Source organism: Callospermophilus lateralis, chromosome 13, assembly GCF_048772815.1.
Source record: "Callospermophilus lateralis isolate mCalLat2 chromosome 13, mCalLat2.hap1, whole genome shotgun sequence".
Classification (NCBI taxonomy): Eukaryota; Metazoa; Chordata; class Mammalia; order Rodentia; family Sciuridae; genus Callospermophilus; species Callospermophilus lateralis.
In genome coordinates, this window is record NC_135317.1 from 51,099,948 (window position 1) to 51,172,036 (window position 72,089).

General features: G+C 38.5%; 2 pseudogenes; one reads left to right on the forward strand and one right to left on the reverse strand.

Annotated features, from left to right (window-relative positions):
• Nucleotides 1-26,607: 26,607 nt before the first annotated feature.
• LOC143412063 (melanoma inhibitory activity protein 2 pseudogene) lies at nucleotides 26,608-33,345 on the forward strand (annotated as a pseudogene).
• A 25,437-nt stretch (nucleotides 33,346-58,782) lies between these two features.
• Nucleotides 58,783-60,239, reverse strand: LOC143412064 (short coiled-coil protein B pseudogene; annotated as a pseudogene).
• Nucleotides 60,240-72,089: the final 11,850 nt, after the last annotated feature.

Here is a 72,089-nt window from a genome sequence, read left to right on the forward strand (position 1 = left end):
GTGTAAGAAAAGCCTACTGGTGATATTCTCATCATTTCTTGGAGGACACAGGCAGTTAACATGGCTTATCACATGTGAGAATAAGCTTGTTCACAGGTTTCTCCACTGTGAAGTTACTTTCCTCACTTCTTTCCCCACTTCTCAGAAGCAGGCCATTCCCAAGACAGTGAGTTTAGTGAGCCCCAGATCCCCAGGGAGGGAGTAGCCACACACATGATCTGGAGTTAAGCCTCAAGTATATTTAAAACTAGATCATCTGAAGCTCCTTAGGAGTCCTTTTTCACCCTTTCTTTTCAGTTAGATGATTTATACAATACAAAATGACCTGCTTTTCTTTGCTTAAGCTTTGCAGGTTAAATGAGATAATAAAATAAATGGGAGATGAGTTCTTTGCCATTATAAATTTGTGACTTGTCCAAGTCACATGTGCCAGTTCTGACAAGCTAGGGAGTCTTATAAAATTATGTACTAACTTCTATGTATTTATCAACTCTAAAGGGTGACATTTGGAGTGTTCAGTTCCTGAACAGCCTTCTTATTATGGTTTACTTGAATGTCAGTTCTGTGAATTTAAATTAAAGCTATATTTCCCAATGTATGCTAAAGTGTATGTACAAGACTCTATACTACAGCTTTATTTTCTTTGTTTTTGTGGTACTTGAGATCTAACCCTTGGGTCATGCATGCTAGACAAGTACCCTAATAGTAAGCTGCATCCTCACCACTTTTTATTTTGAGATAAGGTCTTGCTAGCATCAAACTTGTGACCCTCCTACCTCAGTCTCCCAAGTAACTGGGAATATAGTTGTGTGCCACCAAACCTGGCTGATGGCATTGTTTCTAGTGACCAAATAACCAAACATACAAAAACAACAAAATAAACCCCTGATAAAGAATCAGCATCCATTAATAGAAAATTAGTTAAATAAATCATGTCACATGCACCAAGCCAGTAGAGGACTTTAGGAATACCAGAAGGTGGCAGTACAGCACTGAGGTGGCACCAAGTTTGTCCATTGGCATTCCCTAGCTTAGTCATCCACCACAGCCAACCCACAAGTTCTGGGGGATGAAGCCCATACTGTTCTTCATGAATAAGGGGACAGTGGCTTTTAGTGAACAGGCAGTGCTATCCTCTGCACATCTTTTTAATTTATTTTTCAGTCTTTTGGTGGACATAACATCTTTATTTTATTTTTATGTGGTGCTAAAGATTGAACCCAGCGCGCCGCGCATGCCAGGCAAGCGCCTTACTGCTTGAGCCACATCCCCAGCTCCTCTGCACATTTTTACTAGTGTATGTCTTTGGGGGCTGCACATTTTCCTTGAAACCATTTTCTTTTTTTCTTGTATCTCATTTGTTCTAATAGACTGCATACATTATTTTATAGATGTTCCATTATTTTAATCTTTTGCACTTAAAATAATATTAGGTTTTTATTGAGTTTAAAAATGTTTTTGAACAAAAGTTTTATTTTCTACTTGGGCTATTAACTTCTACCTTTATTAAATTATGATCAGAACATAGTATTTGTATTGTTTCTTCTCTTGTGAATTGAGATTTGCTTTTTTGGAGTGTACGACCTGATTTTGTGAATCCTTGAGAATGTTTGAAGTGATGGAACATTGTATATAAATGGGTACACTGTTCATATATGTGTGTGTATAGTTATTTAATATTATGTAATAGTTTTGTACTTATGTAATCTGCAATGGATATAGAAAGGAGGACTGGACCTTCTTTTGCTTTCTCCTTTTTTATTCCAAAGGTTTTTACTGATAAACTCTGATGTTCTCTTCTTTTGAACATAGAAATTCAGAGCTTCAAAAATTGAATTGGGCATTGATTTTTAAACAGAAGCTAATTTATCTCATTTAGTGGTATTATTTGAGTGGTTTTATGTGATAGGATCTGGGCCTGCCTCACTCTACCCACTGTGTTTTTCCATATGGATGGTGTGCTTTGTTTATACTATTATGTCCAGCCTTCCTGAGATAATCTTTCTTGAATGTGTAAATAACAAATGCCTGGATTTTACTTTCTGATCCACACTGAGTCTTTTTGCCTGAAATAGGCAAGTTAAACCACTTACACTGCAGATGTTATCAATGTATTTGATGCCACTTTTGCATTTTATTTTTTAAAATTGTTTTTAGGTGGTAGTTGGAAACAATATCCCTATTTATTTTTATGTGATGCTGAGGATCGAACCAAGTGCCTCACATGTGCAAAGCAGGTGCTCTACCAATGAGCTGCAGCCCCAGACCATGCATTGTAATTTGATTCAACTGTTTCTTTTTCTTAAAAAATTCTTTTTCGGCCCAGAACAGGCCCAGCGGCCTGCTGGCAGGGTAGACACGTCACCCCAATTGGAGGAGGGGCAGAGCAGAGCCACTGCCCGTGCCCAGAATAGGCCCAGAGGCCCGCCGGCAGGGTAGACCCATCACTCCAATTGGAGGAGGGGCAGAGCAGAGCCGCCGCCCACACCTGCAAGGTAGGCAGACCTGTGACTGACCAGCAGAACAGGCCCAGTGGCCTGCTGGTGTGGTAGACACACCACCCCAATTGGAGGAGGGGAAGAGCTGCCGCCTACGCCTACAAGGTAGGCAGACTTGTAACCGACAGGGAAAACAGACCCAGCAGCCCACGGGCATGGTAGACACATCACCCCAATTGAAGGAAGGGCCCAGCTGTCGCCCGCAAGGTAGGCAGACCGCGAGTCCCAGAGAAGGGGCTCAGCGGCCCGCTGGCCTAGTTGAAAGATCATCCCAATTGGAGGAGGGCACAGCCGCCGCCCGCGCTGCAAGGTAGGCAAACCTGCAACCTGGAGAACAGGCCCAGCAGTCGGCCAGTATGGTAGACAGATCACCCCTATTGGAGGAGGGGCCCAGCCGTTGCAAGGTAGGCAGACCACGCGACCTGGAGAAAGGGCCCAGCGGCCCGCCAGTGTGATAGACAGATCACCCCAATTGGAGGAGAAGCACAGCCGCCGCCCACCCCTGCAAGGGAGACTTTGCAACTATACAAGAGCAATATAAATATATAGGGGGAAAATTCAATAACACAACAGTTTCACCAAGCAGAAAGAAATGCAAGCAGTATGAAAAGACAAGGAAAGAAAGGACCACAAGCAATGCAGGTGAACTCAACTTTAGAAGAGGTAATAGCTGCAGCAGATGGAATTTCAGATTTAAAAAAAATCAGGATTTACATGCTTCAGATGATCTGGAGTCTCAAGGAAGACATTAGATAGCAAAATCAGACAATGAAAGATCACTTCGACAATGAATTACATAAACAAATCCAAGAAGCAAAAGATCAACTAAACAGGGAGATAGAGGTTATAAAAAACAAACAGAAATCCTAAAAATGCAGGAAGCAATAAACCAACTTAAAAACTCAAATGAGAATACTACCAGCAGAGTAGAACACTTAGAAGATAGAACATCAGACAATGAAGACAAAGTATTTCAACTTGAAAAGAACATAGACAGCTCAGCGAGACTGTTAAGAAACCATGAGCAGAACATCCAAGAAATATGGGATAACATAAAGAGACCAAACTTAAGAGTCATTTGGATACAGGAAGGTATAGAGGTCCAAACCAAAGGAATGAGCAATCTGTTCAACAAAATAATACGAGAAAACTTCCCAGACTTGAAGAATGAGACAGAATCCCAAATCCTAGAAGCCTACAGGACACCAAATGTGCAAAATCATAAGAGATCCACACCTAGACACATTATAATGAAGATGCGCAACATACAGAATAAGGAGAGAATTTTAAAAGCTACAAGAGAAAGGAAGCAGATTACATTTAGGGGTAAACCAATCAGGATAACAGCTGATCTTTCAACACAGACTCTGAAAGCTAGAAGATCCTGGAATAACATATTTCAAACACTGAAAGAAAATGGGTTCCAACCAAGAATTGTGTATCCAGTGAAATTAAGCTTCAGGATGGAAAATGAAATTAAAACCTTCCATGATAAACAAAAGCTAAAAGAATTTGCAGCTAGAAAGCCATCTCTTCAAAACATCGTTGGGAAAACATTACAGGAAGAGGAAATGGAAAATAACAATGAAAACCAACAGTGGGAGGTAGTACAGTAAAGGGAAAAAATAATCAAAGAGGAAAAGCAAACCATATTAAGTAACATAAATAAACAAATATGGCTGGAAGAACAATCCATATCTCATAATAACCCTAAATGTTAATGGCTTAAACTCACCAACTAAGAGACACAGGCTAGTAGAATGGATCAAAAAAAAAAAAAAGATCCAACAATATGCTGCCTACAGGAGACGCATTTGATAGGAAAAGACATACATAGACTGAAGGTGAAAGGTTGGGAAAAATCATATCACTCATATGGACTTCGGAAACAAGCAGGAGTGTCCATACTCATATCAAATAAAATAGATTTCAAGCCAAAGTTAATCAAAAGGGATAAAGAGGGACACTACATACTGCTCAAGGGAACCATACACAAACAAGATGTAACAATCATAAATATATATGCTCCAAACAATGGTGCAGCTATGTTCATCAAACAAACTCTTCTCGAGTTCAAGAGTCTAATAGACCACCATACAATAATTATGGGAGACTTCAACACACCTCTCTCACCACTGGACAGATCTTCCAAACAAAAGTTGAATAAAGAAACTATAGAACTCAATAATACAATTAACAATCTAGACTTAATTGACATATATAGAATATACCACCCAACATCAAGCGGTTACACTTTTTTCTCAGCAGCACATGGATCCTTCTCAAAAATAGATCATATATTATGTCACAGGGCAATTCTAAGACATTATAAAGGAGTAGAGATAATACCATGCATCTTATCTGATCATAATGGAATGAAACTGGAAATCAACAATAAAAGAAGGAAGGAAAAATCATGCATCACTTGGAGAATGAAAAATAGGTTACTGAATGAACAATGGGTTATAAAAGACATCGAGGAGGAAATTAAAAAATTTTTAGAGATAAATGAAAACACAGACACAACATATCGGAATCTATGGGACACAATGAAAGCAGTGCTAAGAGGAAAATTCATAGCCTGGAGTTCATTCCTTAAAAAAAGGAAAAACCAACAAATAAATGATCTCACACTTCATCTCAAAATCCTAGAAAAAGAAGAGCAAAACAACAGCAAAAGAAGTAGAAGGCAAGAAATAATTAAAATCAGAGCTGAAATTAATGAAATCAAGACAAAAGAAACGATTGAAAAAATTGACAAAACTAAAAGATGGTTCTTTGAAAAAATAAATAAGATCAACAGACCCTTAGCCATGCTAATGAAGAGAAGAAGAGAGAGAACTCAAATTACTAGCATACGGGATGAAAAAGGCAATATCACAACAGACACTTCAGAAATACAGAAGATAATTAGAAATTATTTTGAATTCCTTATACTCCAATAAAATAGAAGATAGTGAAGGTATCGATAAATTTCTTAAGTCATATGATCTACCCAGATTGAGTCAGAATGATATAGACAACCTAAACAGACCAATATCAATTGAGGAAATAGAAGAAACCATCAAAATACTACCAACTAAGAAAAGCCCAGGACCGGATGGATGTAAAAGCAGAGTTTTACAAAACCTTTAAAGAAGAACTAACACCAATACTTTTCAAGCTATTCCAGGAAATATAAAAAGAGGGAGAACTTCCAAATTCATTCTACGAGGCCAACATCACCCTGATTCCTAAACCAGACAAAGACAATTCAAAGAAAGAAAACTACAGACCAATATCTCTAATAAATCTAGATGCAAAAATCCTCAATAAAATTCTGGCGAATCGAATACAAAAACATATCAAAAAAATTGTGCACCACGATCAAGTAGGATTCATCCCTGGAATGCAAGGCTGGTTCAATATACGGAAATCAATAAATGTTATTCACCACATCAATAGACTTAAAGATAAGAACCATATGATCATCTTGATAGATGCAGAAAAAGCATTCGAGAAAGTACAGCATCCCTTGATGTTCAAAACTCTAGAAAAACTAGGGATAACAGGAACATACCTCAATACTGTAAAAGCTATCTATGCTAAACCTCAGGCTAGCATCATTCTGAATGGAGAAAAATTGAAGGCATTCCCTCTAAAATCTGGAACAAGACAGGGATGTCCTCTCTCACCACTTCTGTTCAACATAGTTCTCGAAACACTGGCCAGAGCAATTAGACAGACGAAAGAAATTAAAGGCATAAAAATAGGAAAAGAAGAACTTAAATTATCACTATTTGCAGATGACATGATTCTATACCTAGCAGACCCAAAAGGGTCTACAAAGAAACTATTAGAGCTAATAAACGAATTCAGCAAAGTGGCAGGATATAAAATCAACACGCATAAATCAAAGGCATTCCTGTATATCGGCAACAAATCCTCTGAAATGGCAATGAGGACAACCACTCCATTCACCATATCCCCCCAAAAAATAAAATACTTGGGAATCAACCTAACAAAAGAGGTGAAAGATTTATATAATGAAAACTACAGAACCCTAAAGAGAGAAACAGAAGATCTTAGAAGATGGAAAAATATACCCTGTTCATGGATAGGCAGAACTAATATCATCAAATGGTAATATTACCAAAAGTTCTCTATAGGTTTAGTACAATGCCAATCAAAATCCCAATGGCATTTCTTGTAGAAATAGATAAAGCAATCATGAAATTCATATGGAAAAATAAAAGACACAGAATAGCAAAAACAACTCTAAGCAGGAAGTGTGAATCAGGCGGTATAGCGATACCAGACTTCAAACTATACTACAGAGCAATAGTAACAAAAACAGCGTGGTACTGGTACCAAAACAGGCGGGTGGACCAATGGTACAAAAGAGAGGACACAGAAACCAATCCACAAAGTTACAACTATCTTATATTTGATAAAGGGGCTAAAAGCATGCAATGGAGGAAAGATAGCATCTTCAACAAATGGTGCTGGGAAAACTGGAAATCCATATGCAACAAAATGAAACTGAATCTCTTTCTCTTGCCATGCACAAAAGTTAACTCAAAATGGATCAAGGAGCTTGATATCAAATCAGAGACACGGTGTCTGATAGAAGAAAAAGTTGGCTATGATCTACATACTGTGGGGTCAGGCTCTAAATTCCTCAATAGGACACCCATAGCACAAGAGTTAATAACTAGAATCAACAAATGGGACTTACTCAAACTAAAAAGTTTTTTCTCAGCAAAAGAAACAATAAGAGAGGTAAATTGGGAGCCTACATCCTGGGAACAAATCTTTACTCCTCACACTTCAGATAGAGCCCTAATATCCAGAGTATACAAAGAACTCAAAAAATTAAACAATAAGAAAACAAATAACCCAATCAACAAATGGGCCAAGGACCTGAACAGACACTTCTCAGAGGAGGACATACAATCAATCAACAAGTACATGAAAAAATGCTCACCATCTCTAGCAGTCAGAGAAATGCAAATCAAAAGCACCCTAAGATACCATCTCACTCCAATAAGATTGGCAGCCATTAGGAATTCAAACAACAACAAGTGCTGGCGAGGATGTGGGGAAAAGGGTACACTTGTACATTGCTGGTGGGACTGCAAATTGGTGTGGCCAATTTGGAAAGCAGTATGGAGATTTCTTGGAAAACTGGGAATGGAACCACCATTTGACCCAGCTATTCCCCTTCTTGGTCTATTCCCTAAAGACCTAAGAAGAGCATACTACAGGGACACTACTACATCGATGTTTATAGCAGCACAATTCACAATAGCAAGACTGTGGAACCAACCTAGATGCCCTTCAATAGATGAATGGATAAAAAAATGTGGCATTTATACACAATGGAGTATTACTCTGCATTAAAAAATGACAAAATCATGGAATTTGCAGGGAAATGGATGGCATTAGAGCAGATTATGCTAAGTGAAGCTAGCCAATCCCTAAAAAACAAATGTCAAATGTCTTCTTTGATATAAGGAGAGTAACTAAGAACAGAGTAGGGACGAAGAGCATGAGAAGAAGATTAACATTAAACAGGGATGAGAGGTGGGAGGGAAAGGGAGAGAGAAGGTAAATTGCATGGAAAGGGAAGGAGACCCTCAGGGTTTTACAAAATTACATACAAGAGGAAGTGAGGGGAAAGGGAAAAAAACAAGGGGGAGAAATGAATTACAGTAGATGGGGTAGAAAGAGAAGAGGGGAGGGGAGGGGAGGGGAGGGGGGATAGTAGAGGATAGGAAAGGCAGCAGAATACAACAGACACTAGTATGGCAATAGGTAAATCAATGGATGTGTAACCAATGTGATTCTGCAATCTGTATATGGGGTAAAAATGGGAGTTCATAACCCACTTGAATCAAAGTGTTAAATATGATATATCAAGAACTATGTAATGTTTTGAACAACCAACAATGAAAATTAAAAAAAGGAAAAAAAAGAAAAAATATCTTTTTCTATGTGATCCATATTTTTTTAAATTATGTTTTGTGTACCTTTTGATAATGTAGTTTGGGGTTTTAGAATTATCTTTAATTAAAAGAACATTTTCATTGAATCTATTCTTTAGGTGTTTTCTGTTGGTCACTTGCAATGCAGGAGGTTGAAAATATTTCATTTTCAAATCTTTTTTTTTCTTCCTGATGCCCAATTTTTCCAAGTTTATTTTTCTTAGATTTCACTGTAATTGCTTTAAATATATTTATACACTCATTACTTGATGTCACCATATGAAATATCTTTTAATTCTCTGTTTTGCTAATTGTACTTGGTTATGGCATTTCTTTTTCTGTGGAATTGATATCATTTTCATTCTGTTCTATACCCATAAGCCATGAATCTGTTCTAGTCAAGGTCACACATAAGAAACCCTGCTGACTTCAGGTTTCTTGTTATAATTATCACTTCATTTCTTGAACAGCAGAAGCTCATCCTTCAGTAATCTTTCCAAGAGGACTTGTGTAAAGGGCATTTGAGTTCCTCTGTGTTGCTTGTGCTCATGCAGCTCTGGAACTGGGCTCTCTGGTAGTTCTGCAAGGGTTCAGAACTGGCCTCTACCCCTTCCTCACACAATTTATTGAACTCTTCTGTGCCTCTTTTCTCATTTTTAAAATGAGGATAATCAGAGCTCCCACCTCCAAGAGTGTTTTGTGGACTAAAAAGGGTTATAGACATGAAATGCTTACAAGATTTGCTGAAAAAGGACTATTGCACAGGCATTACTATCTCAGAAACCTACCTTCCATTGTGATAGGAGCAAAAGCCTACCTTAATCTTTCACAGGGGGTTTGAAGCAGAATCTTGCCAACTGTTCACATGATATAATTCTGAAGAAAATTCTCAGGCCAATCAATTATTTTCCTTTTATGGGTGACTTTATTTCTTCTTTGGTTTCCCAACAAATTCTTTGGGATTTTGATAACTTTATCAGAATCAGTTGATCCCTTTCAAAAGTTATGATTTTTTCCAGGTAGAGCACTTATGGAGAAAAACGCATATCACTACACATGCAGCTTAATGACTTGTTATAAAACACAGATCCTTGTAATTGGGACCCAGGAAAAGATAGGGGATATCTTCATATTCCAGAAGACCCCACCTGGATTTCAAATCACAAGTTCATGGACCTACCTCTAGTAAATTTGGTGAACACCCCCAGGAAAATCAAACCTCAAAAATCTAAGCTGTTGGGCTGGGGTTGTGGCTCAGCGGTAGAGGTCTTGCCTAGCACATGTGAGGCCCTGGGTTCGATCCTCAGTACCACATAAAAATAAATAAAATAAAGCTATTATGTCCGACTACAACTAAAAAAAATAAATATTTAAAAATCTAAGCTGTTTAATTCTTCACTATCATGTGAAGTTTGTCAGATCTTCAAATATCATTTTGGATTGCTTTTGTGTTTTAAACAACACTGCATACAAATCACCCCTGAAAACACACACTTCCTTGCCACAAGAACAAGCCTCTGTGCATCTGTACCCTCCTAACCTTTGAGGACCTCTGGACAGGTGGTCCCTCTTCCAAGGGTGCAGTGATGGCACCTGCATTATTTTTACCTAATCATAGGGCTTCACAGCCCAGCTAGGTTCTGGACAGGGTCCATGCTGTGGCTGTAGATGCCCACATGCTATTGCTCAGGATTCTACTCCTCATGGATCTTCCTGGTTGTTCTCTCTCTTACTTAGGGTGAGATTTCAAAGTCTCTGCTGTTAATGTTGAATGATGGGTTTCTCCCTTAATCTTCTCACTTTTCCTTCCTAATGGTGCTCTGCTGTTTTATGCACATTTGTTTATTCCTACTTACATTCTTAGTAAACTGGCCATTTGCCATAGATATCCTTCTCTTTCTTTGTAACAAATTATATTCCAAAGTCTACTATTCTGTGTCAGTGGAGTCACACTAACTTTGCTTATTTGCCATGTCTTCTTCCTCTATATTGCTTTGCACTTATTTGTATTCTTGAATCTAAGGTGTGTCTTCAATAGCAATATGTTACATGATCCTGTTTTTCAATCCATTCTGGCAATCTATACCTTTTGATTTTAGTGTTTAGTCCATTTCCATTTGTCATGATTATTGAGGAGGTATAATTCACGTCTGGTTATTGTTTTGATACCGCATGTGTGTGATGTTTCTCTGTTTCTCCACTTATGCCTTCTTCTTTCTTTTTTTTTAACCTTTACTTTTGTGTGGTTCTGAGGGTAGAACTCAGTGCCTCACATGTGCTAGGCCAGTGCTCTACTACTGAGCCACAACCCCCCACTTATGCCTTCTTTACTGCTAAATGGGTACATTCTAGTATACTATTTTAAGTCTCTTCTTGTTTCTTTTATTGAATTTTAAAAATTCAACTTCTTAGTAATTGTCCTAGGGAGTATTATGAGCTTTTAAAAACAATCTAATTCAGATTAATATTACGTTTAATATTGTACAAAAACTGGACTCCAATATAACTCCATTTTCTCCCACTTCCTTTGGGCTATTTTGTAAAACAAGTCTTCTCTTTGTTCATTTTTAAGTCCTTCAACACAATTTTGTAACTCTTGCTTTATGCAGTTGTGTTTTAAAACAACCATTGGAAGAAAGGAGTTAAAGGTGTGCATCCTGTTCCATATTCCCCAGGGGCCCAACTGCCTTTGCTGCTGCTTTTTATTTCTCTTTGTGGATTCAAGTTATGTGTAGTGTCCTTTAATTCTAAGGGACACCCTTTCCTAACTTTGTAGGGTGGGTTACTGGTCTTGAGATGGAGAGGACAGGAGACAGCCTCTGTGAAGATGTAACAGACACCACTGTCTTACCTACATTACTCTCTCTTGAATAGACAATGTTCATTTGATCCACGGCTTCACTTAATCTCACAGTTCAAAAATGGATGATTGTAGTTGCTTTGCTTGTGGGACAGTATGTGTCTACCAGGTCCTTGTTCTCTGTTTACAGATGACCATTGCCCTAGGATGTATTTTTAAATTTTTTTTTTAGTTGTTGATGAGCCTTTATTTTATTCATTTATATATATGTGGTGCTGAGAATTGAACCCAGTGTCTCACACATGCTAGGCAAGTGCTCTACCACTGAGCCACAACCCAGCCCCCTTAGGATGTATTTTTATGTTTTTGGTTCATCTGTTTTTGTAACTTTGGGGGTGGGGACATGATGTGCCTTTTTAATAACTAGGTAAAATCTTCTTTTATTTCTTCAAATGTTCTTTAATTGTAAAATCAGAGTATTTCTTGAGTTCTGTTATTTCTATACTGTGTTTCAGGGACACTTATTGTATAGAAGCTTAAAAAAACAATAACCTAAAAAAGTCAATAATAAAATCCCCAAGAACAGACACATAGAATTCACAAGATGTGAGCAAACTAACTGGGTTAAAAGTCAAGCTGTCCTTTGGCAGAGACAAGTTTTGTGCAGTATTGAATTCACCCTGTTTGAAATCCTTCTTTTCTTTGCAATGCAGATCATGGGCTTTCTGTTACTGAATTCCAGTGTTCTGGCACCCTCTAGTGTTACTAATGAATAAAAGCCACTTCCCTTTAGCTTTTTCTCTTTTTTTTCTATCTTTTTATTCATTTTTTTAAAAAAATAAATGACAGCAGAATGCATTAAAATTCTTATTACACATATACAGCACACTTTTCATCTCTGGTTGTATATAAAGTATGTTCACAGCAATTCGTGTTTTTATACATGTACTTTGGATAATGATGTTCATCATATTCCACCATCATTTCTAAACCCATGCCACCTCCCTTCCCCTCCCACCCCTTTGCCCTATCTAGAGTTTGTATATTCCTCCCATGCTCCCCCTCCCTACCCCATTATGAGTCAGCCTCTTTATATCAGAGAAAAAGTTCAGCATTTGTTTTGTTGGGATTGGCTAACTTTACTAACTATTCCCTCCACTCCTCCTCCCCACACTCTTCCTTTCTCCTGTAATAATTTTCTAAGTCAATATTTTCTAAATTAAACTTGTCACACTTCTATCCTCTTCCAGCTCTATGCCTATCAGAAACACATCACTTTCTGTTCCTGAACCTTTGCTTGTGGGACAGTATATGTCCCACAAGCAAAGGTTTCAGGGTTTTAACAAAGGTTTCAGGGTTTCTGACTTTCAAGCTGATGGAAAGAAAATTGAAAAATTAAAAAATAATCCATTCAAAAGAAGCCAAAAAAGAGCAAAGAAAAAGAAGGATGAGTATATATATATATATATATATATATATATATATATATATATATATAAAACAAGATGATTTAATTAAATCCAGAATTCTTACAGGAGCTATGCTAAATGCAGTAGGATAAATATTCTAATTAAAAGCCATAAATCAATCAGACTAAATAAAAACTCATGCTTCTTATATGAAAAAACCTAGAACAAAAGGACACAGAAAATTGAAAAGAAAATGATGCAGAAAGATAAACCATACAAATACTAACCTAAAACCAGTGGTTGACTACAAAATATCACACAAAATAGAATTTAAGTACAAAGGTGCTGCATGATCACAGAAGGCTTGGCTCTTCAGAAGATTTTTTTAAAATAACCTTGTAACCTTATTACACATATAAAGCACATATACATATGTCATTACACATAAACCTGTCCTTTGGCAGGGACAATTTTTGTGGATCAAATGAACATTGTCTATCTAATAACCTGGTGTGCATGTGTGTATATGTGAATATTTTTATAGATACCTATTATGGGTATGATGATTTTCTCATACTTAAAAATTAAAATAAAAAAGTTGTATATGAACAGAATGCCTTTATTTTATTTTTTTATTTTTATGTAATGCTGAGGATACAAGCCAGTGCCTCACACATGCTAGGCAAATGCTCTACTACTGAGCTAAAGCCCCAGCCCTAATTTTCTAATATTTTTTTTATTTCTCATTTATTCTAGAGGAAATACTCTGAAAGCTGAATGATTTCACTTATTTGAAATTCATTGAGGCTTGATTTATGTAGAAGAATATAGTCTAATGTGAAAATATTTTGCAGACATTTTTGTGTATGTATATAAATTGAAAAAAAATTTAAAAGAAACAGACAATTAAAACATAGAAGTTTTCTTTTTAAATATTTGTTTTTTAGTTGTAGGTGAAAAATAACCTTTATTTTATTTTTATGTGGTGCTGAGGATCAAACCCAGTGCCTCACTTTTGTAGTTGCTAGGCAAGTGCTCTACTGCTGAGCCACAAACCCAGCCCTAGAAGATTTTGTCTAATAGAAAAGCAGGTCTAGAAATGTAGCTCAGTGGTAGAACACTTCTCTAGCAGGTATAAGGTCCTGGGTTCCATCTGCAACAGTACACACATGCACACATTCATGTAGAACACAAATTGGTATAAATAAATAATGGAATAAATTTTAGCAGATTTAACCACACATACACTTAGAGAATAATGCAACCTTTCAGGGCATATAAACCATTCTTTTTAAGCACATTTTCAAAACTGATCATATTCTTCATCATAGATTTTCATCAATCACTCAGCGTTTGTTCTTTTGAATTCAATGAGGAATCATACATTTTTAGAAAATGCTCCTGTGTACTTGTACCTATTTAGAAGCAATATACTTTCAAATAACATAAGGATATAAAGAATTCCAATATAATATAGATATTATTTTGAACTGAACCATAAGAAAGGCTATCAAAATTTGCAGGCTGCACCCAATGCCACTGTTAGGGGAAAACATACAGGTTTGCCTGTATACACACGGTGGACAGAGGGAGCAAACCCAGATGAGAAGCACCTGTCTCAAGAAGTAAGAAAAAGAGGAACAATAGAGCTCAGACATGGTGGCAGGTATGGAAACACAAAGAACACAAATTAAGAAATAGAAAACAACCCTTGATGGAGAAGGTCTACAAAGCCCAAAGGTTTTTTTGCGAGGGAAAGAGTAAGCAGGAGATGGGTCCCTGATGAATGATCCTGGGCAATGAGAAGGGCAAGGGGCTGAAGGAGGATGAAAAGGCTCACATCATCGCTTGGCTCACAGACATTTTAAAAGTCCACAAGAGGACATTATGGAAAACTTTATATCCATACAGCAGGACTCTCAGATGAAGTAGACAAATTCCTAGAAAAATATATTTATGAAAACTTTTATAGCAACACAGCAGGCAATTCCTGTAAAGTGGACAAATTCCTAGAAAAATGCATTTACCGAAAGACAAAATAAATATTCAAATGGACTAAAATCATTAAAGATACTGCACTCAAAATCTACCTGCTTGCTTCTCAGGAGTAGTTATTCTCTAGGCCTCCTCTTTGTGAGTTTTTGTTCAGGGAATTTTTTGAAATTTCTTTTTCCTGTTTCCACAGCTTGCTCCTTGGTCCCAGACTTCTTCTTCTCAAAAGTATTGTCTCCTTTTCATGCAGCTCTGAGGGAAGGTGACAAGCATGTAGCAGGCCTGTGGTGCCCTCTGTGGTGCAGATGAAGGTCAACCTCAGTGCCTGACTGGTTTGGGATATTAAGCCAACCTGGAATTCTTAGGTAAATTCTACCTGTTCATGTTATATACTCCTTGTGAGTGTGGCTCCATTCAGATGACCAGCATTTTATTAATGGTTTTTGCTTTTCTTAAGGAGGGGCAATAAGTGGTCTGTGGTTTTCTTGTCATGTTTGCTCTTGATTTTCTATAAGAGAATATTTGCCTTGTGGAATGAGTTGGCAAGTGTTCTTTCTTCCCTATTTTCTGAAAATGTTTGCAGATGAGAATCACAGCTCTGTTAAGAGCCACAATTTCCTTTCACTTAACAACTGCTCCTCTGTAATATTGGCCTGTTATTCTACTTTCAATCAAAAGAACAGTCCTTTAAATCTTAGGAAGACCAATCATTATAATTTTTAAGCATCTCTTTTGCTTTTCTTATTCATCATTCATGGGGGTCATTTTCTCAAAGTTTTTAGCTTTCAAACTTTTTTGTTGTTCCTGGAATTGAATCCAGGCACACTTAAGCATGTGTCACATCCCCTGCCCTATTATTATTATTAGAGCCAGGGTCTCACTGACTTGTTTAGGGCCTCATTAAGTTTCTGAGGCTGGCTTTCAACTTAGAATCCTCCTGCCTCAGCCTCCAGAGTCAATGAAATTATAGGCAGCACAACCATAAGGGCTCAGACTTAATTATATTAATAATTTTTGACTTTTTGTTCAGAATTATGAATGAGGATCTCTAGACTTATCATCTGTAGTTAGAATTACCTCTGTGATAAATTTTCTAAATCACTCATTTCTATAGCAGGTATGATTTTACTCATCTGCTTATACTGAGAGGCCTCAGGGAATAAAGTTAGCAAGCAGAGCTCCCTGGGGTCCAGGGCTAAATGCAGACTGAGAATGAGGTCTTGCTCTTGAGCAGCATGGATCTTCAAGCAACAAAATTACCTCTTGGTTTAAGGTCTGTACAGGCAGAGCATGGAGAGGAGCCTTGGAGTATCCTCTAAACAGCCACAGAAGAGTACAAGGAGAAAATCTTTCCTCCCTTGGATGTGGCACTCTGTTAGTTGGCAGTAGCTGTGGGCACTAGTGCTACAGTCCACAGGCACAGGCAGAAGATGAATTGGAACTTCAGTTCTGAGGAGGAAGGTGCAGAAGTGGCAGTATGCAACCTGTGTGGAGCATGTGAGGCCCGAGGGCATGTGGGAACTTGCAAAAGTGCTGGGAACCCTCGGCATACACCTCTGGTATGGTGTCCCAGGGGCAACAGCTGCTCTCGCATGTGGGGCCCACTCAACATGGGCTGGTACCAGGACCACCAGTAAAGGAAGTTTCTCCAACAGCTGCAAACTCTACCTGGGACTGTTCCTGCTGTTGCTGCTGCATCAGCTCCTGGTGAGTCCCTCAGCACTTAGGGTAGGTGGAAGAGTAGGAAGGCGCTACAGACCCAGGTCTGTCTCAAGGAAGAAAGCTGGTGTGTGGGGGAGGTGTCATGATTCTTAAAAGATAAGAACAGAAGAACTTCTGGAATTTGGGACAGAGAATGTGCAGGGGCACTGGGTTTCACCAGGAAGGAAAGACATAAAGATGACTTGGGGGTCGGAGCTCATTAAATTGATGCTGGGTGGAAGGATGAGTCAGACTCTGCTTGTCACCAGGAGTGTTGACCCTGTTTTGTAGGTGCATAACCTGAGGCCTCATAGCTTGTTGTCTTGGGACTGTATTTGGTATAAAATGTTGTACAAGATAACTAAAAGGCAAAAGAAAATGTCAGAGATAGCCTATTTCAGTGGTTGGCCCTCCACTCTTCCCATTTTGCTTTGAGAAGGCAGGTTCAGTGATCACTTACTCACCTTTCAATTTCCACACCACTGGGGGATAGTGATCTGTAGAAAGATGTAATGGATCAATATAAAGTAGTTTATGCTAAAGAAGTATTGCAGCCCCTTGTTGGGGTTTGATGCTTTCATGAGGTTGTGATAGGTGAATTCTTGCTGAATATTTATGTTGATGAACTTCTTACCTAAGTTAAATATATCTAACTAACTTAATATTGAACTTTTAAAAAATCAAAACAGCAATACCAAAATTTTCATATCCTGGTGCCAGTGTGCCTTTAGTTATTAGAGAGGAGTTGTAGGTGGGCATGTTTGTTGTGAGGCTTCTTTTTCATGCATCATCTGTCTTATTGAAACAATGCTTGCCAGCCTATCCTTACTCTGGCCTTCTGGTATCTGAAAGTGCTCTCAGAAAAAGAAGGGCCCTGGGCTGGGGTTGTGGCTCAGTGGTAAAGCACCCTCCTGGCATGTATGAAGCACTGGGTTTGGTCATATAAAAAACAAATGGATAAAACCAAGGTATTGTGTCCATCTACAAGTAAAAAATAAAAAATAAAAGAAGGTTCCCTAACCCACCAAAACTTCTCTTCTCTGGTCTTGAGCCTTACATATATTCTTCTGCACTTCAGTGTTGCTTGTGATTGTTAACACCTTTTTCAAAATGTTCTTTTGATACGAATTTGGTTAAAAACAATACCTGACTGTGTACTGATAGCAGGGACATATTCTTAGTTCTGTTATTTAATATGTCCTGAACATTTGTGGGTTTTGCACAATTTTAAAGATCTTTAATCAAGATAGTCCCACTGTTGGAATGATTCACCTTTTAAATAGGAACCTTGAATACCTATGTAAAAATTTTATTAATTACTAATTATTCAAACACTTCTTAGCCCTATAATTTATTCAGATTTGGTTGGTAATATGGAAAATAAGTTATTTGTTTTCAAATGATTTATATGTTTATGATTAATGCTAAAAATACAAAACTAAAGCATTAGGCCAAGTTGGGCAATTTTCAGATTTTTAATCTGCTTTATTAACAAGCTAATTTTCTGAAAAATGAACTATATAGAGAGATATTTAGAATTCCATTTTTTGCACATGATCCTGTGTGTATTCTTTGAAGTTGACCACTGAGATAGGTGCAGGAGGAGCTTGGAACAGAAGCATTGGGGGCCTGATGCTGACCTCCTATGTGCTCCATGAGCCTTGTCATGTCCAAAGACATTTTTTTCCCAGTCTTCAGCTCATCAGTTGTATGGCCTTGTGTAAGTTACCCCACTTCTTCAGATCTTGTTCTACCATCTGTAATACAGGGACACTGGGTTTCATTTGGTAATGTTGATCTGCGGTCCCAAGAGAGCTGGTTATTTGCCCAAGGTTCTATAGAGAGGAAGTGACAGGACTTGGAACGTTAACCAAGGTCCTGTTGTGTCCAGGTCTTTGGCCTTACACAACACCATGCTGTCTGACATGATGTACACCAGACCACTATGAGCTCCAAGAAACAGGAGACTCACCTACGTCTGGGTTATGACAATTGTGGGGCATCATGGTCAGCCTTAGTAGAGAGGAAGAGCAAATAGTGAAGAATGGAGGGGCATACACATCCTTCATGACCCAGAGAGGCAGCAACATGTACGATACCCAGGCCTGGTAAGATGGGCTCCCCCTTCTTCCCTGTAGAGAGCCTGTGTTTTCTCATAGCTGAAGCATTGTTGCCTTTCTTGTGCCTTCATTTGAGTCAAATGTGCCTTTTTTCCAATTGTGATTTTTTAATTTTGCCCTAGGAAATTTTCTTGGTAATAACCCCTTTATTTCTAATTGCTATAATTCTAATTAAATACGATACTCTGTCAAGTCCTAGCATAGCCCTGGACATAGAGCAAGCCCTGGGCAGGCTAATGGTTATTTTCACACCTAGTTGATGGCTTTTTCATGATAGACTGCAGCCACTCCCTCATTCTGCAACAGCAGCAACTCTGCTTAGGTCCTGCATTTCTTTAGCAATTCTTTCTTCCACCCCACTTCTCATAGTGATCATAGATGTCAAATTTCCATTTCTGTCAAAGACAACTGAGAAAAATCAGCTTAAAAGAGTGAAGATTTATATGTCTCATGGTTTCAGAGTTTCAGTTCCTGGTCTGTTAGCCCTGTTGCCTTGGGCCTGAGCCAAGGCAGCACATCATGGTGAGAGCCCATGGCCAAATGTGGAGGCCATATGAGGCTGCTCATATCATGGCAGCCAGGAAGCAAAAGAGAGAGGAAGGACTGGACTCCCAATATTCCTTTTGAGGGCATGACCCTGGTGATGTAACTTCCTTCTACCAGGCTCCAGCTCCTATAGGTTCCACTATCTCCCAGTAGCACCACAGGCTGGTGACCAAGTCTAAAGCACATGGGTCTTTGGAGGACTTTTAAACTTTAGCAGATGACTTTGTGTGAATTTTGGAAGGCGGGCTCCACCAAAAGTTATCCTTTGCTAGCACATTTGACTGCAGCATCTGGAGGCCTCTGTGTAGGTAGGATACTACCTGCACACCCTTATGTAGCATGTCTGGCCTGTTCCACTCAATGTTATTTTGACCAACTGCTTGATGCATTGCTGTTTCCAAAAGGATTGCCTCTCATCTTGGTCATTCCTAGCATTTATATTCAGTTTCTCTGTTATAAAGCCTCTTGATGTAATTGAATCTCATGTTCCACATTTTCTTTACTCCCTGAACTCCCAGAACCTCATTATCTGGGCCTTCCACCTCTAGGCCTTCATTTACTCTTGCATTGAGATTCCTGACCCTTTGCACTTTTCCTGTAATTCACTGGAACATGGCAACTTCTTCATCCTGCCCTACCCTGCATGAAGTAGAGATGAGTTTGAGGTGAAGAGCTCCAAGCCGGGCAATGCAGAAAAGACATTGTTCCCTGGTTCCTGGGCCTCTGCAAGAAGTGCAGACCACCAACTGGATTTGGGGTGAATGCCATCTCTGACAGTTGTCCTAAAATGCCCTGCTTTAGATGACTGCTTGAATATGGGTGCAAAGGGCCAGCTCTGTGCCAGGATCCACTTTCCTGAAGTACACACTCTAATGAGGAACTTCACCCATAGTCCCCAGGGCACTCATCTTCACTCTTCTCGTGCTGATGCCACCTCCCGTGAGTGATGAACCCAGTCTTCCACAAAATCCCTCCCATGTACTCTCACCCTCCCAATAGACCAGGCACATCTGCAGTAGGGTCTCTGCACTCAGCTTGTGTTTCTGTATCTTCCACAGAAGGCCCAGTCCCTGCTGCATTGGGAAGTTGGGTGAAACACCCTCCATAATGGGTCAGTTTCCTTTCTGTTGTAGTTGCACAAGTTCCCCACTAGGTTCCTGGCAGCTAGAACTGTGTCTGCACCCCAATTCCCTACTGGGGCTTCCTGAGTCCCCCTTAGATACTGGTTATGAATTTGGCAGTGCTTTCCTGGGATAAACCATGTTTCCTGTACTCTTCAATGCTCTCGTGCCCCATCATTTTGTTTTAACTGGAGATGCAGCTCACTCAGTTTGATCTCTTTTGCATGGTACTAGGTACTTACAGGTGATTATTATTTTCTGACTTTAATCTCTCAAATGATGAACTCTAATTATCACCCAGGCTCATTCCCATTTTATTTGTCCTAAATCCCTTCTTGCTCCCTATGAAAGCAAAACATGGAGTGGCTCTTCATGGTGCTAGATTTCATTTTTCCTAATGGATCTTACCCCTTTGTCCTGTAAATTGTATTATATTACTATTATTACTGAGACAGGTAACAACAACTGATAATGCCTGTTGAGTATACATGATGCAGGTGCCTTTGAAAGAGTTTTGTGTGAACTATATCATCACATCCTCATCATGCCCTGGGGAGGCCCTGTCCCTATTCCATTTTCAAGCTGATAAAACTGGCACAGAAAGGTTGATTAACATGTTTGTAGATGCACAGGCAGGCATGCCCTCACCAAGCAGCTAAATTCTTACCCACCAAGTCTTCCCACCTCTCCCAGGTCATTTCACAGCATGTGCTTGTACTGGCATACATGGGCAGGAAGACACACAATACTGACAAGGGGCAGAAAGTGAATTTTTCTGCCATGCTTGGTCCCAGTGTGCCCCTGGAGGGGCAGCCTCTGCACAGCCTCCTGTGTTCTCCTCCAATGCCATTGTGTACACATGTGAGTGGGTGTTTGCATGTGATGGCCCCAGGTTTGATCATATAGCACCTTTGTCATCCAGTGTCCCGTTTGATGTGCTCTGTAGGGTTTTCCCTACCCTGAGTGCAAAATGTGGGCAAGTGTTGTGGTGATAGGCACCCACATTCTATTCCTGCTCTCAGAGACACAAAGAATTGACTTGGATTTCAGAATGTCCAGCTCTACACAGCAATCAAAGTATCAAATATACAAGTGCTCAGTGAATTCTCTAGGCAGGAAGGGGTAGGAGGATGGCACCTTCCTCCTCCCTCACAAAGGGACTCACATTTTTCATGTCCTTGTGGTGGAGAGCAGGGCTTTCTTGGCTGATGGACATAGTGATAAACTTTCCTGGGGCTTAATAATATGGCACATATTCAGCTGTTCCTGAGTGTGCAACCTTATTTTCCCACTTGACAGAACTCCTGGCTCTAGAGAGCTCCTATGTCCATGTGGTGTGTCACCACATATAAAGGTAAACTCTCTGACTTATTTGGTATTTAGGTAACCTATTGGGCTATTTGAATTTGCACTCAGAGTTGAATACACATGTATCACCTGAGATAAGCTGGTGAGTGCTAATATAACAGCCAAATCAGTATCTCTCTGACTTTACTCTTATTCAGGCTACATGTCGATTATGGTCAGGGGGCTTGAGGGACATGATTAGGAATTTAAGCTCATTGTAGGCCTGTAAGGACACAGACTGATTTAAGCTCCACTTTGGGTTGGCTGCTCTATCATCCTCCTCATCTGACCCTAACCAATCATTGCCAGACAGGGTGTCGGAGGCAAAGAGAGTGGCTTCATGCACTGACTCCTGACCTTTTGCCTGGAAGTGGCAGATGAGCTTTTCACTCAGACATTGAAATCAGGGCAAGCCACATGGCACACCTGACCTCAAGAGAGAAGACTGCAGTCCCAACTGTGCCCCAAGGAAGTGCTGGAGCAACTGTGGGACAGGACTAATGTTCATGGCAGCAGTCAACCAAGTGCCAGATGCCCTGGGTTTACTGGGAACAGCAGAAGAAGGTAGACTGATCTCAACCCTGATAAGGTTAGCAGACAAGGATGGGCAGACCCTGAGTAGCACCTGACATGAACCACGTGGAGGAGGCTTGGGGGCTCTATAGTGAACTTAGGGACTGGCATACTGTTGTGTCTAATGGAGAGCTGTTGTACAAATTTCCTTGACAATATCCTGTGTGACTGGAATTTTTGTTTTTCTCAATCCAAGATTTAGTCATAGATCATTCATGGCTTTGGGTTGCTTAGTTAGCCCTTTTTCTAGAAAAAGCTCTCCATACCTTTCTGTTCTCTCTTATGGCATTGACAATTGTTTTGAAAAAAGTATGAACATGTACTCTTTTGATTAATCCCTTTGAGACTGGAGGCATGATTATGCATTTATTTATTTATTTATTTTGGTCATTGTTCCCACTAGGAAAGTGCTATATCCCTGTGTACCACCTCAGAGGGACTTGATTTCGTCCTTCCCCTTTCCCTCTGCCCAGCACATTCCTGGTGCTGTTCAGTGTGGCCACTGTGATGCTGATGTCACCCAGATGTCATCTGTATTGCAAAGCTACCTGTCTTCCCTCTGTATTTAGTAAGCCATTTGTAAATCAAAACCTGAGTCTGCATATATTGCATTTCCAATACTCTTTCACTCATTACATTACATGCATTACATTCATAACTTTTTTTTGCATTGCAATTCTTAATACATCTTTATATCACAATTTATAAAATCTCTGTTTGTATATAAGGTATGTTGACACCAAATTCACATCTTTATATGAATTCACATCTTTATATGAATTTTGTATAATGATTTTATTCCTTTTGTGTTCAAAGCATTCATAATTTGCAAGTGGGACTATTAAAGTAGTTCCCAAGTCCTTTGGATATATCCCATGAATTGATGAATATGCTCTTACTTTCTTCCTCAGCAGGATGCTGTGGGTTTAGCTTGTGCTTTCCTTGCTCAAGCCCTGGAAAAATCAACCATTTCTCCAAGGAGCCTTATCTTGCATGGTGGATGGCATTTGGAAACAAAATGATAGGGGAACAGTCATGTGGTCATGGCTACTGGGTTGTATTTGCCTCTAGACCCTTTCAGTGAACAGAGCTGGTAGAATGATCTACTGATTGCATGATCAATCAACTGACTGAGATTTTATTCTGAGACTTTGAATCCCATCCAGTCCCACTCCATATTGCATCTGTTTCTCCACAGTGAAAACCCTGGTTGATTAGAATATCATCTCCTGAACCCCAGGTACACATGGGACTCATAATCCCTAACACTGCATAGACAAGTTTTTAAGTTCAGTTCAAGGTTGCTTATTTTTTAAAAAAATAAATCTCACCAGTAATATCCTGCTAGAGTGATTGGTTTTAAAGTTACTTATATTAATTCTTATTTTCCCCCTTCATCTTTGTAGTTATACTATCAGTGTGATACATAGTTTTAGGTTCCCCGATGAGTATGTAATTTTATATTTTTTTATTTTAATTTTATATTTATTTGGGATAGTGCAGCCATCTATGGCAGCCCAGCTTCAGTGACTCACCATACTATGTGGCTGGAATGCAGACCTTTAAAGAGTAAAAATAAGTCATCACTTTGTGTTCTGATTTGCCTGCATATTGGACACTCTGTTGTCTCCAAATGTCCTTTACTTTATGTTTGTATAGCAACTATGTACTTCTTTTTTGTATTTTTAAAATAATTGTAATTTTTCCCCCTTCAATGGGAAACTTGGACTAAAATGGCTATCAAATACTGGATCAAACAAAAGTGGTTTTCACTTCAAATTGCTATTGATTGACCTTAAATATAAAAAGAAAACAGAGGTTTTGAACATTGAAGGAAACTGAGAATCTTCCAGTCTTACCTATTTTTCTCTGACATAAATATTTATATTGAATTATTACAATGTTTCTGTTTTTCGCCAAAATCTTCATCATCTCAAAAGAAATGCCAGATAGCTAATATTTATGTTTCATTGATGTTCCTTGTCTTGCTTTCAAGACGACTTAATAATCAGGGAAGAAGAAGGTTGATTGCTTCTAACAAATACCCCTGAGCAAGTCCTGAAACACCTCACCTGAGAACAGTCAGCTGACTTTTTAAATAATTATTTTTTCTTATTATATTATCAAAACCTCTGACAATATATGCAAGCAAAAAAAATCATTTGCTTTTATTGTTGTTTTATCCTGTCTTAAAACTCATTCCCACCACCAGCACAATTCTCAAGGCCCTTCCTCTCTCAGTGTGAGCAGCAACCAGGCCTCTCTCTCCTCATCATGCTAAACTGCCCTCAAGGAGCTGGTCCCAGTGACTTGTTGCTGCTGTATCCTCTCTGTCAGTGCTGTCAGCTCCTAAGGAGAAAAGCACAAGTTGTCCTTGCCTCTGTGTGTGGAAACTGTCGAACAGTGTGCAGGGGATCAGTGTTTAAGCTGAAGCCATGTTTTGGGGCAGGGCCAAAATGGCTCCCTTGCCAGACTTCCAGTAAGCTGTTATGCTTTTAGTGAGTGCCTGAGGCTATGAATGGGCTATTTTATGGTCAGTGTGTAGTCAAGGTCAGAAACATGGTGATTCAGCATATGTAATCAAGGTCATAAACATTTGCTTGTGGGGATGCACCAGCTTCTTGGCAATATGCCTTTTTTGTTTGGCCTTTATATTAAAAAGAAGTACGGTAATGACCCTGGGGCTATTGCCACCTCTGAATAAAGGATGACCAATATTCCCACAGTGCCTTGCATCTTCCTCCAACTGATGGATTCCTACATCTTGATTCTTGGGCCTGACCCCTGTCCTCAGTCTGACACTGCAGAAAGGCCCAGTGCTGACTATGCATCAGGCACCTTGGGACATGTAAAATTAGACTCAGCCCTTGTACTCAAGGAATTTCTAAGTCCTTAAAAGGAAAGTCTGTAAAAGGTACCCCTCTGTTAAATGGTGAAGGTAGCAGTGATCTTGGAAACTGGAGTGTTTAAATTAGTATACACTAAGCCTTCTGCTCATCAACTGAAAACAAAGGATGGCAGGTGCAACCTGTGATGTTGGGAAGAAGAGTGTACCTGGGCTTTGCTCATCCTTCACTCACATTCATTACTTCTTAGTGTTCTTTGTGTGGCTCCACTTCCCCTTTCCTTAGGTGTGGGCCCTCTTATCAGTCTGTCTTTGAGTTTCATTATTTCCTCTCTTTCTTTAGAGTGAAGAGGTAGTTCTGGCCTTGCCTGTAGCATCTGTGCTAACTGCAGGTGCCTTCACCTGGATCAGCTCATATTGCCTCTTGCCTACAGATTATATCGAGATGAAAGTCATGGACCCATGAAATCCCAACCACAGCTCATTTCCTGTAGATTCCCCACCTCCTCCAGTGCTCAAGCTTCCAGAAATGCCAAGTAGGAGTTCCCCAGAACTGGAGAATGTAAGCAATGCAAGCATCCATTGATGGAGGAATGGATAAACATGTTGTCCATCCACACAATGGAATATAATTCACCCCACATTATGTTAAGTGTAGTCACACAATCACAAAATAACACTTAGTATGTAATTCTGTAGTTGATGTATCTAGAGTCATCAAACCCACAGAAACAGAAAGCAGGGGACTGGATGAGGGGCAGTGGGGTGGCATTATTTCATGGGTAGAGTTTCTGTTATAAAGATGAAGTCTAGCGACAGATGGTGGTGATAGTGAATGTACTTAGCACTTCTGAATTCTATGTGCACTTAAAAATGGTTAACATGGGCTGGGGTTATGGCTTAGAAATGCAGCCAATTTATAGCAGTTCAATTCACAATAGCTAAACTGTGGAAGCATCTTAGATGCTCTTTAATAGATGAATGGATAATTATATATATATATATATATATACACACACACACACAATGGAATATTACTCAGCATTAAAAGAGAATAAAATTATGGCATTTGTAAGTAAATGGATAGAGCCAGAGAATATTATACTAAGTAAACCAATTCCAAAAAAAAAGGCTGAGTGTTCTCTCTGATAAGTGGATGCTGATCCATAATTGGGGGGGATGGAAAAACTTTGATGGTGCAAAGGGGAGGGAGGGTGAGGAAGGAACATGGGGAGAGGAAAGATGCTGGAATGAAATGGACATCATTAACCTAGGTATATGTATGACTGCACATATGGTGCGACGCTACATCGGGTACAACCAGAGAAATGAAAGTTGTGCTGCAATTGTATAGAAGGAATCAAAATGCATTCTGCTGTCATATATACCTAATTAAAATAAATGAATTAGTTAGTTAAAAAGATAATGTTTGTTAACATTAACAGGTTTATATTACCTTCAAATGTAGTCATAAATGAACACATTACTGTTTAGATTTCTCAGTTTTAATTTCTATTAGGGCAAATATGAAAGAGGACACCCACATAAACAGAGCTTTTTTTGGGGGCCCTCGGTGTTGGGAAAAGGCTCTGGTGAACCTTGTATCAGGTACCTGTCCAGGGGGCTGCTCAGGAGGAGCAGCCACCTGCCTGAGGCCTGGCTAACAGCATACTGGGACTCACATGGGCGATGGCTGCTCCTCCACCCGGGGGGAGGTACTGAGGTGCTGCTGCCCCACAACCATGAGTGTTTCATAATTGCTCAGCACAGAGGATCACGCTGAACACCTAGGATCCTCTACAGGACCCCTACAGGACCATCCAGCAGATGGCCTACAGGCTTGGTTTGAGAGTGTCCTTGGCTTCTTCCACTTCATTTACTTAGTTACTCACTTCCATTGTATGTGACACCAGTGTTAGTGTGCAACAGTTTGGATAGGCTTAAAAGGTCACCCTTCAGCCTGGAGTCAGGAGAAGCCCTGGACTAGATGTCCTGTCACTACATAGCAACTGGGTGTTCCCTGCAGCAAGACATTAGAAACAGAAAGTCATTCTGGCTCATTAACAGCACTCAAGAGGACTTCTTCTACACTCACACTGTCGTGATGTATATCAACACTAGCCTTCTGAACAGAGAAATTGGCAGTGATAGAGAAAACTTACACATCTTACTCTTTGGCAAATACTTTTCCCATTAGTCTCAGGAATTGACTATATTCATGAAGTTCATCTTGGCTAATCTCTGGAAATAGGAAAGCTTCCTCCTAAATCTGATCAGGAGCTAGGGAAGTGACTCAGTGATGAGTCTGCACATAGTATGCAGAAGGACTCTGGATCTGGTCCCAGCACCAATAAATAAATATTTTAAATATTTACAAAAAAAGTAATGTTAAGCAACCTCCCATTAGGTAATATCAAAGGGGAAAGAAAAACATTTACTGGATCCCCCACCTGGTCACAGGACATGACCCACAGTAGTAAAAGCCAACCTCACAGGTGTTACAGACACAGGAAGTGGGTCAGAGTCCACCTTCCACCTCCATCTCCCTCCCACACAGGCAGGTCTAGTCCTGATTCCCATGAGCGTCCTCATCAATAAGAAGTCATGAGGCCAGGCCCATGAACAAAGAGCTTGTAGATGCCCTGGTCTAGTCCCTGTTTGCTGATTACTAATTGTGTGCTCATTACCAAATCCCAGCACACCTTGGGGCTTCTATTTTCTCTCCTATACCATGCAGATCACCTTTACTTATGAGGATGGCAGAGCACAGTGAGTGCAAAATCCTGCCACTATGGACAGCACACAGTGGTCACCAGGACCATCCCCTAGAGCTGCTGACCCCCACTGACAGCAGCTCCCTGAGCTGAGTGTGTGAAGGACTGAGTCAAGATAAAATGCCTAAATTTAACCTGGGTTGAGTCACTCCTGAGATTTGTGACTTGGGCAACTCACAAGTCCTCTCTTGGTGACAGTTTCTCTTCTATTACATATGATCCTGCTCAAGCCAGAATCTAGATGTGATACTCAGAACAGGTCAGAAGTCCAAGAACATGAGGGAGCTCTTTGTATCAGGCTGTATCTCTGCCCTTATCTGCACTCATGGCCTGGAGAGCTTAGCTACCACCTCTTTATTAATACCTTTGAGTGGCCAGCAAGCCTGACATCACTGCTGGACCCTGAAATAATCCCATCAAGACCTGAACTGCTCTGGCCTTCTGTACTTCAGTCACCATTTTGCAGTCAGCATGAAGATGTGGCTTTGAATCTATGGCTATTGAGCAGTGATGGCTCATGAGCTGGTGGGTCAGGAGCCCTGCCTGTCCTCTTGGCACTTCTCACCAAGTGTCCCAGGAAGGTCTTCAGAGGTGTTTTCAAGCTTCCCCACACCCTTTATACCCCTAACCAGCAATTTCTTTCCTGTACAATGTGCCCCAATATGCTTTCTCTTCTCTAACCCCGGACTACATGATTCTGGCTCCATTTCTAGCCACAAATGACAGCTGATTTAAAGGTATTTCTGTGCATCCATCACAACACCACTGACAAGATGGTCTAGAAGAAAACCTGAAGGTGATTCCTATCACTTCAGCCTCTCAAAAAAAATGGTGTCCCTTTGCACCCACTCCCACACAACTAGCCTTTAAAACCTCCTGGGTTACCTGGGCCTTGGGCAATGGGCTGTGAAAGAGAAAGCTGATTCTGATACCAGTGAGCAAAGGAAGTGAGAAAAGTGAGTGGATGACACCTAGATAGCCTTCAGCCTCCATCAAAAAGTAACCATTAACTCAGGCAGGGAGATTGTGGGCACAAGGGAGAAATGCCTGTCTGGCAACAACTGCTAAGACTCAACCCCATAAGTAACAGCCCAAAGGTGGTCTACTGGGTAGCCCCAAGGGCACTGCCTTCTGTAAGGTCAAGTTCAAGACAGACTGCTAGGAAGACTGAATCCCCTGCCTGGAGAACCTCCCCAATTCCAGGTACTGCAATTGAAGCCCTTAGTGAACCAGAGGGCACAGACTTGGGATGGAAGTGTAATCCTCCACAATCAGAGCCTTAAGGTGCCTCAGAAAACAACCACAACCCAGGGAAGTGGAATGAGGTCAGGGCCTGGGATCAGGGCTCAAAGCCCTAGCTTCGGAGGTCATTCAAACTCTCTGCATCTCAGATACTAGAGGTGCTGCCAGGGAGTTGGTTAGAATAGGCTCAGAGGAAGGATATCCCACAAGGGATCCAGATGTCAAATTCTGTCCCCCTTCAGACTTTTCTTCCCACCAGCAAACAGTCTGCAATGTGGTCAGCTGCCAGGCAGGAACTTAGGAACACTTGTGACTGCAGGGAGAGAGCTGCTCACTGCTAACTTCACATAAAGTTGTTTCTTTGTTACAGAAACTGCTCTTTAGAAAAGGCCTGGAATAGCCAGCTTAAATTAGTCAAAGATATACAGCTCCTCTTCTAAGTGACCTAGGGTAAACTTTGCTCACTCTAACTCATTATAATGCTAAATTCTCTGCCTTAAATGAAGTGCATCTGCCATTTGTTTGGTTTCCTACTGGAAATAGAAGCCAGAGGTGTTTTACCACTGAGCTACATTTTGTGGTACAGATTTCTCAGAACAAAGGAAAGAGAACATGATACCATCTGTATCATTGTGAGCCCTCCAGAAATCAGTTTTGAACATTCTTGCTACTTTGTAGTATATAAATAGAATGCCCAAACAGGAATGTATATTACCTCATATGAAGACAAAGTTAGTATGTAAAAGGAAACTAACCAGAATATATAAGGGATCACTCCCTACACTAAATGCTCAGCCTTTGGACAAGAATCCACTAAGGCTGGATGCACACAAATAAACACTGCTTCCTATTGAATACCCTGGTGTCCCCTGTCTGTGTGAGAATCCCATGTAACATTTTATTTCGTTTGGTTTGAGACAGGATTTCACTTATCTTAGCCCTCTCATTGTTATATATTTATAATGACCAGCTTTCTTAGAAGTGTTTACATCCTATGAGAAGTGAAAAGAACATCTTAAAAAAGATTTTGAAGATTCTTAAATAAATAGTAGTCTACAAAAGCTGACATGAAAACCAACTCAAGTTTTAAGCTCTTTCTTTTTAGAAACATTACATATGCTAAACTACTTAAAAATAACTTATCCAAACTGATTTGTGCCCATGTTTGCAACTCCTCTAAAATTACTTTGAAAATAGCCTAACACAATAATTATGATTGTTATGCATTCCACTATTTTCATATATGTAAGAAATAAAAATTTTTAAAAAATAGCCTAACACAAGAGTTTTTCTATGGCAATAATTCACATGGCTTTATAGAAAGTGTCAAGAGGCCTGGAGATGTAGATCAGTGCTAGAGAGCTTGCCCAGCATGTACGAGGCCTTGAAATTTAGTCACCAACGCTGCAAGAAAAGGAAAGGGGGAAATAAGGAAGGAAGGAAAAAGAATAGTGACAGGAGGAGAGGGAAAAGAATGAGACATTGAAACACAAGGGCAAATGGTACAAATATAAATATATGATGTACTGGCTCTTTAAAAATTTTACAGAGCTTTAGAATTTTAGTGACATCAAACTGGGTGATATTATGACTATATAGAAGTTCTGCCTTGGCCTGGCCTAAACCAAACCAATGGGTGGGTGACCTGGAGAGGACTTCTCTCTGTCTTGATTGGAGCAGGCTTGAACCTGAGCTGCTTCAAGATGCACAACATAGTGAAAACGCCAAGACTTCTCTGACAGGCAGTGTGCTAGGCCCCTGGGAGCCCATGACCAGGGCTCCTCATGCCCATGCCTACACCCCTCCCCCCTTACTGGTTCACAGTGGTCTGCTCTGTTGCTTGGTGCAGGTTTGTTCCTAACCTAAGGCCTGAGTGTCCACAGCCTGTTTCAGCTTGGCTGGGCATGGTGTGGTTCTGGAGGGAATAGCCAAAGTAGCCTTAATGTAATAAAGGGGCAACAGCTGCCCCTCAGCCAAACATGGAGGTGGTCCTAGAAGAAGTAAGCAGAGTTGTGGTCTGCCTTGTCTGAAGACATGGAAACACCAGTCCTTATGGCTGTCCGTGGGAGTTGGTGATATGTAAAGCTATTGTAATTTTTGTTGTTCTCTTGTTTTTGTGGAGAAGTTATCAGTCTGTGAGAAGCAGGTGTTACTTGAGAAGAGAAGAAAAGCTTGCTCTAAAACTTTCTGGACTAATTGAATAAAAATGTGAACTACTTGAAAAAGTTAGCCTTGTTCAAAAAGAGCATGAAGGCTTAGAGTCATCTTTAAAGGATGCCATTCTGGAGAAGGAGTCAGTAGAAACAGAAAATTTGGAGATAATATATGAAAACCTGGATAGGTCTGTATCTAAACTTGAGGATGAAATACTCTTTTTAGAAAAAGAGCGACAAGAAGAGAAAACTAAACATTTTCAGCAGGATGAATTGATGGTGGATATATTAAAAAGAATTAAGTCCCTAGAAGATGAGTCAAAATCCCTCAAATTTCAAGCTAAAACAACCTTGAGAATGTTTTAAATGAATAAAAAAGCAGTTGCAGTAGCAATAAAAGAGGCTTTGAATGAAAATTCCCAACTTCAGGAAAGTCAGAAACAGCTTTTAAAAGAAGTTGAGGTATGGAAAGAAAAAGTGAATAGACTCAATAAACAGAAAATGACATTTGAACACTCTAAAGTATATGCAGAACAAGTTCTAAGAGATAAAGAAAATCACATTAAGTCTCTGACTGAACACTGGCTGAAGATAAAAGATTGGGCTCCTGTGCTTGCAGAAGTCCTAACAAATGATGTGTAACTTGGAGTTGGAAATAGAGAGTGAATCTTAAAGTTGTGCTCACTTAGAAGATCAGCCAAAAGAGGCTTTAAAGAAACTGATTTATGTTGCTAAGTTAAAGGCCTCTTTTAAAACCTTAGAAAGAGAAAGAAATCAAATTTTTACTTTATTATCTGAAGTAATTGAAACAAAGGAAGACGTTATAAATATATATTAAAAATCTTAAGACAGAACAAGAATCTTTGCAAGCAGAAAATACACAGTTTGAAAGTAAGAATCAGAGACTTCAGCAGAAACTTAAAGTCATGATGGAACTATATCAAGAAAACATAATGGAACTCCAAAGAAAATTAATAGGAGAGAAAAATTACCAGGTAGAGCAAGAGGAGAAACTTTCCAAAGTGTAAAAAAAAAAAAAGATAAGCCATACAACTAAACTGCTGGAGACCTATAGAAAGTGAGCCAAAGATCTTGAAGAATAATTGGAGAGAACCATTCATTTTTATCAGGGGCATATTATATACTATGAGAAAAAAACACATGGTGATGAGTTGGCAGCTCAGAGTGCTGAAAGATACCTCAATGATTTAAGAAAACAAAATACTCACAAAAATTAACTGAAATGGAGTTAAAATTTAAACTTGCAGAAAAAGATCCTTCTACACTTGATATTTCAAATACAGATTCTGGCAGACAGCATTCCCCAAATGGTCCCTCACCATTGAGTCAAACTTCATCTAAAATGAAATCTCCACTTTTGGAAAAGAATGGTCCACTCAGACTCTAACCTTTGGTGCCAGTGGGAGAAGTAAGAGCCTCAAGGGGCCCCGAGAATTCTCTGGACCATCTGACTAGCAATGAAAGAAGAGAATCAAACTGTGGTAGGTTAACTGATCCTCAAAGAGCACCTTCTGACAACTGGGCCCCTGGCACCTCCATGTCAACAGGCCCATATAATGATCCCTCCACCAGGCCAACCATATTTTGATCCACAGCTTCCTCTACAAAGGCAAGATGGATGTTATTTTAATCGTGGTAGACAATCTGGATCAGAATTCAAAAGTTCCACTATGCTGCCTTTGGATAAAATGGATGGGTCTACTTCTTCAGATATTGAATCCAGTAGAAATGATACCAAATTTGATCTTGGTGATTCCAGTGTGCCTGATTCACCTCTCCCTGTTGAAAATGAAGCAACTGGCTCTGGCTTTGCTTTCTCACCTTTCCCTCCAATCAGAAGTCCATTGTTTCCAGTGGATCCAATAGTCAGTTTATGAGAAAAGGACCTCTTTTTCCTCCACCTCCTCCAGGAAACATGTATGGAGCATCTCTAGAATATTTTCCACTGGGCCCACCACCCCCTCCATTCCCAATGGGAACACAGTGTTTTCCTCATTATCTCCCCCCAAGAGCTGGATTTCTTCCCCTGCCACTCACCCCCGCATCCTGAAAGTAGAAGTGAGTATCCTTTAGGATTGATTCCACCTTCAAATGAGCCTGCTACTGAACATCCAGAAGCACAACAAGAAACCTGTCAATATTTTTTATCTGCCTTCAAAAGTATTTTATCTCTCATTTTTAGTTTAAGTAACTGCTTTTATTTAAGTGATTATACTTTTGCTCCAATTGAAGCTTAATGGAAATATCATTTTTAGGATAGTATTTTGAAAATAAAGATAGTTTAAATATAAATTTTATGAGTAAATTATTTCCATTTTATCTTATTATAGAGAGTATAACATTTAATTTTATTAATGCACTATTATATGAGAAACAAATGGAATTTTATATATGTAATCTTGCTGTTGGGGATATTTTAGACTTCAAATAAAGGCTGTCTTTTTATAGAAAGAAACATATTTACTGTGATTGTTACAAATGTGAAAGTAACTTTATGCATAATGAAAGATTTTAATTGATTTAAAGTCTTGTTTGGCATTGATAATAATAATAAAAATCAGCTACTTTCTCCATAAAAAAAAGAATAACTAGAGCATGTTAAGAGTAAATCAGAAAAAAGCAACTATACATGTCATGGAAATAGGAGATTTCAAATACAAACAAAGAAAAAATTCAGTTCTTAGAAAACTTGTAGAAATTGGAAACCATAATTTAAGTTCACTCTGTCCCTGTTTTCCCTTACATATACAATCCTATATTTTATACCCATTTTTTATACCTATTTTGCTGTGGTTCACTGATATGTGGAGTGTCCTAGTCTTTGTTTTGTTTTCAGAGAGACATTTGTAAAATAGAAATGGATTATTAGGACACTAAAAGAAGAACAAAGACATAACTTCACATTTTGTTATTGTTAGATTTGATAGTTATAAAATGACTCTGCTAAACTACTATAAGTTTTTAGTCTCAATTTCTAGATTATTGCAAATAAATAACAATTTGCGAAACTGCACCAGTCCAGAGATGACAATTCACACAATGTTTCCCTGATAGAAACCAAGAAAGAACATTTATTAAAAATACCCTAATTAAGAATTAGTGGTTAAAGCTTTTTTCAAGTGTTAAATATGCTCTTCAGTTTTTTGTAAAGAGTATACATTTAAGTCTAAAAAGAAATGCAGTAATATAACTTTATTCTTAAATATAAGCAACAGCTTTATCAAAATTGATGGCCAGTGAAGACATTCAATGATATTTGAGCCCACAATTAATTTAAATGAGAAAAATGTTGGGCCTTGAAAAAGAAACCCTAGAAGTTCAATAAATCTAATCTGTTTTCCCTTGAGAGTAACACTGGTTGTTAAATCAATCATATGAATAATTTTTACTTTCCAGCATAAAACATTCCTCACTCTAAATGAGTGGATGGCAGTCTACATCCGTGGTGTGTATAAAATGGACTGATGATCCCCTACTGATGTTGATCCAGAACTACTTCTGCCCTAACTACTACATGAAAATAGTTGCTAGTATATTTCATGTTTTACAGCAAGAAACTGGAAATAAGGTAATTTCAGATTAAAAACAGAACTAAAATGCCTAAATACCATGATACAGTCCTATAAAAAGTTATAGCTTCAGAAGAAAAACCTGAAAGGCCCTTCTAAATATGACACCATTTATTGAATCAGGTTCCAACATTGTTTACAGCTCTAAAAAATGACAGTTAAATAAAATAAACAATATTAAAAATTGGCAATTTATAGAAAAATAAGGAAATATTAAATCCAAAAATGAAACATATACAGTACATATTTATATGCACTTTACCTAAATAATTCAGCTGTTACTGTAAAAATCAAAATTCCCACAACTAAAGAAGAATCCTTCTGATATTTGAGCTGTTATAATTAAAGGAATAGCCTTTTTTACATATAGAATGAGTGAATTAAACTGATAGGTATATGATTAAGTGTTTTATTTATAAACATTTTTTAGTTGTTCATTGGCCTTTATTTATTTATTTATATGTAGTACAGAGAATAAAATCCAGTGCCTCACACACTCTGCCATTGAGCCACAACCCCAGCCATGATAATGTTTTAATAACTACTAACAATAATCTAAAAAGGAAATGAGTATATCTCCATTATCAAAGAAATAAAAGCCCCAAATAGATAACCAACAACAACTAGACCTGAATTATTTTCTAATGTTCTATTCATTAAATTGATTATTTGATTCTATGTTGGTTTTACCAAAGGCCTGAAATATTTCCTAGCACTTGGCTAGCATCTACTCTTCTACAATAAAGGAAATGGGTATGGTAGAATTTTGCTGAAATGAATTAAATTCATATATTCAGGGATATCAATATTCCTTAAATATGCTATGGACCTGAGAGTATCAATATTGAGTAAAAGGATTGTGTTTAAAAAAAATTGAGGTCTGGGGTTGCGACTCAGTGATGTAGCACTCACCTAGAATTTGCAAGGTCCTGGGTTCTATCCTCAGCACCGCATATAGATAAATAAAGGTATTGTGTCTATCTACAACAAAAAAAAAATTTAAAAAATGGTTAACATGGCAAATTTTACATCATGTATATTTTAACTATAATAAAATGTTTAAAATGGAAAACAACTGAGGGATACCAGTGAGGGAACTGTGAGTCTAAAGGAACAGACAAGTGGGTTCTCAGTGAGGATGGCATGTGGCCTGATTTCAGTAGGTTTTTTAGATGGTGCTGAACCCATATTTAAAGATATGTAGTCAGTGTAGTTAGATAAATTGTGTCTAATATCGAATAAAATTAAAAATGAAGGCCATGTTGAGAATGGAGTCCAAGAAAAGCAGAACAACTCTTGGAATGTTAATATCCCCAAGACCCAGAACCCCTCCCAAAGAAATGTTAATGAAACAGCTCCCAGCAAACATGGAGATGCTAATCCAAAAGTCCTTCCTGCCCTGATTACTCCTTTGGCCCACTTGTGCTTCACCCTTTGGGCCTTTCCACCTACATTCCATCACTGAAAGTTAACAGAACAAAGAACAGGAATGCAACAGGAATGTGGGAAAGCTGAATGAAGACCTTAGCTATAAAAAGGGGAAGATATTGCCAGTCCAAGGATTCCACCTCTTGGGTCCCCTTCTTCCTCTGGGAGAAGCTTTTCTGCTGTCCTATAATAAAGCTTCTACTTTCCACTCTAAACTTGCCTCAGCGTTCTTCTCCTGTGTTATAGTTCAACATTGGGGAAGAAAGGACTCATCAACGGTAAACAGTGGTAACAGAGCCACATTCAGGGATATCCAGTCTGGTGAGGTGTCCATTTGAGGATTCATTTTGGGGGGGGGGGGGGGGGGCTTTGTTGGTTACAGCATGCTGTTCATAAATCCTTGCCTGAAATTTTGGTTGAATTACTCATTATGCCATTAGCTATATCAATATTGGGTCAGAGGACAACATACAACTTTATTTTTTTATCTTTTTTTTTCAACATACAACTTTATGAAGGTCAAAAATATGACAAGTGTGGCCTCCTATTGTTAGAGTGTTTTAAAGTGACAGATTCTTGAGAATAAGAAATGACAACTTCCTTTGGGACATGTAAACCTCTATTCAAAACATGAATATACTTTATGTACTCATAGGAAAATTCTGTGATAAAAATTACATGATGAACTTTTTCCTGAGTCCCCTCTCTTCCATTAGCCCATGCCTCTAAGGAGACCAGCTGGAGGCTGCAGGGTCTGCTGCCTGAGAGCAATGAGATCTGCCCGGAGAAAACTTGAAATTGACGCTCTGGTGAGGTCCAGAAGAAGGCAGGAATGGAGAAGTCTGAGCAGGAAAATGGCGTGGCATGACAAAGAATATTCGGGAAGATGCTGCCTTCTGTCTGGAGAACCTGATGGAGGAACAGGTGTTGATGAATTGTGGCACCAGGGAATTTGGAGGAGGAACCATGCAAACAAAGCATGCTGTGAAACCTGACTTCTCCTAGAAACTTTTCAGTAAGTCTGTCTTTAACTGTGCCTGGAGAGGTGTGTGGCTGCCTGCACATGGGACAAAGTGTCAAGTGACCCTTCCTTCACCAAGGGTAAAATCAGGGCCTTAAGTGAGACCCTGTATTTTTTTGTGACTGGCTTTTTGAGTTGGCCTAGTATTTTAAAGGTTCATTCATGCTGTAGCATGTTATCAGTACTCCATTCCTTTCTATTGCAGAACAACATTCCATTAGATGGATATGCCATATTTATTAATCTATTTTATTAGTTGAGTGAGTCACGTGTACTTTTGGCTATTTGAATAACACTGCTGTGAACACTCATATACAAACTTTTGTGTGCATGTCTACGTTTGTTTCTCTTGGGTGTAGACCTAGGACTGGGATTGCTGGGTAATTTAGTAAGTCTGTGTCTAACATGGAAGGAGTTACCAGACTGTGTTAGAAAGTAGGCACATCCTTTACATTTCCTTCCCCAGGTCACTGTGTGTCCTTATCCCTGAGAACATATGCCATTGTCCATGTCTTTGATTGTAACCATCCTTCTAGTCATAAAGTGGTCTCTTGTTATGACTTTGATTTGCAAATCCTTAATGATAAATGATAAATGATGACTGTTTTGCAAGCATAATGATCTTTTGAGAATGGCATATTCAAGTCTTTGAACACTTTTTATTGGATTTTCTTTGTTGTTTAATTGTAACAGTTCTTTCTGTATTTAGGGTAACCATCATTTCTGAGTTATAACCTATGATGTGCAAATATTTTCTTCCATTCTGTGAGTTGTCAATTCAATTTCCTTTTTTTCTTATTTTTTTATTTTTTATTATTAATTGTTCAAAACATTACAAAGTTCTTGACATATCATATTTCATACATTTGATTCAAGCGGATTATGAACTCCCATTTTTACCATATATACATATTGCAGATTCACATCAGTTACACATCCACTTTTTTACCTACTGCCATACTAGTGTATGTTGTATTCTGCTGCCTTTCCTATTCTCTACTATCCCCCCTCCCCTCCCCTTCTCTCCCCTCCCCTCCCCTCCCCTCCCATCTTCTCTCCCTACCGCATCTACTGTAATTCATTTCTCTCTCTTGTTTTTTTCCCCTTTCCCCTCACTTCCTCTTACATGTAATTTTGTATAACAATGAGGGTCTCCTTCCTTTACCATGCAATTTCCCTTCTCTCTCTCTTTCCCTACCCCCTCTCAACCCTGTTTAGAGGTGATCTTCTTCTCATGCTCTTCCTCTCTACTCTGTTCTTAGTTGCTCTCCTTATATCAAAGATGACATTTGGCATTTGTTTTTTAGGGATTGGATAGTTTCGCTTAGCATAATCTGCTCTAGTGCCATCCATTTTCCTGAAAATTCCAAGATTTTGTCATTTTTTTAGTGCAGAGTAATTCTCCATTGTGTATAAATGACACTTTTTTTATCCATTCATCTATTGAAGGGCATCTAGGTTGGTTCCACAGTCTAGCTATTGTGAATTGTGCTGCTATGAACATTGTTGTAGCAGTGTCCCTATAATACACTCTTTTAAGGTCCTCAGGGAATAGTCTGAGAAGGGCAATAGCTGAGTCAAATGGTGGTTCCATTCCCAGCTTTCCCAGGAATCTCCATACTGCTTTCCAAATTGGCCGCACCAATTTGCAGTCCCACCAGTAATGTACAAGTGTACCCTTTTCCCCACATCCTCGCCAGCACTTGTTGTTGTTTGACTTCATAATGGCTGCCAATCTTACTGGAGTAAGATGGTATCTTAGGGTGGTTTTGATTTGAATTTCTCTGACTGCTAGAGATGGTGAGCATTTTTTCATGTACTTGTTGATTGATTGTATGTCCTCCTCAAGAAGTGTCTGTTCATGTCCTTGGCCCATTTGTTGATTGGGTTATTTGTTATCTTATTGTTTAATTTTTTGAGTTCTTTGTATACTCTGGATATTAGGGCTCTATCTGAAGTGTGAGGAGTAAAAATTTGTTCCCAGGATATAGGCTCCCTATTTACCTCTCCTATTGTTTCTCTTGCGGATAATAAACTTTTTAGTTTAAGTAAGTCCCATTTGTTGATCCTTGTTATTAACTCTTGTGCTATGGGTGTCCTATTAAGAAATTTGGAGCCCAACCCCACGATATGTAGATCAGAGCCAACTTTTTCTTCTATCAGACGCAGAGTCTCTGATTTGATATCAAGCAGCTCCTTGATCCATTTTGAGTTAACTTTTGTGCATGACGAGAGAAGGGTTTCAGTTTCATTTTGTTGCAAATGGATTTCCAGTTTTCCCAACACCATTTGTTGAAGATGCTATCCTTCCTCCATTGCATGCTTTTAGCACCTTTATCAAATATAAGATAGTTGTAACTTCGTGGATTAGTCTCTGAGTTCTCTATTCTGTACCATTGGTCCACCCACCTGTTTTGGTACCAGTACCATGCTGTTTTTGTTACTATTGCTCTGTAGTATAATTTGAAATCTGGTACCGCTATACCGCCTGATTCACACTACCTGCTTGGAGTTGCTTTTGCTATTCTGGGTCTTTTATTTTTCCATATGAATTTCATGATTGCTTTATCTATTTCTACAAGAAATGTCATTGGAATTTTGATTGGCATTGCATTGAACCTATAGAGAACTTTTGGTAATATTGCCATTTTGATGATGTTAGTTCTGCCTATCCATGAACAGGGTATATTTTTCCATCTTCTAAGATCTTCTTCTATTTCTCTCTTTAGGGTTCTGTAGTTTTCATTATATAAATCTTTCACCTCTTTTGTTAGGTTGATTCCCAAGTATTTTATTTTTTTGAGGATATTGTGAATGGGGTGTTTTTCCTCATTTCCATTTCAGAAGTTTTGTCGCTGATACACAGAAATGCCTTTGATTTATGCGTGTTGATTTTATATCCTGCCACTTTGCTGAATTCATTTATTAATTCTAGTAGTTTCTTTGTAGACACTTTTGGGTCTTCTAGGTATAGAATCATGTTGTCCACAAATAGTGATAATTTAAGTACTTCTTTTCCTATTTTTATGCCTTTAATTTCTTTTGTCTGTCGAATTGCTCTGGCCAGTGTTTCGAGAACTATGTTGAATAGAAGTGGTGATAGAGGGCATCCCTGTCTTGTTCCAGATTTTAGAGGGAATGCCTTCAATTTTTCTCCATTCAGAATGATACTAGCCTGAGGCTTAGCATAGATAGCTTTTACAATGTTGAGGTAAGTTCCTGTTATCCCTAGTTTTTCTAGTGTTTTGAACATAAAGTGATGCTGTACTTTGCCGAATGCTTTTTCTGCATCTATCGAGATGATCATATGGTTCTTATCTTTGAGTCTATTGATGTGGTGAATAACATTTATTGATTTCCTTATATTGAACCATCCTTGCATCCCAGGGATGAATCCTACTTGATCATGGTGCACAATTTTTTTGATGTGTTTTTGTATCCAATTCGCCAGAAATTTATTGAGGATTTTTGCATCTATGTTCATTAGAGATATTGGTCTGTAGTTTTCTTTCTTTGAGGTGTCTTTGTCTGGTTTCGGAATCAGGGTGATGTTGGCCTCATAGAATGAATTTGGAAGGGCTCCCTCTTTTTCTACTTCCTGAAATAACTTGAAAAGTATTGGTTTTAATTCTTCTTTAAAGATTTTGTAAACCTCCGCTGTATACCCATCCGGTCCTGGGCTTTTCTTGGTTGGTTGTCCTTTGATTGCTTCTTCTATTTCATCCATTGATATTGGTCTGTTCAAATTGTGTGTATCCTCCTGATATAGGCTGGGCAAATCATATGACTTAAGAAATTTATCGATGTCTTCACTATCTTCTATTTTATTGGAATATATGGTTTCAAAATAATTTCTAATTGTCTTCTGTATTTCTGTAGCATCTGTTGTGATATTGCCTTTTTCATCCCATATGTTAGTAATTTGAGTTCTCTCTCTTCTTCTCTTCATTAGCATGGCTAAGGATCTGTTGATCTTATTTATTTTTTCAAAAAACCAACTTTTAGTTTTGTCAATTTTTTCAATAGTTTCTTTTATTTCAATTTTGTTGATTTCCACTCTGATTTTAATTATTTCTTGCCTTCTGCTATATATGCTGTTGTTTTGTTCTTCCTTTTCTAGGGCTTTGAGATGAAGTGTGAGCTCATTTATTTGTTGGTTTTTCCTTTTCTTGAGGAATGACCTCCAGGCGATGAATTTCCCTCTTAAAACTGCTTTCATTGTGTCCCATAGATTCCAATATGTTGTGTCTGTATTTTCATTTGTCTCTAAGAATTTTTTGATTTCCTCCTTTATGTCTTCTGTAACCCATTGATCATTCAGTAACATATTGTTCATTTTCCATGAGATGTATGATTTTTCCTTCCTTCTTTTATCATGGATTTCCAGTTTCATTCCATTATGATCAGATAAAATGCATGGTATTATCTCCATTCCATTATATTTACTGAGGGTTGCCCTATGGCATAATATATGGTCTATTTTTGAGAAGGATCCATGTGGTACTGAGAAAAAAGTATATCCACTTGATGATGGTTTATCTATTCTATATATGTCAGTTAAGTCTAGGTTATTGATTGTGATATTGAGTTCTATAGTTTCTTTATTCAACTTTTGTTTGGAGGATCTGTCCAATGGTGAGAGAGGTGTGTTGAAGTCACCCATAATTATTGTGTTGTGGTCTATTTGATTCTTGAACTTGAGGAGAGTTTGTTTTATGAACTTCGCAGCACCATTATTTGGTGCATAAATATTGATAATTGTTATGTCTTGTTGGTGAATGGTTCCTTTTAACAGTGTATAATGTCCTTCCTTATCCCTTTTGATTAACTTAGTCCTGAAGTCACTTTTATTCGATATGAGGATGGCCACCCCTGCTTGCTTACGAGGACCGTGTGTGTGGTATGTTTTTTCCCAACCTTTCACCTTCAGCCTGTGTATGTCTTTTCCAATCAAATGTATCTCCTGGAGGCAGCATATTGTTGGATTTGTTTTTTTAATCCATGTTACCAGCCTATGTCGCTTTATTGGTGAGTTTAAGCCATTTACGTTTAGAGTTACTATTGATATATGGTTTGTACTTCCAGCCATGTTTGATTATTTATCTTTTTTTTTTTAATTTGGTTTGTTTCTCCATGATTAGCTTTCCCCCTGCTCTGTGGCTTTACTGAGGTATTTCTCACTGTTGGTTTTGGTTATTGTTTTTCATTTCTTCCTTGTGTAGTGTTTTGCTCAAGATGCTTTGCAATGCTGGTTTTCTGGCTGCAAATACTTTTAACTTTTGTTTATCATGAAAGATTTTTATTTTGTTGTTGTACCTGAAGCTTAATTTTGCTGGATATAAAATTCTTGGTTGGCATCCATTGTCTTTCAGTGTTTGAAATACATTGTTCCAGGATCTTCTTGCTTTCAGCATCTGTGATGAAAAATTTGTTGTTAACCTTATTGGTTTACCCCTGAATGTAATCTGCCTCCTTTCTCTTGTAGCTTTTAATATTTTCTTTTTGTTTTGTATATTGGATATCTTCATAACAATGTGTCTTGACATTGGTCTGCTGTGACTTTGTATGCTCGGTGTCCTGTATGCATCTACAATTTGTATATCCATTTCCTTTTTTATTTCTGGAAAGTTTTCTATAATTATTTCATGTAGCAGGTTACTCATTCCCTTGGTTTGAACCTGTATACCTTCCTCTATCCTGATGACTCTTAAGTTTGGTTTTTTTATGTTATCCCATATCTCTTGGATGTTTTTCTCATGATTTTTTACCAGCCTTTCTGAGTTGGCTAGACTCTTTTCAAGATGATATATTTTGTCTTCATTATCTGATGTTCTGGCTTCTACTTGCTCCACTCTGTTAGTGATACTCTCATTTGAGTTTTTAATTTGGTTTATAGTTTCCTTCATTTCTAGAATTATTGTTTGATTTTTTATAATCTCTATCTCCTGATAAAGATGCTTATTTGCTTCTTTTATTTGCTTGTGTAATTCATTTTCAATGTGTTCTTTCATTGTTTGAATTTGCTCTCTCATATCCTCTTTAAGATTCCATTCCATCTGTCTAAGGTATTCCTCGAGTTCTTTATTTAACCATTTTTCTGATGCCTCTAGGTCCTCCTGTATATTTAGGCTGTCCTGCATTGTTTGTACTCCTTTTCTTCCTTGCTTTTTCATGCTGCTCATGTTACTTCTTGCTCTGTTTGACTGCTGAGTTACTGTTTACTCCTATAAATTTATTTGGTTTTGTGTGTCTCTGGGGTCTCTCTTTTGTGATTGGAGACCATGACTAGAGATGATGAGTTTTGTTGCATTTTAGTGCAGATTCATTTGTTTCCTAAACTGTGTACGGATTCTGATGGCATATAGCGGTCTCCGGTTTGGTCTTGGGACTTATATTTAGGTCGAATGATGTGATGGTATTGAGGTTGGTATCTCTTGGCAACCTTGGAAGGTTGCTCTACTGATGAGGGATATTAACAGAATGGTCTGGAGTATTTGGGGGAAGCTAGGTTCTTGGTAGCACTAAATAACGTCTCGGAACATTGACCTATACATATTTAGTAAATTACACATAAACAGCATCGTGTTGCTTGGGAGGAAAGGTATTAGAAGGGAAGGGAAGAAGTCACTAAAGAGAATGAGGGTAAACAGAATTCAAGGAAAGGGGAATAAGGAAATTGAAAAGAAATGAAAAGACAAATGAAAAATTAGAAAATAAAAAATGAAAAAAATTTTAAAAATAGTAAAAAAAAATAAAAATAATAAATTAAAAAAATACAGAAAATATTTAAAAAAATAAAAATTTTTTTAAAAAAATTTAAAAAATGCAGTCTTAGAGTTCGATTAACTTCTCTTCCGGTAGGTGAAGCTGTGCCCACCGGGCCAAGCTTCTCCTCTCAATGTGCAGGAACCAATCACTGTGCAGCAGCTCCTCCTCCCCGACTGGGCAGGTCTCCAATCCTGAGTGCCTCGGGCCGTTTCTTGTGTCTAGTCACCTCTCCACTGGCCCTGTTCACAGGTGACGCTCACCACAATACTGGTTACGCGCCATGTCTGCTGCTCACGGAAGCCCTATTTTCTTGAACAACTGGGCACACTCTCCCTCCTTGCCAGTCTCTCAGCCCCTAAGGTAGTGGAGATTGGGGCTGAGAGCCCTCAGCGTATTTTGCTTGCCCTCTGGTAGCCATGCCCCCTGGAGCTGGTGCAAGAGACCTCAGTTGTCTGTGCTGGTGGAAGCAGTAGCTGGGGGTCCTGCGCCGCGAGTCCCATGCCACTCCTGGATCCCTCGGTCTGGCTATCGTGCTCACGGGAGAGCTGGGAGGGGCCCTTGAGGTTTCCCTGCTGTGTGGAGAGGGAAGGCTAGGATGTTACACACCTGCCGCCACTGGTTTCAATGAAGTTATCTCCTCCACCGCATTCTGGTGACGTCAGTTCTCTGCCATGTTGGTATCCCATGCGAATGGCAGCAGTTCGTTCCCTTTGCCGGGTGACCAAAGCAACAGGTGGGTCCTGACCGGCCCTCCCATGCCCCATCTCAATCCTGTGGCCACTGCCTATGAAGGCTCGATTGGTATTAACCTCCGCAGGATCCGGCGGGACTGGGACCGACAAGCTGTTTCAGCGGGATTGTTTAGCACTGAGCCAGAGCAGTTTGTCTGCGAGATGCAGGCAAACAGGAGCCTCAATTCAGGCTCTCCGGGCTCAGTGTGTGTTCTTAGAGGAGCAAACTATTCGCCCCAGATCCACCTTAGCTCACCAATGCCTAGTGATCCTGAGCAAACAGCATTTAGATGGTTTAAAGACTCCCTATGCCCGCGCAGCTGAAGAGGTCAGAGACTTGATACCTCCGTGCCCGCTGCCATGTTGGATCTCCCTGTCAATTCAATTTCTTAGTGAATTCTTTAATGCTCAAAAACTTTTATTTTCAATGAAGTTCAATTTACTTATTACTTCTTATGTTGCTTAGCTGGTGCCTTATATTAGTAACCACTACTAAAAAATGTAAGGCCAAAACGATGTATTCCTGTTTTTTCTAAGAGTTTGTAGTTTTAATTTTGCATTGAGTTCTGTGATATATTTTGAGAGTGTGTGCTTTTTTATGTGTGTGTGTGTGTGTGTGTGTGTGTGTGTCTGTGTATGAAGTGAGAGAGGGAGTCTGACTCCATTCTCTTCTATGTGTTTGTCTGTTCTAACAGCACCCTTTGTTGAAAAGGTTCTTCACCATTGGCATGCCCATGCATTCTGGGTGATGCCTTAGCACATCATAATATTGACCATACACATAAGGGTTTTCTGCCAAAATTCATTCATGATTTTGCTCTTCAGGATAAGAAACCATGAAAGCTCCTTGGTGACAGGTTTGCTCTCTCCAGCCTTCTTAGCTTACTGTACAGTGCACACCTGCAGCTATAGGTGCAGCCTATGCTTCCAGAGGCTGGGCTGTCTCTGGGCCTCAGGCCCTGAGGACTCCACTTCCATTGAGCACTCATGCCCATCCCTCTGTGTCCACATGACAGATTAGCACCTCTGCCATATGACACCCTAGTTCCTACAAAGCACATGTCCATCTAGACTGACCAGAGACCCAGGCACATTGAACCAAAATGGACTGTTAGACCCCTCAAGTGCATAGCTCCAGGTGGCTACAACACTGATCTCTTCCTAGGATGTCATCCAACGGGGCACAGGAGCACATTATGTTCTAATCCATCCATGTAGCAATCAGTTATTAATTGTATAGGTAGGGACCTTGACACTTTGGACCCCAATTTTTCTGGTGAGGGGATTCCTTTGAGGCAGAGGGCAGGCTTGAGTTGGCATGGGGAAGAGTGGGCAGCTAATGAACTGAGCCCCTGTAGATTGGCTTCCTGTGTGAACCTCCCCAAGACCCTGAAGTGGCACTTGGAGCCTTCCTACCCAAACACTCAGAACTCTACGAGAGCTAACTCTGTACCCTGCACCTCCTCATCTCTGGAAATTGATCACCCATTCATCTATGTGCACAGAACTTTCTGCTCCTTTTCTATCAGGATCAACTCCTTGGCAGAAGTGCTCCTCACTCTGTTCACTTTTTCTCTCAAAATTTGCAAAGACAATCATGAAAACTTTATTTCTCTGAAACATATTTTATGTATGTAAGTATTCCCACAATTGTATTTGTATTTTAACTTTTGTTCAAAATTTCATAACAGTTTTACATGCCATAGCTCACAGAGCATACTGGCTTCACAAACATTAATAAGAAACACTGTTTTATTTTAAATATTAGATTTCTTCAAGATGTGAATAGGTCTTAAATGTACATATCACAGACTCATAATTACATGAAAATTAATAAGCTTTTAATTTCTACCCCATACTTTAAGGTTAAAGGAAAATTCCTTAGGTATGTTACATTTAGTGGTGTTTCTTAAGCAAGGAAAAGAAAATGGAAACAAAATGACCCACTTACTTGTCAGCCTCAGGACTGGAACAGCTTCACAGCACTTATGCCTCCCAGGTGGCAACTGGAAGACAGAAGGACACCCACATCTCACTCCATCAATCCTCCCTCCCATCCCCACCTCCTCCCTACCAGAGTTAAAGTTCTATGAGAGTGAGTCCATCAGATAATTTCCATTAAGTAGTTCATCATTTTGGGACCTGAAAATCACAGGCCAGCCATGTATGAGATGTACTGGCAAATGTATGGTGGTAATGCATGTTCAGCACTGAGGCTCTTAGACAAAAGGAGACAATAAACCAAGGACCTGGAGGAATAAGAGTAAATATCAGAATCTACAGGAGGAGTCAGGTGGAGGGAATGTACAGACTACAGTTTCTTTCTATGTATTGTGAAGTGACACTTTAGAGAAGTGGTACTATAAATAGTCATAAAAGAGCAGAGTGCAAGTGTCAACACAAGTACAGTTTCAGTGCCCTCCATAGCTAGTTTCACCCCAAATGTAATACTGTGGTGGGAAATGATCCACGTCAAAACCCAGAGAAGGAAGTCTCCACAGCTGTTCCACAGTAGTCATGGACCTGTGAGCATGGCATCTGACTTGGACCTTGCATCTGATTGGGCATGAAATAGTGCTTCTTGCCTAGCCACTTAGCAAGGATTCAGACCAAGTATTCAAGTCCAGGAGAATGCAATAAGACCTGCCCTCTTCTTTGCCATTCTTTGAAAAATATTCATATATGGCACCACTACTCTGGATCATTAGGGAACCATAAAACAGACACAGAATGTATGCAGTAATTCCACCTCTGGTGGATCATGAAACAAATAAGGTACTAACAAAGGCTGATGTACTAAGTGTTCACTGCAGCTTTATTACAATGACTCCCAACTGAAAGCTACTTAACTTAGAACTTAAAGACAGCACCAGCCACTCATGGGCACAGAACACTTGACATGTAGCTAATGTGATGGAGAAGTGCAATTATTAAAGTGTTTTAATTTAAACCTACACAGGCTTATGTGGCCATTGGCCACCACATAGAAGTCCATCTCTGAAAGACAAGCCCTATTCCCCTTGTTTTGCCAAGGTCCTGAACTTTACTGTAGAACTGGGCTCCTGAACCTGTCTCAAGGCCACAGGAGAAGACTGCCTGAGCATGGAGCTCCTATGGAGAATTTCTGTACCATTGAGATTATGCAAGCAAAACCCTCGGCTAGCACACTGCAATCTACATAAAGAGAGGACCATGTTCTTTCCTTCTTAGTTACCCTCACTTCCAGAAGAAGGCCTAATTTGTGGTGGATTCTCATTTCAGTTTTATGAACTGAAGAGAAAAGGATAAAAGCAGCTCATTAACCAGAGGAATTCAAGTTGAGCCCTCCATGACAGTGGAACTCCATCCTTTGGTCCAACCTTTGTTTTCTTACACTCATCAAAGACATTTCCACCTTATGAAATCCCAAGCTAGCAGCACAGCCTTTCTGTACAGATATTTCAAGAGTGCCTGATCCAATTGGCCATGTGGAGCCCATGGGACTTAAAAGTTCCAGGTCCTCTACCCACTTACCCTCCAACACCAGGAATCAGAACCACAGTTTCACTGTACCAGAATCTTAAAAATGAGCCAAATAAGCACACTCACCATCACCAACATTTAAGTTCTTGAAAGCCAGCTTGGAAACAGCCCTCAGTATGGTCCAGACCCAGCTGGAGATGCCAGGAATCCAGAGTCTCTAATGCTTACATGGTATATTGTTGAATATTAACAAAAACACCACATATTTTCATATATACATTTACTTGGTGGGTTTTTTCAATGACTACTTTCCTGAAAATGGATAGTTTTTCTATAATTCCATAAATACAAAGAATTATGACATGGACATCAAGAAGCTGGGAATTTACCATGAAAAATGACATTCTAGATTTCATCCATTTCAAAATAAAATTTCATTCCTTGGAAGCAATAGCAATGATAGTGAACAAAATAAAATTCCAGAAAGAAAGAAAAAAAATGAATTGAATTTAAAAATACTTCTTCCAAACTTAATAAATTCTTAAGATATCTGCTAAAATAAGAAGACAAAAATTGTATACAAATATCAACCTTTTTATATAAAAGTGAAATCTCATGAATGCATTGTAAACAGTTTTAAATTTTGGATCTACAAACATATTCCATTGATTTCTAGGTACACAATCACTAACATTAATTATTTTGTCAGATATTTTAAAATTTTGCTCAGCACCACCTTCATTGTGGATTGATAAAATAGAATACAGTCACCAATGTAAAACAGTGATATAATTCTCAATATAACATATTGTACTTCTTAAAATTTTATAAGCTAAGCATCAAAAAGCATGTAAATTCATAAGCAATGTACCTGGCTCTGGTGACCTCTTTATATTACCCCACTCTGTCCCCAAAGAGTCCTTTTTTTGCCAGGGGTGAAGGGGTACTTTGACTCCCCAGGAGCAGGTTCTTCTGTTACTTACAGCTGATCTTCAGCAAAAATGAAACAAAGGCTGCCTTTTATTTTATACTTTACTTTGAAATTTAAATAATTTTGCTTTTGGCCAAAAAAGGAGGGTGGGGGTGAAATTTCTCATCTGAAAAAAAGAAGATTTAGTAAATATGAGGTTTCAGAACAAAGTGGGCCACCTGTCCTAATTTATAGCTTAGAAACATTGTCCCACAAGAGATATCACACAGCTGAAATACCCAAATGTTAACTTCTTCATGATTATTTACTGTAATTTTCTTTTTTAAATTAAAAATAGTTTTCTTCCAAGTGAAACAGAAATACAATTTCACCAAGAAAATGTTAAAAAGGATTTTAAAATGCATAATTGTATTAATACAAAATGACTATTATTATCCTATTGTGCTAAAAGCATATTCATATTTTGTAAAACATTTTATATACATAAAGTGATCTTTAAATATTCATTTTTAATAAAATAAGCATGTGACCAGTTTCCACTCAGCTTAAGGAATAAAAATTACTAATAATGTTGAAAATGAAAAGTGTTATTATAAATAACACCACATTCAGCATTCTTGAGGCCACAATTTTTAACAAGGTAGCACATGAATAAAGTTAAATGAATAACTTGGCAAAATTATAAAGTTGATCTGATCCACAATGTGATGGGATATTTTAACATATCTCAATAAATTAAAAAGACAATATTAGTTAGTATACAAATTACTTGAACATATTCAATAAGACATTACTAAGAAATATATATAGAAATTCAGCTTGAGAAAAAAGTTTTAATATTTTTAACTAGAGAATAAAAATAACTAAAAATTAGCAGAATGACCATATTAAGCTGTGAGGAATAAGAAAACACCCAGAATGTTCCACCCAGTCTCCTTAGATAGAAGCAGTTACAGTCACTGTACATGCTAGGCAGTGCTCTACCACTGAGCTACACCCCAGCCCCTCATCTAGTTTCCTTTTGTTAGCATCACTGTAGCTGCCATACAATATGAAACAGAGTATCTGGCACTAAAAACACAGATATTCACTATACAAATCAGACCTTACATTAATTTAACCTATAGTGGGAAGTCAGAGAGTATTTTTTTAGAATGACTTGCTAAATTGGCTGCCTGGCAGACACATTAGAGTTTGTAGGAAAATTTCAACTGAGGAATATTTCATGTGGAAGTGGTACAAAAATGTATAGGAAACTTCACCTCTGAGAACAGGGCAACCAACCGTAATTTTTTTGTTGTTGTTGTTGTTTACGTTGTAGATGAACAAAATAATTTTATTTATTTATTTTTATGTGGTATTCAGGATTGAACCCAGTGCCTCACATGTGCAAGGCAACTACAGCTGAGTGACAATCCCAGCCCCAAGCCATCTGGTATTGAGGATGGTTTTGATTGGCAAGACTACCAAAGAGAATAATGTGCTGGTAGCAAGTGTTCACATTTAAATTTATTTTTAAGCTGACACATAAAAATAATTGTTTATGGGGTACCTCATGACATTTCCATACATGTCTACAATGACCTGAATTTGAAGTTGAGTACTCCTAGTGATGAACCCAGCCTAATTCCATTTTAATATTGGAAGCCATCTCATCACAAAGTCATGAAAAGTTAATTTCTGTTTTACTATAAATTACTGTGATTTCTAAACTTGTTTGCAATTCCTTGCCTGTGCCTTGAACTCACTCATGCCTTGTTTTCCTGGACCAGATAACAAGCCTCTCTAAAATCTTAGTGACACCTCATAATCCTGGCTACACCTGAACAGAAAACAACCCTCCCTGAAACATCAGCAGCACCTCATAAATTCTGATGTTGGGATATAAATGTATTCCCTACCTTTAAATATTAAGCCATGTAGATCATTAACTTACTACCTGCCTTTGTATGCTTGTCAAAATCCTGTTATCTATAAGTTCTCAAGACACCCCCATTTGCAACTTTTGTGCTACAAAACCTTGTTCCTGGACAGGCAGAGTGCTGATCTCTAGCCTGGATTGTGAGAGGCAGCTACTGATCAGCTCTTTTTTGTGTGTGTACACAATGCAAGCTTGCTTTAATTTGATTTAAAATTGGAGTTGGTGGACTTCTCTTTGTGTCAGGGTTGAACACTAGATGCAATTTTCTTAGGCATTCTGGGTTCTGAGAAACAGATCTAAGCTGCATGCCATGTTCCAAAAATTTAAACAGCATTATAGTGTGCCCACCATTAGCATTTTGTTTTTCTCAAGGCAATGTATTTGAGATTGGTTCTGATAGTTAGCTATAATGAATTTGTTTTAAGTACTCTATAGTATTCCAATTCACACTTCTGAAATTTAGTTTTATATTCTCAAGTCAGTAGACATTTAAGTTCTTTCCAATTTCCTGCCACTACAATCTATGCTACAATAATTGTCTTTTCATGTTTGTTTTGTACACAAAATCCTCTCTATGGCTCATGTCTGGATAAGAAATAACTGGGTCCTCTCCAGCTTTATGAGATCAGGCTATATTTGTCCTCACAATAGTTGTACTAATTAATAGTCCCACCAATTTACTCAGTTTATGCCAACCTGGTGGGGGCAAAATAGCTCTTCATTGTGGTTTTATCATTCATTGTCTTGATATTAGTAAGATTGAGTGTCTTTCATGTTTATTAGATGTGAATTATCTGTACCCACTGCTAATTATTCTGTCAGAACATCTAATTAATTTTAGGAGCCTTGGTATTGTTCTGCAAGTCTTTTCACTTAGTTTATCATTTCATTTGATGTACATAAGTTTTTCAATATAATCAAATTTATTAGATTTTCTGTTTACTCAACAATATCTGTGGAGAAATTAATTATAAGCATGGGGTTCTACACAGAAGTAAGCCAAGGTGGAAAATAGGCAAATAAGTGTCACCACATCACAAGTATGATTGGAAAGATAAAGCAAGGCAAAAGAAATGACCACACACTACAGAGAATATAGAAAAAAAGGCATCTCCAAGAATATTTAATTGAATTAATGTTTTAAATGAAGTGAAGATGAGTGTTTTTTCTGCTTTCAAAAAATTCTTCCCCACTCCAAGGTAATGAAGATAGCCTATGCTGTTGTCTTCAAAAACTTCTGCCTTATGCAATTGAATCTCCTCCTGCAAATATCTGTATGGTTCAAGGGAGAAATTTAGTACTTTTGCCACTCTGAAATCAATGATCTGAGCTCCACTGATTGAGTAGTCCATCATTTTCCTACTTACCTGCAAGAACACATTCAGTGTATAACAAATTTCCATATGTGCACATATGTAGTTTGTGATTCCTTTGTCTGATGTGCCTCAACTTTATATCATCTGGTGAGATGTTTTTTCTACACTCAACACTATATTTTATGTTTATCTATATTGACATTTATAACTATAATTCATTCATTTATTAGACTATATTGAAAATCATTCATTTCCCTACTGAAGAATATTCCACCCACCCCAATAACCTGCCTTTATTTATTTATTTTTGCTATGGCAAATATCACTAAGGCAATACTTGCATGTCTGTTGGAACATCCTTTCTCCAGGGCATCTCTCCAAGGGTGAAGCTGCCTGCCAAGAAAGTGTGTGAACATACAACTTGGTGCGATGATGCCAAAATTCTTTAAAATGGTTCTGAAACTCTTGAACTTTTCAGGTTATGCTGACTTGCATCCATGTTGATGCCAGTTACTATTAATTCCCTAACTGTGGAAAATGGAGTAAAAATTAAATGGTGTCTCATGGTGAATTAAGAAATAGTACAAAAAACAGATGAAAGGAGTTCTTGTTTAATACCACAGGGAAAGGACTGGACTCCATTAGCAGACATACTGCAAACACTATCTTTAATTTAGAAATCAGAACTGAGATGGTTGTAACATAGACATATATTGACATATTTGATTCAACAGAAAGAAACTCAGATTTTTTATGACAAAAGATAATTATTTTAAAAATTTCTTTTGAAAGTAAAAGCCAGTTTTTACCAACTAGGTTACATGGGGGGAAAAATTAACTAATGGAACAAGGTAAATTGTACTCCAAGGTTTTAGTGAAACACAAACATACACATAACATACACTGTACACTCACAGAGAACAGTATAAAAATTAACTATTTTATGCTTGCAAAATAACATGAAATTAATAATTTCATTTTCTTATCAGGTGAAAAAGAAACAGAATTACTTATTTGTTGTGTTTGGGTTTTTATTTTTTAAATCTTTTTAGCACTAATAATGCCTCTTTCATATATATTCCAAAAACCTGAAAGAATATAAATGGCTCTAATGAGAGAATAATGAATTCTTTTGCAAGTTAGGTAGTTTCCAATTATTTTGTTCTTAAAAAAATTCATCAAAGACTTGATTGAGTTGTCACCAGAAAGATCATTAAACAGGAAGTTTTTGTGATAAATAGCAACAATTTTTGGTTCACTGAATAGAATGAGCTTTTTAATAACAAAAATTGTGTATATGGACAAACACTGCAACTGATCTTGCAATTTGACTCAAAGGCAAAGACTGCAGGACAAAATAACATCACCCAAAGACATGATATAGAGTGGGGAAAATGAACTGGAAATATAGTTCAGAGAAAAATAAGCAATATAAAATTCCCAGTTATCAATATTTTCATATGTTTTTTAAGTAGATTCTGATGGCAGATAGCTCATCTCTTACCATTAGATACTCTAGAAACTGAGCAGAAAGGATTGCTTCAAAGCATAAATGTATAAAATATACCATAAAATTACATCCTTGAGACTGTTCACACATTTGGAAAACACGTCTAGAATACAAGAATGTGCAAGGTCCTGACACAGCTTCCATCAGCTCTCTCTGGAAGCACTGAGATTGGTGTGTGCAGCCTGCTGGGGTAGGCCCTAGGGCAGGTACATCATTTCCAATTGGGTTTCGTGTTTATCTGGAGGAGCCTGAGGCCTGGGGATACAACAGAGACAGTCAGGGGATACTTTGTTTTCATCTCCATGGTATTATTTACCACATTCCTACACTTGCTACTAATAATGAGTGTTTTTCACCAATGGTACAGAAAAAAAGAGACAAACCCACACATCTGAAGACATCTGTCTGATCCTTGACAAAGGTAACAAACATACACTGGAGAAAAGACAGAATTTTTAAACAAATGGTTATTCATATGTAGAAGAATAAAACAAGACTCGTATCTCTTACCCTGAACAAAAATCAACTCAGAGTCAATCAAAGCCCTAAAAATTAGACCAGAAATTATGCAACTCCTAAAAGAAAACATAGAGTAAATACTCCAATTTTTAGGCACAATGACTTTTTCAATAGGACCCCTGAAGCTCAGGAAATAATAGAGTTAATAAATGGAATGGCATTAAATTACAAAGCTTCTGGACAGCAAATTAGAACAGTGAATAAAGTGAAGAGAGAACATACAAAATGGGAGAAAATCTGCTAGCTACCCTAGCAGATTTCTGATAGAGGATTAATATTGCACACCATTCAGAATGGTAGTCATCAAGACAAAAAATAATAATAAATACTAGAAAGGATATAGAGAAAAATAAACACATTTACACTGTTGGTATAATTGCAAATTAGTACAAGTATAGAAATCTGTATGGAGGCACACCTCAAAAGACTAAGAATTGGAACCACCATATGACCCCACTACACAACTCTTCAGTAGGGATGGCAGTCAACATACTACAGCAATACATGCATACCCATATTTATAGCAGCATAGTACACAGTATCCAAGCTATGGAACCAGCCTATGTGTTCATCAATGAATGAATGGAAAAAGAAAATGTGGTATTTATACACACTTATTTTTTCTTTTTTTTTTTTTTTTTTTTTTGGTACCAGGAATTGAATGCAGGGGCACTTAATGCTGAGCAAAATCCCAGCCCTTTATTTTAATATTTTATTAGATACAGGTCTTGCTGAGTTGCTCAGAGCCTCACTGAGTTGCTAAGACTGGGTTTGAATGTGCGATTCTCCTGCCTCATCCTCCCGAGTAGCTGGCACTACAGGCATGCACCACCATGCCTCACAATATACAAAATTTTAATATAAATTTTTCTTTATTCTGGCATAAAGGAAAAAGAAATTATGTCATTTGCATTAAAATGTATGGAACTAGAGACCATAATTTTAAGTAAACTAAATCAAACTCATATGTTTTCTCTGATATGCAGAAGCTAGAGAGGAAAAAAGAAAAGGAAGGTGGGAGTGGATCTCATGAAAATCAAAGTTATATCTATAAAGGAAAGGGGTGGGAAGTGTGGAGGTATGGGGGAAATGCTGGGGAGTGATATTGGCCAAATGATATTGTTATACTGTGTGCATGTGCAAATACGTAACAACAAATCCCATAATTATATACAAATATGATGTACCAATAAAAAAAGTGGGAAAAAAATAATGTGTGGATAGCAAATAGTGGCTTGAATATTTAAGTAAATATAAATGAGAAAATAATAACATCATAAAATAGCTACCATTCATTTAGTACCTAACACTTTCCTATGAAGCAGGTACATTCAAGGACTGTTAGCAGTGAGGATGCAAGGATTACAAGGCTAAGCATTGCCACAGGTACAGGTCACAGCTCTGCAGGCAGAGCCACTCAAACAGCATGTGTCTGCTTGGCTTTCTCATCTTCAAAAAGGGATAACAAAATTTACTTTATAATTATTCCTCAAACATGTTTTCTTTATAAAAGTAAATAAAATCATAAACAATTGATAAGAAACAGAAAGTCACATAAAGTCATAAGTTTGGATTTAAGTGCTCATACACACAAACACTAGGAATAAGACTCTTTTTATGAAACACTCTCAAACACACACTGAGCTTTTCTCCTCCTCTCAGCAACCTGAGAGTCTACTATCCACTACAGATGTGAAGAAGTACATGTGATTAAACTCATAGGAATTTTTAAATCTGCAGTGGATGGCCAAGTACAAGCAAGGCACCCAGGTCACCCTCAATCTGCAAAGGCTGCACCAACGACATCCTGGAGGGGGGATACAGCCTGCCACTCAACTTACTTCTTGGGGAGGGCTTCATTTTTTTCACCATTTCTTCAGTGTATTCATCCAATATACTCACATGACATCCTAGTGCCAACAAAGTCCTGAAAAACAAAAGTAAACATGAGCTACAGGTGCCTTCCCTGTGTCCAGATAACCCAACCTAATAGCTGTGAAGGGGATAGTGATCCAACTTCAAATCACAGCACAAGTCAGTTGTTTTAAAGCTAAACAAAACCTTTTTATTTTCAATTTTTTACTTTTGAATGAAGTGTAAGACCCTGAATATTGAAATGGCACAAAAAGGAATTACTGGAAAGATAAATCTCCCCCCAGGTCCTTCTGTTTAGTGCATTTTCCTTCTCCAGAGGCACAGGAATGTTGCTGGTTCTTGTACATTGTTGAACCCTCATGCAAAGAAAACACTACCAACTCCATTTTTAAGTCAAATTAAAGCAAGCTTGTATTTGTGTACACAAAGAGAGCTGATCAGCAGCTGACTCTCCCAACATGGGCTAGAGATCAACACCCCAGTTCTCCAGGAAAGAGGTTTTATAGTGCAAAAGGTTGCTAAGTGTGGTGTCTTGAGAACTTACAGCTAACAAGATTTTGACAAGCATAATACAAAAGCAGATAGTAGGTTAATGATCTACATGGCTCAACACTTCAAGTTAGGAAATAAATTCAGATCCCAACATCAGAATTTATGAGGTACTGCTGAAGTTTCAGAGAGGGTTGTTATCTGGTTAGGGAAATCCAGCATTTATGAGGCACCACTAAGTTTTCAGAGAGGGTTGTTACCTGGTCAGGGAAAGCCATGTATGGGTGAGTTCAAGGCATGGGCAGGCATTCCAAGCAAGTTTAAAACATCAAAATATGGCCAGGCCAAATACAAAACCTAGTATTTACAGAAAACAGAAATGTACTTTTTATGACTTTTGACGAGATGGCTCCCAATTTTAAGAGGGAATTAGGCTTGGTTTATCAACATCTGAACATCTGCCTGGGGTCTGCACATACTAAAGAAAAATGTGTGTGTGTGTGTGTGTGTGTGTGTGCATGTGTGCATGCACACACATATATCATTGGTGGTGTTTCTGCCTTTCCCACAAATGGGAGTATACAAGATATATTTCTCTATAACTTTCTCTTTTGATTTGATAATACAAACTTAAGATCACTATCCTTTCACATAAAGCTGGTTTGTTTTTTAACCTCCCTGAAGTATTCCATAAGGTGGAAATGTCAAAATGTTTCCCAACCCCCCTCTGTAATAGCTTTTTATTAAACAACAAAGCAGAACTGCAACACAATTTCAAATATTTGTAAATTAGGTCACAAAAGGAATACAAAATGTTTGCAGTTTAATTATATATTCATACAGATAAAGTCACATATCAAATCTTACACTAATACATAAGATTATTCCATGATTAAAAGTAACCCAAATCTAATAACCATAAGCTATAATTGTGGGTCTATTTTCCTCTTATCTTAATATTATTTCCAATACTGATTCCCTTACCAAATGGAATCTGGTAAAAAAATTATTAAAGAATAATAAATGGTTGAATTTACAGAAAATTCTAGGAGAATAAGTGAGTTCAAATACTAAGATTAAAATTACCATTATTGTACATGTATATTCTACCATGTGTTCATGATTCTGTTACTAATAAAATCTCTTAAGGTATTTTTCAAGAGTTGACCTACTGGGTAAATGTTCTTGAGACCAAATGGTAATTGATCTCCCTAATATGTGGCTTACATAAAGTTATTCAAACTTAATGCACTTTCATATATATCTTTTGTCCACCAAAAGTCTATTCTGCCAGAGAGAACACAAATCTGGAGTGAAAGAATTTGGAGTTGCTTACTAGTACTTTCCAAGTTCTTTCCTGCCCCATTTCTATTTTTTCTCAAGATTTTCTATCTTGAACACACACATGATCAGAACTCCTATCTTTTCCGATACCAAGTGGGTTTTTATGTGCAAAACAAAGTTTTAAACAAATCTTCCCAGTATGAGACCATTTTTATAGTTACAGTCCATCTTCAATCGCTTATAGAGAAGCCAACAATCATATCTCACTATTAAATATCACATAGGACAAGCCCTAGCTAAAATAGTATCTTATTTTGGTTAAGTTTCAACAATTAGAGTCAGGTTACTCTCATAAGTGATTAGCTATTAAAATTACATTTAAAATGTGAAATCTTTTTTTTTCCCTTAGTGAAAGGGAAATGGTAGGCACAAGATGGTGGACAGGGTACATACATAAAGCCGTGCATTCAGTACATGATTTTGGTCACTTTTTCACAACATGGTGGTTATTTTCTTACATATGTTACTAAGCCTACATAATAAAAGACAGTGCTAAACCTATATGAGAAAGCAAATTTGATAAAACATTCATCTTCAAGTCTCATAATATATGCAGTTCTAATTATAAAGTCCCTATAATATATTTGCACATTTTCATAGACTAACATAATAAACAAACTCATAGATATCTCTTGCTATATAGTTAATTTTGCCTAGATTTTCCATTATCTTCATAAATATTTGATGAAGACACAAACAAAGGTACTGTAACATTTGGAATCTATCCAAGTTTTAAAGGGAAAAAAAATAGTCAGCAGCAATTCCATGAAAGAAAAGGGAAACAAATCCCTTACCTTCTTTTGCTTTTTGTGTCAGTTGTTTGAAAAACACTAAAAGCAGACATGAGGTTTTCTATATATTGTCCAAGAACCTGGTTTTCTGATTTTAGCTTCATATTTTTTCTTCAACTGCAACTACTCTTGCAGAGAGATCTTTAATTGTGTGTTGGAGTTCCAACATTTGATTAATAAAGTCATGTTTTTTCAACATCCACCTGATTTTTGCATCAACTGCGTCCATGTTTTCTTTTCATAGTCTTCAAGGTAATATTCAGACTTCAGCTATTTTAAACAATGCTGCAATGAATGACCTCTTACACTGAATACATACACCACATCCCATTACCTGTGTACCTACTTATCTATCTAAATATCCATGTATATGGAGGTCTATTTAACCATCTGGAAATATGTCTGCATGGATAGATCAATGGAGAGATTGATAGAGGAATAGATACCAAAATGTATTTTTTTTTTAGTTGTACATGAACACAGTAACTTTATTTACTTATTGTTGAGTGGTGCACTTGATTGAACCCAGTGCTTCACACATGTGAGGTGAGTGCTCTACCACTGAGCTACAGCCCCAGGCCCCAAATGTATTGGGGAGTAAAAGTTTATTTGGGGGCTCACAGTTCAGAGGTCTCAGTCCATAAAGAGCAGGTTCCAGTCTTTGGAACCTCAGAAGAGGCAGAACATCATGGCAGAAGAGTGTGGCAGAGGGAAATATCTGACAGGATCATCAAGAAGTAGAGAAAGAGATTTCCACTTTCCACATACAGATAGACACCCCACAGCATTGACACCAAAGACAGACCTCCTCCAGGTCTGGAGGCACCCCACCTCCCTTCAGTTACCAATCAACTGATCCCAGCAGGTGAGTAGTTCACAGATTGGGTTAAGGCTCTTAATACCCAATTAACTTCTACTATCCAAAGACTCTAAGAAGTATTTACCAGAGGAGAAAACAGCCTCCTACACCCAACACTACACAGCATGTTTGGGAAATATCCAACAAAACCACAAAAGACTGTATAAAAATGTATCTAAAGAGTTGTGACCAGATGAATGTTACAAACAAGCCACCTTTGTCAATACCTGCCATTGCTGCTCAGTCAGATGAGAACAACTAAGATATCCCTGCACCAGCTCTTCCTCATTTTCTCAAAGAAACATCAAATGGTACAAATGCTAAACAGAGGAAAGGGAGAAAAGGCAGTGTGGAGGACCAGCTCTCTTTTGTCATCACCTCTAGGTTGCTCAGCTCACATGGAATTGGACTTCCATGCTGACAACTAGTGTTAGGCCACCTAATTTTACATACAGCCAGGGAGCCTGCCTCAGAAAGGTACTCCAGAACAAATACTGGTGCAGGTTCTCCTTTGATTTCATGCCATGGAGTAATTGTGAGCATCCTTTCTTCTTCAAGAAGAGGCAGAGTAACACTCCACACTCGGTGGACAATCATCCCTGGATACAATATGTGGTAACAGAAAAGAAAAGAAAAGGAACAACAAAAAGGCTCACTGGACTTTGATCCTCCAGATGCTCTGATTTTTGGCAACCCACACAAGGGATCATGCCAATGACGTGAGTTTCCAGACAGTCTTTGTCCCCAAACATCTCAATATGCACTCCACTCAAAAATCCTCTTACCCTGGTTTCTATTCTTGTCAAGGAAATGCCTTAATGTGTGAACAATGCTCCCATGAAATGTCTGCAGAGTGGGGGAAAGTCCTGCACACAGAGTGGAAGCATCCCACATCCATACACTTTGGAGTCAAAGGCCTGGAGATCCTAGGCTCTGGCAGAAGAGTGCACTGCTTTGTGTCCCCTGTGGGTCTTTCTGGGCCTTGCGCGCCAAGGGTCCTTCTGAGTGGCTACTTTGCCATCTGGCCGCTCTCCAGATATCTGCAGGTGTCACAGGACAGGGGGACTGACAGCACAATGACGTCACCATGCCAGGCCAGCCAAGGTGCTTCCCAGGAAGATCCAACACAAGCAGCAGCTCAGTGGTCACGTTAGGAAGGGAGACCTTGGGACTGAACCCCATGAGGGCATGTTCTTTTCAACACATGCAACGCCAACTCCTTCAGACCCTGGAAGTGGAGCGTGGTTCTGCTGGTGGCCTGCCCAATGTGCCCTCTGGGCACTCTTGCTCCTTCCAGGGCCCTGGGACCCAGCTGTCACTCGCCTGCCAGCACCACCCTGCAGTACCGCTAGGAGGCGCAGTCCGTGGTTGGTTGCACCAGCAGGCCAAACGCCCCTGACACCCTTATGCTGGCGCCAGCACTGGGGGCTCTGCAGGTCCAGCAAGCATGGGGAGGACGCGAGGATCACTACAGGTAGCACCAGCCCCAGAGGCTTTGCCCTCCTGTCCTGCTCCTCCAAGTCCTGGCTCTGCTGAGAGTTGGCCTACCCAGCCCCAGGAAGCAGCTGCTGCAGACATTTGAGGGCAGGGAAGCATCCAAGGCAGCTCGGTGGGTTGTGGGAACTATGAGCTCAATAACATCCCACTAACTCGATTGGGGTGTCCGGCCATTCCTAGAAAGCCAATCCAGGAGATCGCTGCCACCCGAGCAGAATGAAGGTTAAGGGAAGGTGGGTGGGCCCCCTTGCTTTCTAGGGAGGGCAGCAGGGAGGGAGTCCCTGAATCGGTGTCAGAGGGAAGGAGCAAGAGAGCAAGGGAGCTTCCAGCGCAGTGCACCCTTTGCACCAGCCAGGCCCCACTTTGGTGGCGGGGGCTATGACAGCGGTGGAAGCAGTGGGAGCTGCTGCTGCTGCTGCTGCTGCTGGGTACCGGGTCCAGTCCAGTAACCCTTTGGGCCCGAATGTCCAACAGTCCCTTCCATTGACCTGTACAGTACACTTGGAGTTTTGTCCAAGCTTCTCAAACTTTTTCAAATGAAGGTGTTCCACCCTTGACTGAGAAATGCCTTTGATTAGGGATACTTCAACAGGGAAACAAACATAGAGTGCCCACTGATAATTAATTGTGAGTGAAGTTTCAAGCAGCTAGAACAAACCATGTTTGATTTCCAGTTCCAAATGAATAAACCTGTATGAGGCAAAACAAAGTGAAACATAAAAATTAAAAGTTCTCCTGCAAGCAAATGCTTCAACCTAGAGGAACCAAATTTGGGGGACAAAATGGGACTAGTATCTTGATCCTTCCTGACAAGTATCAACAAAAACAGGTTGAAAAATATTTGCAGATTCTTCAGTGAACTCAAGAGTTTTGTCCAAAGTTCTCAAAAGGTTTCAAATGAAGGTGTTGCTGCCTTGGCTAAAAAATGCCTCTTATTAAAACTACTTCAACAGGGAACCAAACATAGAGTGCCCATTGAGAATAAATTGTTTGAGTGAAGTTTCAAGCAGCTAGCACAAACTGTGTTTGATTTCCAGTTCCAAATGCATAAACCCATATGGGGTAAAACGAAGTGAAACCTAAAAATTAAAAGTGGTCCTGCAAGAGAAAGCTTCAACCTAAGAGAATCAAATTTGGGAGGCAAAGTGGGATGTGTAAGGATCCTTTGTGCCAAGTATCCACAAAATCCGGTAAAAAATATTTGCAGAGTTTTCAGTAAACTGGAGTTTTGTTTAAACTTCTCAAAGGGTTTCAAATGAAGGTGTTCCAGCCTTTGCTGATAAATGCCCCTTATTAGGGCTACTTTAACTGTGAACCAAACATAGAGTGACCACTGAGAAATAATTGTGTGGGTGAAGTTTCTAGCAGCTAGCACAAACCATATTTGATTTGCAGTTCCAAATGCATAAACCCATATGGGGCAAAACAAAGTGAAAATTAAAAGTGTTCCTGCAAGAGAAAGCTTCAACCTAGGAGAACCAAATTTGGGAGGCAAAGTGGGATGTGTAATAATTCTTCCAGCCAAGTATCAAGAATATCTGGTAAAAAAAAAAATATTTGCAGGGTTTTCAGTTAATTTGGTGTTTTGTCCCAGCTTCTCAAACAGTTTCAAATGAAGGTTTTCCTTCGTTGGCTGAGAAATGCCTCTTTTTAGGGCTACTTCAATGGGGAACCAAATATAGAGTGCCCACTGAGTATTAACTGTGTGGAAGAAATTTCAAGTAGCTAGCACAATATGGGTTTTATTTCCACTTCCAAATGCATAAACCCATATGGGGCAAAACAAAGTGAAATCTAAAAAATAAAAGTGTTCCTTCAAGCGAATGCTTCAACCTAGGAGAACCAAATTTGAGGGACAAAGTGAGACTAGTGTACAGATCCTTCATGCAAAGTATCAACAAAAACAGGTTGAAAATATTTGCAGATTCTTCAGTAAAATCAGACTTTTGTCCAAACTTCTTAAAGGGTTTCAAATGAACATGTTCCTGCCTTGACTGAGAAATGCCTGTTTTTAGGGATACTTCAATGGGAAACCAAACTGAGAATTAACTTGTGGGTGATGTTTCAAGTAGCTAGCACAAACCGTGTTTGATTTCCAGTTCTAAATGCATAAACCCGTATGGGGCAAAATGAAGTAAAACCTAAAAATTAAAAGCATTCCTGCAAGTGAACGCTTCAACCTAGAAAAAACAAATTTTGGCATCAAAGTGGGACTGGTGTATTGATCCTTACTGCCAAGTATCACAAAATTTGGTGAAAAAAATATGTTCAGAGTTTTCAGTAAACTTGGAGTTTTATCCAAGCTTCTCAAAGAGTTTCAAATGAAGTTGTTCCTACCTTAGCTGCAAAATGCTTCTGCTCAGGGCTACTTTAACAGTGAAAACACAGAGTGCTCATTGACAACTAATTGTGTGGGTGAAGTTTCAATCAGCCAGCACAAACCATGTTTGATTTTCAACTCCAAATGCATAAACCAGTATGGAGTAAAACGAAGTGAAACCTAAAAATTTAAAGTGCTCTTGTAAGTGAATGCTTCAACATAGGAAAACCAAATTTGAGGGACAAAGTGGAACTAATCCTACCAAGTATGAACAAAAACAGTTTGAAAAATATTTGCAGATTCTTTAGTAAACTAGGAGTTTGGTCCAAGCTTCTCAAAGGATTCAAATGAAGGTGTTCGTGCCTTGGCTGAGAAATGCCTCTGATTAGGGCTACTTCAACATGAAAGAAAAAGTGCCCACTGAAAACTAATTGTGTGGGTGAAGTTTCAAGCAGGTACTTGTTTGATTTCCAGTTCCAAATGCATAAACATGTATAGGGCAAAACAAAATGAAACCTAAAAATTAAAAGTGTTCCTTCAAACAAATGTTTCAACAAAGAAGAACCAAATTTGGGGGGCAATGTGGGATGGTTTAATAATCCTTCCTGCCCAGTATCAAAAATGTCCAGCGAAAAATGTTTGCAGGGTTTTCAGTAAACTCAGAGTTTTGTCCAAAGTTCTCAAAGGGTTTCAAATGAACATGTTTATTCCTTGGCTGAGAAATGCCTCTTATTAGGGCTATTTCAACAGGAAACCAAACATAGAGTTTCCACTAAGAATTAATTATGTGGGTGATGTTTCAAGCAGCTAGTACACACCATGTTTGATTTCCAGTTCCAAATGCTTAAACCCTTATGGGACAAAATGAAATGAAACCTAAAAATTAAAAGTGTTTCTGCAAGAGAAAGTTTTAACCTAGAAGAACCAAATTTAGGGGGCCAAATGGGACTTGTGTAAAAATCTTTTCTGCCCAGTATCAACAAATCAGGTCAAAAAATATTTCCAGAGTTTTCAGTAAACTCAGAGTTTTTTCCAAGTTTGTAGGAGGGTTTCCAATAAATGTGCTCCTGCCTTGGCTGAGAAATGCCTCTTATTAGGGCTACTTCAACAGGGAACAAAACAGAGTGTCCACTGAGAACTAATTGTGTGGGTAAAGTTTCAATCAGCTAGCACAAAACGTGTTTGATTTATAGTTTCAAATGCATAAACCCATAATGGGCAAAATAAAATTAAACCTAAAATTTAAAAGTTGTTCTCCAAGCAAACACTTCAACCTAGGTGAACCAAATTTGGTTAGCAAAGTGGGACTTGTGTACAAATCCTTACTGCCAAGTATCTAAAAATCTGGTGAAAAAATATGTGCAGAGTTTTCAGTAAACTTGGAGTTTTGTTCAATCTTCTCAAACGGTTTCAATTGAAGGTTTTCCTACATTGGCTTAGAAATACTTCTGCTCAGGGTTACGTGAACAGGAAACAATACATAGAGTGCCCACAAAGAAATGATTGTGTGGGTGAAGTTTCAAGCACCTAGCACAAACCGTGTTTGATTTCTAGTTACAAAAGCATAAACTCATATGGGGCAAAACACAGCAAAAATTAAAAATTTAAAGTGATCCTGCAAGTGAATGCTTCAATAAGAAGAACCAAATTTGGGGGAAAAGTGGGATGGTGTAAGGATCCTTCCTTCCAACTATCAACAAAATCCAGTATTTTTTTTTTTTTTTGCAGAGGTTTCAGTAAACTCAGAGTTTGTCCAAGCTTCTCAAATGGTTTTAAATGAAGGTGTTACTGCCTTGTCTAAGAAATATGTCTGCTTAGGTCTACTTCAACAGGGAAAAAAAATAGAGTGCCCACTGAGAAGAAATTGCCTGGGTGAGTATCAAGCAGCTAGCACAAACCATGTTTGATTTCCAGTTCTAAATGCATAAACCTGTATGGGGCAAAAGAAATTGAAACCTAAAAATTAAAAGTGATCCTGCAAGCAAACTCTTCAACCTCAGAGAACCAAATGTGGGATGCAAAGTAGGACTAGTGTAAGGTTCATACCTGCAAAGTATGAACAAAATCCAGTGAGAAAATTTTTGCAGACTTTTCAGTAAACTCATAGTATTGTCGAAGCATCTCAAATGGTTTCAAATGCAGGTGATCCTGCCTTGATTGAGAAATGCCTCTTCTTAGGGCTACTTCAACAGGCAACAAAACAGAGTTCCCAGTGAGAACTAATTATGTGTGTGAAGTTTCATGCAGCTAAAATAAACCGTGTTTGATTTCCAGTTCCAAATGCATTCATTCCTTTAGGGCAAAAGGATGCAAAACTTAGAAATTAAAAGTTTTCCTGTAAGTGAACACTTCAACCTAGGAAAAGCAAGTTTGGGGTTAAAGTGAGACCTCTGTAAGGATCTTTTCTGCCAAGTATCATCAAAATTCAGTTAAAAATTATTTGCAGAATTTTCAGTAAACTAGGAGCTTTGTGCAAGCTTCTCAAATGCTTTCAAATGAAGATCTTTCTGCCTTGGCTGAGAAATGTGACTGCTTAGGGTCACTTTAACAGCAAAAGAAAAAAAAAACATAGAGTGTCCACTAAGAACTAATTTCTTTGGTGAAGTTTCAAGCAGCTAGCACAAACCGTGTTTGATTTCCAGTTTCAAATGCATTCATCCCTATAGCGCACAATGAAGTGAAACCTAAAAATTAAAAGTGCTCCTGCAAGTGAACACTTCAACCTAGGAGAACCAAATTTAAGTGGTAAAGTGAGACCTGTATAAGGATCGTTCCTGCCAAGTATCAACAAAATTTGGTGGAAAAAATATTTAGAGAGTTTCTAGTAAACTTGGAGTTCTGTGCAAGTTTTTCAAACATTTTCAAATAAAGGTGACCCTACCCTGTCTTAGAAATGCCCTATAGGGATGAAAAGAATGGGAGGTAGAAAACAAACATGGCTTGTTCTAGCTTCTTGAAACTTCACTCACTCATTCAATCAGTTCTCAGTGCTCACTCTCTGTTTTTTCCCTTGGTGAAGTAGAACTAAGCTGAAGTAGAAAGAAACAGCTTTATCTGTGAGTGCTTCAGAAGAACACAGGCAAAAACAAATTTGCTGAAATACCTTCAATATCTTTTGGTTGGATTTCTTTGACACTAGATAGGATTCATCCTTTACCTAACTCCCCTTGGATGCCCAAGTTTATAGGTTTCATGGTTTGCTGTCAGGAGTGGTTTGAATTTTTGTGTTTCACTTCATTTTACCCTATAGGGATAAATAGAAAGTGAGGTGGAAATTAAACAGGGTTTGTTCCAGTTGCTTGAAACTTCACTCACTCAATCAATTCTCATTGCACACTCCCTGGTTTGTTTTTGTTGAAGTAATTCTAAGCTGAAGTAGAACTAAACAGTTGTATCTGTGAGTGCTTTAGGAGAAAGCAGGCATATACCCATGTACTGAAATAGCTGCAAAAAAGTTTTGGTGGGATATCTTTGACACTGTGAAGGTTTCATCCTCAACCTAACCCCACTAGGCTCATCAAGTGTGAATCTTTTAAGTTTATCAGTTCGCTGTCATGAACAGTTTGAATTTTCATGTTTCACTTCATTTTGCCCTATAGGAATGCATGAAAAAAAAGGTAGAAAACAAATAGGATTTGTGCTAGCTCCTTGAAACTTCACTCACTCAATCAGATCTCAGTGTGAACTCTCTAATTTGTTTCTTGTTGTAGTAGCCCTAAGCTAAATTAGAAAGAAATAGCTTTATTGGTTAGTGCTTTTGGATAAATCAGGCGAATACCAATGTACTGGAAAAGCTGCCAAATTTTTGTGTTCGGATTTCTTTGATAGTTGGTAGGATTTATCCTGTCATAATCCCACTCGGCTTCCCAAGTTGGGTCTTCTAGTTTCAACTGTTAGCTGTCAGGAGCAGTTTGAATTTTCATGTTTTACTTCATTTTAATGTATAGGATTGAAAGAAGAGGTAGAAATCAAACAGGGTTTGTGATAGCTGCTTGAAACTTCACTCAATCAGTTCTCAGTGTGCATTCTCTCCTGTTTTCTTTGTTGAAGAAGTCCTAAACTGAAGTAGAAAGAAAAAGCTTTATCTGTGAGTGCCTTAGAAAAACGCAGGCAAAAACCCATTTAGTGAAATAGCTGCAAAATTTTTTGGTCAGATTTCTTTGATACTGGACAGAATTTATCCTGTACCTATCTCCACATGGCTCCCCAAGTTTGGATCTTCTAGTTTCAAGTGTTTGCTGTGAGGAGCAGTTTGAATTTTCATATTTCACTTCATTTTCCCTGTGGAACGATTGGAAAGGGAGGTGGAAATCAAACAGTGTTTGTGCTAGCTGCTTAAAACTTCACTCTCTCAATCAGTTCTCGGTGTGCTCTTTCTGTTTTTTTCTTTTTTCTTTTTTTTTTTTTTGTGAAGTAGTCCTAAGTTGAAGTAGAAAGAAGAAGTTTTATCTCTGTGTGCTTTAGGAGAAAGAAGGCAAATACACAGCCAAAATTTTTTGGTTGGATTTCTATGATACTGGTCAACAGCTTTATCTATAACTTCTTTAGGAGAAAGCAGGCAAATACCTATGTACTGAAATACATGTTAAATATTTTTATTCAGATTTCTTTGATACTGGACAGGATTCGTCCTTTACATAACCCCACTGGTCTCCCCAAGCTTGGGTTTTCTAGGTTTAAAGTTTTGCTGTCTGGAGAAAATGGAATTTTCATGTTTCAATTCAATTTGTGCTATGGGGATGAATGGAAAGGGAGGTGTAAATCAAGCAGAACTTAGGCTACCTCCTTGAAACTTCACTCACTCACTCAGTTCTCAATGCACGCTGTCTGGTTTGTTCCTTTTTGAATTAGCCCTAAGCTGAAGTAGAAAGAAGCAGCTTTATCTTTGAGTGCTTTATGAGAAGGCAGGTAAATACCCATATATTGAAATAGATGCAAAAATTTTTTTTTGGTCAGGTTTCTTTTTACTGGGGAGGATTCATACTTTACCTAACCCCACTAGGCTCATCAAGTTTGGGTCTCATGGGTTCAATGGTTTGCTAACAGGTTAGGGTTAGGGTTAGTGTTAGAGTTAGTTTTAGGGTTAGAATTAGCTTAGGGTTGGGTTAAGTTTGGTCAGATTCTGTTGATACTGGGCAGGATTCATTATTTACCTAGACCCATAGTTTCCCCACATTTGGGACTTCTATGTTCAATGATTAACTGTCAGGAACAGTTTGAATTTTTATGTTTGATTTTATTTGCTCTACAAGGATGAAGGAAAAGGGAGATGGAAATCAAACAGGCTTTGTGCTAGCTGCTTGAAACTTCACTCACTAATCAGTTTTCTTGTTCACACTCTGGTTTTCTCCTTGTTGAAATAGCCCTAAGCTAAATAGGAAGAAACAGCTTTTTCTGTGAGTGTATTAGGAGATATCAGGCAAATAGTCATGTACTGAAATAGCTACAAATTTTCTTTCTCACATTTCTTTGGAACTGGGCAGGGTTCATCTTATCTAACCTCATTATGGCTCACCAAGTTTGGGTCTTCTAGATTCAATGATTTGCTAATAGATTAGAGTTAAGTTTAGGGTTAGCGTTATGTTTATGGTTAGGTTTTGCATTCGGGTTAGGGTTAAGTTTGATGGGACTTCATTGATACTGCACAGGATTCATTCTTTTCCTAGTCCCGTTAATTAAGTTTGGGATTTGTCAGTTTAATGGTTCACTGTCAGGAATAATTTGAACTTTCATGTTTCAATTCATTTGTCCTAGTAGGGATGAATGAAAATGGAGGTAGAAATCAAATAGAGTTTGTGCTACCTGCTTAAAACTTCACTCACTCAATCAGTTCTCAGTGCACACTCTCTGGTTTGTTCCTTGTTGAAGTAGACCTAAGCTGAGTTCAAAAGAAACACCTTTATGTGTTAGTGCTTCAGTTGAAAGCAGGCAATTACACATGTACTGAAATCACTGCAAAAATTTTTGGTTTGATTTTTTTTGATACTGGGCAAGATTCATTCTTTACCTAACTCCACTCAGCTCCCCAAGTTTGGGTCTTCTAGGTTCACTGATTCACTAGCAGAATAAGTTTGAATTTCAGTGTTTCACTTATGTTTGCTCTGAATGGAAAGCAAGGTGGAAACCAAACAGGGTTATTGCTAGCTGCTTGAAACTTCACTCTCTCAATCATTTCTTAGTGTGCACTCTCTGATTTGTTACATCTTGAAGTACCCCAAGGCAAAAGTGGAAAGAAATACCTTTATCTCTGAGTGCTTTAGAAGAAAGCAGACAAATACTCATGTACTGAAATAGCTGCATTTTTTTTGGTCAGATTTCTTTGATATGAAAAGGGATTCATCCATCACCTAACCCCACTAGGCCAACCAAGTTTGGGTCTTCTAGGTTCAACAGTTAATTTTCAGGAGTAGTTTGAATTTTCATATTTCACTTCATTTTTCCCTATAGTGATGAATGGAAAGGGAGGTGATAATCAAACAGAGTTTGTGCTAGCTTCTTGAAACTTCAATCACTCAATCAGTTCTCAGGGTGCACTGCCTGCTTTTTTTCTTGTTGAAGTAGCCCTAAACTGAAGCAGAATGAAACTGCTTTATTTGTAAGTGCTTTAGAAGAACATAGGCAAATATCCATGTACTGAAATAGCTGCAATATTTTTTCATCAGATTTCTTTGACACTAGGCAGGATTCATCATTTTCCTAAACCCACTAGCCTCCCAAAGTTTGAATCTTCTAAGTTCAACAGTTCACTAACCAGATAGTGTTAAGTTCACATTAAGGTTATGTTTATGGTTAGGGTTAGCATTAGGTTAGATTTAAGGTAGGTTGGATTTTATTGATACTGGGCAGGACTCATTCCTTACCTAGCCCCAGTAGGCTCCCTAAGTTTGGAACTTGTCGGTTCAATGGTTCCTTATCAGCAACAGTTTGAATTTTCATGTTTCAATTCCTTTGGCCTTATACCGATGCATGAAAATGCAGGTGGAAATCATAAAGTGTTTGTGCTGGATTCTTGACACTTCACTTACTCAATAAGTTATAAGTGCCACTATCTGGTTTGTTCCTTGTTGAGATAGACCAAAGCTGAAGTAGAAAAAAAAGATAACTTTATCTGTGAATGCATTAGGAGAAAGGAGGCAAATACCTATGTACTGATATATCTGCAATATTTTTATTTCCTTGATACTAGGCAGGATTAATCATTCAGCTATGCACACTAGGCTCCCCAAATTTGGGTCTTCTAGGTTCAATGGTTCATTTCAGGAGCAGTTTAAATTTTCACGTTACACTTCATTTTATCCATTCAGGATGAATGGAAAGGGAGGTGGAAATCAAACAGGTTTTGTGCTAGAGGCTTGAAATTTCACTCACTCAATAAGTTCTCACTACACACTCTCTGGTTTGTTCCTTGTTGAAGTAGTCCTAAGGTGAAGTAGAAAGAAACAGCATTAAGTGTGAATACTTTAGTAGAAAGCAGGCAAATACACATGTACTGAAATAGCTGCAAAATTTTTTTGCTTGGATTTCTTTGATGCTGGGTATAATTAATATTAACCTCATTCCACTATGCTCCCAAGTTTGGGTCTTCTAGGTTCAATGGTTTGCTAACATGTTAGGGTTAAGTTTAGGGTTTGTGTTATGTTTATGGTTAGGATTTGTGTTAGGGTTAGTGTTAAGTTTGGGTGAATTTCATTGATACTGGGCAGGATTCATCCTTTACCTAGCCCCAGTAGGCTCCCTTATGTGGGTCTGGTCGGATGAAGGGTTTGGTGTCAGGTACAGCTTGAATTTTCATGTTTCAATTTATTGGCCTTATAGGGATGCATGAAAATGGAGGTGGAAATCAAACAGGGTTTGAGCTATCTGCTTGAAACCAGAGAGTGTGCACAGAGAAGTGATTGAGAAAATTAAGTTTTAAACAGCTAGCACAAACCCTGTTTGATTACCATCTTGCTTTCCATTCAAGGTATATTGAAGTGAAAAATGGAAAAACAAACTGCTCCTGACAGCGAACCATTGAGCATGGAATACCAAAACTTGGGGAACCTAGTGGAGTTAAGTAAAGAATTAATCTTTCCCAGTATCAAAGAAATGAGAAAAAAATTTTTGCAGCTATTTCAGTACACGTGTATTTGCCTGCATTCTCCTAAAGCACTTACAGATACTAGGCAGGATTCATCCTTCAGCTAACCCCACTAAGCTCGTCAAGATTGGGTCTTCTAGGTCCAACAGTTCGCTAACATGTTAGGGTTAAGTTTAAGGTTAGTGTTATGTTCATGGTTAGGGTTAGCGTTAGGTTAGGGTTAAGTTCAGTCAGATTTTTAGATACTGGACAGGATTCATCCTTTACCTAGCCCCAGTAGGCTACTTAACTTTGGAGTTGTTGGTTCAATGGTTTACTGTCACGAACAGTTTGAATTTTCATGTTTCAATTCCTTTGGCCTTACATGGATGCATGAAAATGGAGGTGGAAGTCAAACAGAATTTTTGCTACCTGCTTGTATCTTCACTCACTCAATAAGTTCTCAGTGTGCACTGTTTGGTTTGTTCCTTGAGGAAGTAGCTCTAGGATGAAGTAAAAAGAAACAGCTTTAATTGTGAACTCTTTAGTAGAAAGCAGGCAATTACCCATG